The sequence below is a fragment of the Babylonia areolata genome, chromosome 31, assembly GCF_041734735.1.
Source record: "Babylonia areolata isolate BAREFJ2019XMU chromosome 31, ASM4173473v1, whole genome shotgun sequence".
Taxonomy (NCBI): Eukaryota; Metazoa; Mollusca; class Gastropoda; order Neogastropoda; family Buccinidae; genus Babylonia; species Babylonia areolata.
In genome coordinates this window covers 15,818,991-15,891,079 of record NC_134906.1, presented here as the reverse complement: position 1 = coordinate 15,891,079, position 72,089 = coordinate 15,818,991, and the positions used below count along the sequence as shown (strand labels likewise).

The 72,089-nt window shown below is 46.4% G+C and overlaps 3 protein-coding genes across 11 annotated transcripts in view; 1 reads left to right on the top strand and 2 right to left on the bottom strand.

The window, feature by feature from the left end:
• LOC143275890 (kynurenine--oxoglutarate transaminase 3-like) overlaps nucleotides 1-29,408 on the top strand; it is a 64,382-nt gene extending 34,974 nt beyond the window's left edge. For all 9 annotated transcript variants that reach the window (XM_076580203.1, XM_076580205.1, XM_076580209.1 and 6 more), the window contains 8 exons: nucleotides 6,630-6,716; nucleotides 10,309-10,431; nucleotides 11,141-11,261; nucleotides 14,943-15,109; nucleotides 16,722-16,908; nucleotides 21,812-21,891; nucleotides 22,850-22,936; nucleotides 27,404-29,408. In XM_076580203.1, coding sequence (XP_076436318.1) covers nucleotides 6,630-6,716; nucleotides 10,309-10,431; nucleotides 11,141-11,261; nucleotides 14,943-15,109; nucleotides 16,722-16,908; nucleotides 21,812-21,891; nucleotides 22,850-22,936; nucleotides 27,404-27,466 — 915 coding nt within the window. In that variant the 3' untranslated portion in view covers nucleotides 27,467-29,408. The remainder of the gene's footprint in view (nucleotides 1-6,629; nucleotides 6,717-10,308; nucleotides 10,432-11,140; nucleotides 11,262-14,942; nucleotides 15,110-16,721; nucleotides 16,909-21,811; nucleotides 21,892-22,849; nucleotides 22,937-27,403) is intronic.
• Nucleotides 29,409-33,305: 3,897 nt separating this feature from the next.
• LOC143276029 (cysteinyl leukotriene receptor 1-like) lies at nucleotides 33,306-38,784 on the bottom strand. The gene is made up of 2 exons (XM_076580415.1): nucleotides 38,383-38,784; nucleotides 33,306-33,890 (listed from the first exon to the last, which is right to left on the bottom strand). The coding sequence occupies exons 1-2, from the start codon at nucleotides 38,782-38,784 to the stop codon at nucleotides 33,306-33,308; spliced, it is 987 nt and encodes a 328-aa protein (XP_076436530.1).
• Nucleotides 38,785-55,857: 17,073 nt separating this feature from the next.
• On the bottom strand, nucleotides 55,858-56,199 carry LOC143275822 (uncharacterized). Its single transcript, XM_076580100.1, has one exon. The coding sequence runs from the start codon at nucleotides 56,197-56,199 to the stop codon at nucleotides 55,858-55,860; it is 342 nt and encodes a 113-aa protein (XP_076436215.1).
• Between the last annotated feature and the right edge of the window lie 15,890 nt (nucleotides 56,200-72,089).

Below are 72,089 nucleotides of genomic sequence, written 5' to 3'. Positions count from 1 at the left end.
TAATATTCCATTTGGTGTCATATACTGTACCATGTCAAACTGATACAAACTAGGCCTATCGGTTTGCTCTGCTTGGCCAAATTTTGCGCGGCTAACAGTGAAAAGACGAGCTGTCTTGCCTCGGTCCGCTCTCAGCCAATCAAACGCCTCTAAAAGCTATAAGCGCTGAATCATTCCTTTGGCCAAGGCTCTCCACGCCATCTTGTCAGGTTTACACTCTGTCTCGTTTTACTCTTTTTTTGGCTATTAAGCATATTCATTTGACCTTATTTGGCTGCATGCGGTTTGTCTGTATTGTATTCTTACATTCTGTGTACTCGATTCAACTCGGCCCCCTCGATTCGTTCGTTTTTCTCTACCTCTAAGTCGATCCTGTCTTTCCTTTCTCTGTTGGTGGTTGGATTTTCACTGGGTGCCTAAGCGCGGGTTCCATGCCTCGTATGCCATACCACGAAGGCAGGGATCATGATGCTGGGACTGAGACTCGGCAAGAGACACTACAGGCCTGGAGCTTATGATTCCTCCCGATATGGACCGTGGCGATGCGTCTTCAGACGCTGGTCGCAGAGGCGACTTTCGTACCAGTAAAACGGTCATGAAGGGGACCAGGGGGAAAGAGGTACGAGCGTCACCTCCCGAGGTGTCCCAGCGCGAGGCGGGGAGAAGGGGGAATGGCAAGTCCTCTCTTGGCAGTGGGGACTCGCAGCTAGGCACGAACTCCGAAGGGGAGGCCGCGCCTGGCCGTTACCCGGGTCCCCACTCGGAGACGGCCCTCACAGGCCCCATTGCTGTTCCCCCTCCTCCCTTCTCTGTCGACCCCCCTCCCCCACCTCCTTCTGGGGGGGAGGGGGGAGAAAAATTTGGTTCCGGGGGGTATCTCTACTTTGCCCACCCCGGGCCAAGCCACCCCAGTCTCCCCAGGGGAGGGGATTCGGGGCGCATGGCAACCTGCTCTGCAGGTCTTCCTGCTGTCCGGCTGGTCTCCCCCGCTGGGGGAGGCCCGCACGTGTCAGGCAGTTCCAGGCAGTCAGCCCGCTCATCTTCTGGTGGGACTGACACCCAAGTCGGACCTGACCTTCCAACTTGGCCAGGTTTTTCCCTTCATGGAGGTCAAGGTGCCAGTGACCCTTGGGGTTGGGGTCAAAGTATGGCTGGTGCCCATGGGTGGTTACCCCCATTCTACCCGTACTGGGGCGCACCTATGGTGCACGCTGCGTTGCCGGGAGTACCAGGGGCCAACCCCTTGTCCGCTCCCCACCGGACCCAACCCAGCACATCTCACAGGGTGACACACACAGCCCCAACAAGTGGGATCGACTTCTTGTCAGTCAGGTCGAGCTCCTCGACCAATATTGCCACTCTGTCCACAAATCGGTCCTCCGTCAACCCACAGGTTACCTCCATGGTCACAACGGCCTCCTTGTCAGGACCGACGGCTGCTGAGGGGCCCCGCTCGGCCCGGGGGAGCCTGCAGTTCCCACCTACCCAGCCCTCAGTCCTACAGGGAGATGAGTGGGTGTTTGTCCCCTCACAGCACTCGTGGGTCCCTCTTGCATCCAGGGACGCCCTCTCTGAGGTGTGGCACCCACCATCCCAAGCATGGTTGGACCTACAGTCCACACGCTCCCCACCCGTTTCAGGCGTCAAGGACATAACAGCTGCGGCTATGGTCCCGGCTCGGGATCATCCCAGCTCATCCCGCTGGGCTGACCACAGCTCACAGGACGCCCCAGTGGGTACATCCACTTGGGATGGCACCCAGCAGGGGATGGACTGCGAACAAGAGTGGGAGACCCTGTCTTCGGATGAGGACGAACAAGTGGATGAGCACTCTTCGCCTACATCCCAGGGGGACAGATTGAGCCCGCGCCTCCCTGGGGACCAGTCTGAACCAAACTCGGACTTTGCCGAGCTCGAACTGACCCTCCCCAATAGGGTCACGTATGCCGAATCAGTCCCTCAGGCAACTTTGTTACCCTTGACCCTCCTTCGGCCATGTGACTCCAGAACCACAAGGCGACTCAGAGTGCCAGAAATGGCACAGGAATGGCTTAATAAGCCAGCCCGCACTGTCAGGGGTGCTGCTTCCATCCCTCCTCCAGGCAGGGAGTCCCTCTCTGCCCCGGGTGCTTTTTCCCTGGGAAAGTTCCTTAAAGATTCCTCCAAGGGAGGGGTGTGGTCCTGGTACACACAGGACCACCCTGCCTACAGGGAAGCAGAGCCCTCCGCGCAGGACAGGATGTTGGTCTCACAGCGCACCACCTTCCCCACTTCAGCTACCCTATCCTTTAAAACGTTAGCAGAGTGGGACAAATTGGCTCGCCGCTGCCTCCTCGAGGTTTCCACGGCTTATATCTTCTTCGACACGTTCCTCCACAGGGCCAATGAGCTGTGGGAACAGTGTCCAGTTAATCAGGACACGGGGTCTCCTTCCTCTGTCCCACCGGGCCTCTTCACCTACCAGAGGTTAAACGCTTTTGGCAATAGGGTAGCATCTGGTCTCACAGCAGCTGCAGACACAGCTACCAACCTTCACTTCAGTACTGTGCTAGCGCGGCGTGATGCTGTTCTCCGCCTCTCTAACATTCCTGTGGAGGAGGGGGCTGCCCTGCGGTCCATCCCAGCACAGCAGCACTCCCTCTTCGTCCAGTATGCGCCCCATTTTGTCAGCCACAGGGCAGAGACAAACAGGGAGGTGGCCTCATATTTAGCCCACACCTCCCAGGGGCGCCAGGGTTCTGTGTCATTGAAGAGACCAGCCACCAGGGCCCCTCCATATACCATGCCACCTAAGTCAAATCGGCGTGCGCAGAATCAGCGGCAGAGGAATAAACCACCTCATGTCTGTCCAAGCCGACCGGCCATGCCCAAGGCCAGAAGTCAGCACCCCCAATGACTGGGCCCCGATTCAGCACCGCCAGTCGTTCAGCCCCTCCAAGTAGGAAACTTGTCCCAGCATGCACATCAGTGGCGTGCTCTGGGACTCAACGACTGGATTGTATCGGTGCTAGAGTCGGGGTACGTGCTGCCTTGGGCGGAGGACCGCCCCCCTCTAAGATCCACTCCTCCTCCTTATGTGCCCAGCTCGACGGAGCAGGAGAGCGTCTTAGAGAAAGAGATAACGCACCTACTCCTCATAGGGGCGATATCTCAACTCTCGGACCCGGGCCCCGGTTTTTACGGCTGGTTGTTCGTGATTCCAAAGGTCTCGGGAGGGTGGAGACCAGTCTTGGACTTGTCCCCCCTCAACAAATTCCTACCCAAAATCAAATTCAAGATGGACACACAGGCACAGATTCGGGAGACCATTCAACAGGGCGATTGGGCTACCTCTATTGATCTGAAAGATGCTTATTTTCATATCCTCATCCATCCGGCATCCCGTCGGTACCTGAGGTTCATGTGGAGGGACAAGGTGTTCCAGTTCTCGGCCCTCCCATTTGGTCTGTGCCTTGCCCCTTTCCTGTTTACCAAGGTGGTGCGGGAATTGGTGTCCATCGTCCGCTCGGAATCCATTCGTCTCTGTGTGTACCTGGACGACTGGCTTATCCTGGCCCAGTTGCAGGCCCTGTGCCAGAGTCATACGGCCAGACTTCTAGACCTTTGCTCCCAACTGGGCTTCCTCATGAACCAGGAGAAATGCGATCTGTCCCCAATTCAGTCCTTCGACTTCTTAGGGATGAGATTCGACACGCGGTCCATGATAGTCTCTCCGACGCCAGATCGCTGGGACCGTCTGACAGGCCTCCTCAGCCACTTGCGCTGTTCCTCCCAAGCAACAGCGCGGACACTTTCTTCCCTCCTGGGCATGATGGAGTCCATGGCACCTCTCATTCCCCTGGGCAGGGTTCTCAAGCACCCTCTTCAGAGGGCACTCAGGTTACGGTGGTCCCAGAGCACTCAGCCATGGGATACCCAGATATGTCTGGGCGAGTGGTTCCTCGAGGTGACATCAGAGTGGTTAATCACCCCTCACAAGGGGTGCCCATAGCCCCACCTACTCTTAAGGTGGCACTCTTCACAGACGCCTCCTCCCTGGGCTGGGGAGCCCACATGGACTCACTCCATGCAGCAGGGACTTGGTCCCCGGAGGAGCGCCTATGCTACATCAATGTTCTGGAACTGGAGGCAGTTCGCAGGGCTCTCCTGCACTTCATGGGGGAGGCCACTGGCAAGACCATCCGCTTGTTCACGGACAATACGACGGTCGCATGTTATGTGAACAAAGGGGGGGGAGCGCACTCGGCAGACCTCTCCCTGCAGACCGAGGCTCTCCTCCGTTGGTGCCACAGCAAGGGCATTGCACTTTCAGCGAGACACATAGCAGGAAAAGACAACATCTTGGCAGATGCTCTCAGCAGGTCCAAGAGTGTCATCCACACAGAGTGGACCCTGGACAAGGACACGCTTCAGGGGGTGTGGGAACAGTGGTTCCGGCCGATGGTGGACCTCTTTGCGACGAAGTTCAACAAGAGACTTCCCACTTATGTCTCTCCGGTCGCCGACCCAGAAGCGTGGGCAGTGGATGCTCTCTCTCAAGACTGGAGCAGTCTGATTGCCTACGCATTTCCTCCCTTTCCAATTCTGTCCAAGGTGATACGGAAAGACAGATTGGAACGCCCGCAGCTGATCCTTATTGCGCCGAAATGGCCAGCCCAGCCCTGGTTTCCGGACCTTCAGTCCCTGACACATGTTCCACCCCTGGAACTTGAAACCAAATCTCATCTGCTGAGGCAGCCTCGTTCGGGCATTCCTCATTCCAATCCTCAACTGCTCCACCTGCACGCATGGCTGCTGTGCGGTCGGAACTGTCAGCATCACCATTGAAGTCTTCGACCCCTCGGTCGGCCTCTGTGTCGGCTGCGCTGACCCAGGGGGGTGCCTCCTCTGACCTCCTCTCCATAGTCACCAGAGCAAGGAGGGAGGGAACGGAGACTTTGTATGACTTTCGCTGGAAGAAATGGTTGCGGTGGTGTACAGCTCAGGACATTCCCCCTACTAACCCTGCGAGCATGCAGCTGGCCAACTTTCTGGCTCACTGCTCCTCGGTTCTCAACCTGTCTGCTAGTTCTGTGCGAGGGTACAGGTCTGCCATCTGTACCACAATCAAACAGCTACGTTGTCCCGCCTTTGAAGCGGATTTCCTGCTCAGAGAGGTGGCTAGGGGTGCCTCTCTGAAGGAAGCTAGAAACCCCAGAAGAGTGCCCCTCTGGGACTTGTTCCTGGTGCTGGATTTCATTTGAAAACAGCCCTTCGAGCCATTGGGGACTATTCCTTTCGACTTGCTCACCCTCAAGACGACTTTCCTTCTGTTGCTGGCCACAGGCCGTCGTAGAAGCGAGATTCATGGTCTTAGTGGAATGCCACAAGATCTGGCCTTCCACAGAGATGGTTCCATCACTCTTCGTTTCCTTCCAGAGTTTCTGGTTAAGAACCAAGACCCTGAGGTCCCTTCCCCCTCTCTGAGGGTCAGACCTTTGTCTGATATTCTTGCCCAAGATGATGAGGATAGGCATCTCTGCCCTGTTCGGTGTCTCAAATACTATTGGGATAGGTCTCACCATAGGCATTCTTCTCAGAGGCGTCTGCTCATCTCCCTCAATGAGAATTACGAGAAAGACATCGCTGCAGGCACCATTTCCTGCTGGGTTTCCCAAGTCATTCGTAGAGCCTACTCTCATGCACACAGGGATATCAGCTGTCTTCATCCCAGAGCACATGAAGTGCGGGCCATAACTACTTCGGCTGCTTTCCAGCACTCAGTGCCACTGCAGCATGTCTTGGAGGCAGCCTTCTGGCGGTCTGAGAATCCCTTCATCAACTTCTACCTCAGGGATTTCCGTAGGACCAGGGCTGATGGTTCCAAGGGGATTTCCTTTGTCGTGGCTAACACTGCTGTCTCGGTTACAAGGGCTCCCCATACGAACCAGTAGGCGTTGCCCTCCTCCATTTGCTTTAAATTTTGCATCAGTTTGACATGGTACAGTATATGACACCAAAAGGAGGAGTTTGTATTATACTCCATGTTTGGTGTTACATATACTTACCATGTCAAACTCGAATGCCCGCGCATCCGTCCCCGCGTCTCCGCCATGGTTCTCATGGGGCATTTTCTTCGATGGCCACGGAATGATTCAGCGCTTATAGCTTTTAGAGTTGTTTGATTGGCTGAGAGCAGACTGGGGCAAGACGGCTCGTCTTTTCACTGTTAGCCGCGCAAAGTTTGGCCAAGCAGAGCAAACCGATAGGCCTAGTTTGCATCAGTTTGACATGGTAAGTATATGTAACACCAAACATGGAGTATAATACAAACTCCTCCTTTTACTTACTCTGCTGAATATACCTGTCAATAGTTTTACACATAAACACACACATGCTCACATCTAAATTATTGCACTTATGCACACTCAAGTTCATACACAGATCATGAGCATTCTGCTTTTACATATAGAAACATGTGTGTATTTGTCTTTAATGTTTTATTTATTGTATTGTTTGGTTGGCATTGCAGATTTTATTTTACTTCTAAACAAGATATGATAAAGGTTTTTGTATGTGTATACATGTGCACATGTTCTTGCACCTGTGTGTGTGTGTGTGTGTGTGTGTGTGTGTGTGTGTGTGTGCAGGTGGTGATTATAGAGCCATACTTTGACTGTTATGAGCCAATGGTGAGAACAGCAGGTGGCACTCCGGTTTTTGTTCCGCTTCGACCTGTGAGTATTGAGTCAGTTCAGTCTGTACATTCTGTGTGGGTCTGTATGTGTACTGCTTGACTTAAGAGTACATTGCCACAGTGCAGTTCCACCCTATTAAAAAAAAAAAAAATGTCTGCAAGTGTATTTGTTTGATTGTCCAAAATTTTGCCAGGACAATCATTTAGTTGCTGTGAATTCTTTTACATGTGCTAAGTGCATGCTGCAGACAGGACCTTGCTTTATTGTATAGTCCAAAAGACCAGCGCACAGACCACCACTGCATGTCTAGTGAAAGTGGGAGTAAGAAACCCAGTGTGTATGTTTGACTCAAATCTATGGGCAGTCACTTAGGTGTGTTACATCTAGGCCTGTTGATTAATTTGATGATGTCCCCTTAGAAAGCTAATATGACAAAGGATAGTCAACTTGTTTGCCGACCTAGGATAGTGCTAAATACGTCAACTTGTTTGCCGACCTACTTAGAGTGAGGTAACATCATTCACTTGCAGTTTGTCTAGATTAGTCAGAGACGAAAATACATGTGAACAACAGAATTTCTTTTGACAACGTTCACTGTGGCTGGTGATGACGGCTGACTGCCTGACTAACTGCTTAAGTCCATGGTCATAACCCAGGAGACATCATACATTTTCAGCACCCTACACTCTCAGCATTGTAAAACATGAAGGGTGTATATATATATATATATAAGAGAGAGAGAGACGCTTTGACGCTTTGACATTTTTATTGTCATTACCTGTAAGGGTCTATTGACAAGGGGGTGACGGGGATTCATTCTTAAATCCCCTTAAATGCAAAGCAACATTCTGCTTAACAGCTTTTCATCAACAAACAAACAAACAAAAAAATCTCTAAATATAACTCTCTCACGATACATTAAGCAAGCGGAACACACACACACACACACACACACACAAAGGAACTAATCATACAAACTCGACCACCCATTCAAGTGATATAGTTCAATATATCAATTATCTACCTTACCAAATTAACATAAGAAAATAAAATTTACATATGGATATCCTCCTCATTTACTCTGGTGTGTTCTGATCATTGTGATTATGCCTTATTTTTTGTGCTTCTGAGATAAATTTAGCTACTGACTGGGAGAGAGAGATTAAATGAGAAATCCAAGCCCAGATGTCTTAGTTTTTCCCTTAAGAAAAGGAGAACACATCAAAAAACAGTCTTGGTTAATCTTTTAACCTTTAAAACTGTATTTGTGTTTGGAATGGGATGGTGGTTTTAAAAAGCTCTTATTTATGCGCATGTTGGTCCTAATGTACCTCTGAAAGGAAGGTTGGTTTGCACAGCAAGCGACAGCTGTTTCGCACCATGTAGTGCTCATCGGGCTTGCTACCCGCTCCTGACTGCCAACCAGAGAGAAACCACTACTCAAGCAAAGAACTTTCTGTTTGCTCAGCAGGGACCTCTTTTCAATAAAGTAAATGTCTCTCAATAACCAACATGAGCAGAACATGAAATGTTAAAACTATGTGAACTCCAGTTTTGTTGTGAGTTAGAAAATACTTACAGCCATGTGAACTTGTTTTGTTGTGAGTTAGAAAATACAGACAGCCATATGAACTTGTTTTGTTGTGAGTTAGAAAATACAGACAGCCATATGAACTCCAGTTTTGTTGTGAGTTAGAAAATACAGACAGCCATGTGAACCTGTTTTGTTGTGAGTTAGAAATTACAGACAGCCATATGAACTCCAGTTTTGTTGTGAGTTAGAAAATACAGACAGCCATATGAACTCCAGTTTTGTTGTGAGTTAGAAAATACAGACAGCCATATGAACTCCAGTTTTGTTGTGAGTTAGAAAATACAGACAGCCATATGAACTCCAGTTTTGTTGTGAGTTAGAAAATACAGACAGCCAAGTGAACTCGTTTTGTTGTGAGTTAGAAAATACAGACAGCCAAGTGAACTCGTTTTGTTGTGAGTTAGAAAATACAGACAGCCATATGAACTCCAGTTTTGTTGTGAGTCATTTCCAAACCAACATTGCGCAAATTTCTTCAAAACGGAACAGTCTCTGTGGGCCTTTCCAAATACAATAGACTGAGCAACACACTAGACGCCACGTTCTTGGCATCAGAGATCTTTTCCCATCCCTCTTGCGGCCAGTCAGTGGCAGCCTCTGTGCGTGTGTGTATGTGTGTGTATGTGTGGGTCTGTGTGGGTCTGTGCTTTTGAGTGCGTTTGTGAATGCGCGAGAGTGAAAGTGTACACAAGTGTCAGGAGAGATATGTGTACGTGTGTGTGTGTGTGTGTGTGTGTGTGTGTGAGGGGAGGTGGGAGTGCGGGGGGAGGTGGGGTAGAGGATGAGGTATGTGAGTGTATGCATGCCTACACTGTGGGAGCAACAGGATATTGGAACGTATATATATATATATATATATATATATCTTTGTATGTACGTGTGTGGGGTTGGGGGTGGGAGATATGGGCGTATGTGCTTGTACAAGTAAGTGTTCATCTCTGTGAGTGTGTGTTTGTGTGTGTGTGCCGTGGAAGCTGCGATACGTAGACTAGAAATGAGTGTGTGGAGGAGGGGGTAGAGGAGGTGCAAGGTAATGTGTGTGTGTGTGTGTGTGTGTGTTGGAGCTCATGTACGTTTATATGTATTTGACTGTGCTTTCATATGTGCTTGTACAAGTAAGTGTTCATCTCTGCGAGTGTGTGTTTGTGTGTGTGTGTGTGTGTGTGTGCCGTGGAAGCCGCGATACGTAGACTAGAAATGAGTGTGTGGAGGAGGGGGATAGAGGAGGTGCAAGGTAATGTGTGTGTGTGTGTGTGTGTTGGAGCTCATGTACGTTTATATGTATTTGACTATGCTTTCATATCTGTGAAACTGCATGTTTGGTGCATTTCTGTTATGCATGTGTGGGTGTATGTGTGAATGTGTGTCTTCATGTTTTACATTTATCCGCTTATTTATCACCATTGTTGTCTTATTTATTTATTTATTTATGTTTTACTATTATCATTTTATTAGTATTACTAATATTATTACTACTACCTTTTTCTATATTATAATTATTATTTATTTATTTATTTATTTATGCAAGCTTATCTATTATTTATTCCCCCGTTTTTTGTGGGTTTTTTTTGTTTTTTTCTCAAGGCCTGACTAAGCGCGTTGGGTTACGCTGCTGGTCAGGCATCTGCTTGGCAGATGTGGTGTAGCGTATATGGTTTTGTCCGAACGCAGTGACGCCTCCTTGAGCTACTGATACTGATACTGATACTGTGAGTTAGAAAATACAGACAGCCATATGAACTCCAGTTTTGTTGTGAGTTAGAAAATACAGCCAGCCATATGAACTCCAGTTTTGTTGTGAGTTAGAAAATACAGACAGCCATATGAACTCCAGTTTTGTTGTGAGTTAGAAAATACAGACAGCCATATGAACTCCAGTTTTGTTGTGAGTTAGAAAATACAGACAGCCATATGAACTCCAGTTTTGTTGTGAGTTAGAAAATACAGACAGCCATATGAACTCCAGTTTTGTTGTGAGTTAGAAAATACAGACAGCCATATGAACTCCAGTTTCCTGATGTGCCCTTTGTTGTGCAGAGCAAGAAAGGAGAGACATGCTCCAGTGCTGACTGGACACTGGACCCTGCAGAACTGGAGTCCAAGTTCAGTGACAAGACCAAGCTGATCATTGTCAACACCCCCAACAACCCGCTGGGCAAGGTGAGAGGGCCAGGCGGCAGAGGGCACATGTGTTGGAGGATAGGGCTGATGGAAAGGGGAGATGTCTGTGCACCATAAAGAAAGATGTTCATGCACTTAACAGCTGCTAAGGTGGTTAGTGTCATGGTCTGACAACTGGGACGAGATGGATTCGATCCCCACCATTGGCACATTTTTTTAGCCTGTGGCCGACTCCTACTAGAGCTGGGTGTGCTGTGGGCTCAGATGGGAAGCCTAGGACAACACACTGTCCACTTTATTCATTGATACATCTTGATATGAGCCAGGCCTTAGAAGCATGGACACTGGAAGTGTATGTCAGATGGTTTGTGCAGCTTTCAAACATGATCATAAAGTGGGATGGGATCCACAGCAACATGGCGAAAGTCACCATCACTTTGTACCAAGTTCTGACTTAATGTAATACCTGGTTGCTTCCCTTGGACTGAGTAAGGATGACTCTATATCGCAGTTGGTATGTTCAGTTTTGCTGTCTTAATCAGTTGTACTATTACTCTGCACATGTTGGCTTTAGCGTGTATGTTGTTTGCCAGTGTTTTGAAAGGGATTGAGCATGTTGATATGATGTGTGCATTTGGGATGAAGTATGGCTTTGACAGTGCACTCAGTTGTAGGGTTGGTCCACAGAAAGTGCAGTGCAGCAGGACCGCTGGGGTACACAGTGTTACACAGTGTTTCTGTCCCCCAGGTGTTCAGGCAGGGTGAACTGGAGATGATCGCAGGGCTGTGCAAGAAATACGATGTAGTGTGTGTTGCTGATGAAGTGTATGAGTGGATGATCTACCCTGGGAATGAGCACATCAAGATAGGTGAGAGAAGAAAAGCTGTGGTCACTAACAGGCGAAAAAAAAGATTTCTGATTTCAGGGCTTTTCTGTTGCAAAAATGTTCCCTTTCTTTCAAAATTCCATGGTCACACTTACATGGTACAATAATACACAGTTTGTGACATGGTTTTATTTTGGGGGTTTTGCTGGCATGTTTTTGACTCACTTGTGTAAACAAAGCGAGTCTATGTATTAACCAGCTGTTTGGTTGTCTGTGTGTCTGCATGTGTGTGTGTGTGTGTGTGTGTGTGTGTGTGTGTGAGAGAGAGAGAGAGAGAGAGAGAGAGAGAGTGTGTGATGAATAACAATTTCATTCTTTTCGGGAACTACTTTGTTTGCCAATACCAAAGTGGATTAAACATAGTTGGAAAAAATCTTTGCAGTCATGCCAATAATTGGTTTTAAGTCTTCTGGATTAGGCTGTATTTCCGGACCAGGAATGGTTTATTTTGTTGATGCGCAGGATTCAGAAAGTTGTAACTGAGCTTTTCCCAGTTGCCTAAGCATTTGTTTGGGTTTGTAGATAGCATGACATTGTTTTTCAAGTTCGCAATTAAAAGAAAAGAAATACAAATTCTGAACAGAACACATAGAATGACACTAACTACACCACTGATGTTTTTACTGCATATGAGTATTTTAAAGCGGATACTGAACTAGAATGAAAGAAATGAAACTGAATTAACAGCACATCTGAGACAGAGCTTACACAGTTTCAGTAGACCTAAAATATGCTGGTCCTCGCAGATCTGGAGAAAACAGCAACATGTTGAGTGTGCCTGAGCAATGGCAACATCTCCTTCAGTTACTGTGAACTGAAAAAAAAAATCTTAAATGATTGAGATGCATCAAAATAACATGTTTTGAATTGTATTATCACCTGCAATAGAGTAATCAATTTATTGCTTTGAACAAACATAAGCTTAGATATTAATTTTGGATAACTGTGGTCAGGTGTGTTTTAGCCTTGTGGTAAGTCTTCTTGCTTCTGAGCATAATTTGCATGGTTTAGTCCCCCTCCAGCACCTTTCTTTTCTGATCACTAATATTTTACACAGAAGACATTTTTAGCTATTTTTCTCTCTCTCTTTTTCTCGTGATTCCTCTCCTAGATAAAGTGCTTATCACAAGTGAGTCTTGAAGGCCTTGCCTCTCTTGTTCATATCATAATGTGGATTTGTGCATATGCATGTTTGCTTTCATGTAAGTAAATCAGACATGAACAGCATAAAACTTAAGTCACACTAGCAACCTAACATATCTTCCAATGAGAGTCAGTTTGATTCAGAGAGAAAGTGAAAAGGGATTATTGGACATGAATATTGGAAATGTGTACTGGTGTTGTGTGAAGCAGACAGGGAGTGAACTCAGTTTTAAGGTGAAACATTGAGGAAAGAGGTGTAGAAGGGGAAGGCTTTCAGTGACAGCCCACTGGGCAGCGTAACCCTGATCAGGACAGTGCTCCTCATTCCTCAGACCAGCTGCTGATCACTGGCCTTGTTAGCATTGAAACACACACTGTCATTGGGGTTCATTCCCAATGAACTTGTCTGTGTGTGTGTTGTTGTTGTTTATCAGTTTTTCATTTTTTCACTAAGAGTGATTTTTGATGGAGAGAAAAGAGGGATGTAAACCCATGAAAATCCCATGATTTCTCTCACTTAAAGAGAAGTTGAAGGATTGTGAGAAAGCGTGATAGTTTCCTTCCACATTTTCTCAGAATGTGTGAGAAAGCATGGGAAGTCCATCTTATTTTTATCAAAAATATTTCCTTGATTATCGGAGTTGATTTCTTGTCTTTTCCCAGTGCAAATCTAAGAGAAAAATGAGAGAGAAAGAAAGAAAAAGAAAAGAGAAAGAGGGGGAGCTGACAATGATGATCATGACAATGACGGTGGTGTTAGCAAAGACGTCAACAGTAATGACACTGAAACACATCTATTTATTGTATTTCACATAAGATGGATCACTGCAGTGCATTGACCTCAAATTCAACATCCAAATCAAAAGCAAACAATGAAATTAAGGCAATGTGTAGTTATAACTCAAACAGAAATATAATATTCCAAGACTTGAACTGAATCTTTCCCAAGGGATGCTGGAATAACATCCAGATCATACAACTTTCTACATAAATGTGGCAGAAAAAAGATGTTTCACAATGCTATGTGGAGTTTGAAAACTGGATCAAATAGTTTTGATGTTTGTTGTGATGCAACCTATTCTGTCGCATTTATTTCAAATGTTCTTAATTTCATGCTTGTTCATATGTTCATTTGTTTGTGCTAGCATCCTTTCACATGCAAGATTGCACTGAAATTAGAATCTCAGTTTCATAGAAGACACTCAGAACATGAAAATATTATTTTTAAAAGCAGAGTGAAAGAAGAAGAAATTAACCAGCCAACTAAACACACAAAAGACAGGACACACACATGCACGCATACACACATGCACACACATATACAAACACTCTTTTACCCTCTCACTCACTTACATACATATACATGCACACATTTTTTTTAAACCAAATCTGTGCCATCACCTTCACCATCTTCACTAACATCACCATCATTATCATGATTTTCATTCCCCTCTCTCTTTTCCTTTTCTCTCTCTCTCTCTCTCTCTCTCTCTCTCTCTCTCTCTCTCTCTCTCTCTCAGTTTTCTCTAAGATTTGTGTTGGTAAAAGACCAGAAACCAACCCCAATGCACAGGAAATGTTTTTGATAAAGATAAGGGGAACTTCCCATGCTTTCTCACAAATTGTGAGAATTTGTGTGGGAACCCCCCATGATTTCTTGCAATCAAGAGAAAACAATTTATTTCTCTCAAAGTGAGAGAAGTCGTTGGATTGCAAGAAATCATGAGCTAACAGTTGGGGTTGTTTGGGGATGTACATGACATAAAAAAGTCATGTATAAATGTTTGTGATTCATAAATGTTTTGAACAGAGTGGTTTGAAAGTAATAGGATATATTACTTTTTATCACAGCTAAGGATATGATCAGGGGTAATATTTTTTTTCACAGCTGCATGTAATAGCACTGCTTTGTTTAAAAGGTTTTAAAAGTAATAGTTTTCAATGTAAATATAAATTGTTTTTATTTTTCTATTTATATAGAAGTTTTAGTTTAAATTTTTTTTTTAAACTATGTCAGTGATATGCTTAGTTTTTATCCATTGTGCGCGTGTTTGTGTGTATGCATGCATATACTTGTAGGTGCATGCAGGCATCTGTGCATGAGTTGTGTTTAGAAATATTTCTTGTTTCCTTTCCCTTATCCACTTGTCCATCACCTTCACCTGTCAGATAGTGATGAAGTAACAGTGATCAATACATGTATATGTGTGTGTGTGTGTGTGTGTGTGTGTGCATGATCATGCGCGCGTGTGTGTGTGTGTGTCTATGTCTGTGTGTGCATGATCATGCGTGTGTGTGTGTGTGTGCGCGCATGTGCATGTGTGTGAGCGTGTATGTGTGTGTGTGTGCACGTGTATGTACATGTGTATGTGATGATAGCCTGACTGAATGACAAAGGAAAACCAGGAAGGCAGCCTGTTGTTTAAACGACTCCTTGGTTATAAGTGCTGAGAGCTTGGTTTGTGACTGAAGATAGATGCTATATAGATATTCCTAACAATGACTGTCTGATGTGGGCAGCATCACTGCCAGACATGTGGGAGCGCACCATCACTGTAGGTAGTGCCGGTAAGACGTTCAGCGTCACCGGATGGAAGCTGGGCTGGAGTGTGGGGCCAGAGAGTCTTCTGTATGGTCCCCGACTTGTCCACCAGAACTGCACCTTCAACTGTCCCACCCCATTACAGGTAACTGTTCCACCCATGTACAGGTAACTGTCCCACTCCTATAACTGTCCTACCATTGTACAGGTAACTGTCCCACTCCTATTACTGTCCCACCCCATTACAGGTAACTGTTCCACCCATATACAGGTAACTGTCCCACTCCTATTACTGTCCCACCCCATTACAGGTAACTGTCCCACCCCTATAACTGTCCTATACCATTGTACAGGTAACTGTCCCACTCCTATTACTGTCCCACCCCATTACAGGTAACTGTCCCACTTCTATTACTGTCCCACCCCATTACAGGTAACTGTCCCACTCCTATTACTGTCCCACCCCATTACAGGTAACTGTCCCACTCCTATTACTGTCCCACCCCATTACAGGTAACTGTCCCACTCCTATTACTGTCCCACCCCATTACAGGTAACTGTCCCACTTCTATTACTGTCCCACCCCATTACAGGTAACTGTCCCACTCCTATTACTGTCCCACCCCATTACAGGTAACTGTCCCACTCCTATTACTGTCCCACCCCATTACAGGTAACTGTCCCACTTCTATTACTGTCCCACCCCATTACAGGTAACTGTCCCACCCCATTACAGGTAACTGTCCCACTCCTATTACTGTCCCACCCCATTACAGGTAACTGTCCCACCCCATTACAGGTAACTGTCCCACCCCTATAACTGTCCTATACCATTGTACAGGTAACTGTCCCACTCCTATTACTGTCCCACCCCATTACAGGTAACTGTCCCACTCCTATTACTGTCCCACCCCATTACAGGTAACTGTCCCACTCCTATTACTGTCCCACCCCATTACAGGTAACTGTCCCACTCCTATTACTGTCCCACCCCATTACAGGTAACTGTCCCACCCCATTACAGGTAACTGTCCCACTCCTTCTCAATGTGAAATGTTACATGTGCTGAACAGAATTCATGCTGCACACTGGATCTCACTTTGCTAAAAGTTGAGTTATACCACTGAAGGGGTTTGTGGAGTGGGGGGGGGGGGTGCCACTGAAAGTCAGGTAATGGAGGGTGCTACCAGTCAGGTCCAGCAGAATGGGAGAAGAATGTACAGTCAAGTTGTGGTGATAAGGGAAGGAGAGAGGAATGCTGACAATCACAGTATAGTGGGTGGGAAAGGAGAATATTCCAACTAAAATCCTTGTGGATAGGGGTGGAGACTACATCATTGACAGTCACATTTAACCCTTTCACTGTTTCACAAAGTTCCAGAAAAACAGAAAATTCACATTTGTAATCCTGAGCCAAAGTTCTGTTGAAAAGAAATATATATATATATATATATATATATATATATATATATATATATATATATAGAGAGAGAGAGAGAGAGAGAGAGAGAGAGAGAGATAGATAGATAGATGAAACAAAAGATTTAAGTTTAACAATATTCTTCAGTTTCTTTATTCAGGAAACATTATGTGGAATTTACAGGGGTTTGGGCAGGTTCTACAGTATCCAGGTAAACATTTTGTCTGATACTGCCAAAAAAGGGGCACACAGTCAAATAGTGAAGATCTCTAGCAATATCATTTGTGGAACATTTACCAGAGATTGTTTCATTTGTGGGTACATTGTGGAAACACAGGAGGCAGTGGCCCAAGGTCTGGAGTTGGAGGAGAGGCGGCAGGGGTCAGAGGACTGTTACTTCCGGTCCCTGGCCAGGGAACTGCTACCTAAGCGTGACCGCCTGGCCCGGGTGCTGGACAGACTGGGGATGCACCCCGTGGTGCCTGAGGGAGGGTACTTCATGCTGGCCGACATCTCCAACATGGGTCAGTACTGTGTGTGTCAGACATCTCCAACATGGGTCAGTACTGTGTGTGTCAGACATCTCCAACATGGGTCAGTACTGTGTGTGTCAGACATCTCCAACATGGGTCAGTACTGTGTGTGTCAGACATCTCCAACATGGGTCAGTACTGTGTGTCAGACATCTCCCACATGGGTCAGTACTGTGTGTGTCAGACATCTCCAACATGGGTCAGTACTGTGTGTGTCAGACATCTCCAGCATGGGTCAGTACTGTGTGTGTCAGACATCTCCAACATGGGTCAGTACTGTGTGTGTCAGACATCTCCAACATGGGTCAGTACTGTGTGTGTCAGACATCTCCAGCATGGGTCAGTACTGTGTGTGTCAGACATCTCCAGCATGGGTCAGTACTGTGTGTGTCAGACATCTCCAACATGGGTCAGTACTGTGTGTGTCAGACATCTCCAACATGGGTCAGTACTGTGTGTGTCAGACATCTCCAACATGGGTCAGTACTGTGTGTGTCAGACATCTCCAACATGGGTCAGTACTGTGTGTGTCAGACATCTCCAACATGGGTCAGTACTGTGTGTGTCAGACATCTCCAACATGGGTCAGTACTGTGTGTGTCAGACATCTCCAACATGGGTCAGTACTGTGTGTGTCAGACATCTCCAACATGGGTCAGTACTGTGTGTGTCAGACATCTCCAACATGGGTCAGTACTGTGTGTGTCAGACATCTACAGCATGGGTCAGTACTGTGTGTGTCAGACATCTCCCACATGGGTCAGTACTGTGTGTGTCAGACATCTCCAGCATGGGTCAGTACTGTGTGTGTCAGACATCTCCAACATGGGTCAGTACTGTGTGTGTCAGACATCTCCAACATGGGTCAGTACTGTGTGTGTCAGACATCTCCAACATGGGTCAGTACTGTGTGTGTCAGACATCTCCAACATGGGTCAGTACTGTGTGTGTCAGACATCTCCAACATGGGTCAGTACTGTGTGTGTCAGACATCTCCAACATGGGTCAGTACTGTGTGTGTCAGACATCTCCAACATGGGTCAGTACTGTGTGTGTCAGACATCTACAGCATGGGTCAGTACTGTGTGTGTCAGACATCTCCCACATGGGTCAGTACTGTGTGTGTCAGACATCTCCAGCATGGGTCAGTACTGTGTGTGTCAGACATCTCCCACATGGGTCAGTACTGTGTGTGTCAGACATCTCCAACATGGGTCAGTACTGTGTGTGTCAGACATCTCCAACATGGGTCAGTACTGTGTGTGTCAGACATCTCCAACATGGGTCAGTACTGTGTGTGTCAGACATCTCCAACATGGGTCAGTACTGTGTGTGTCAGACATCTCCAACATGGGTCAGTACTGTGTGTGTCAGACATCTCCAACATGGGTCAGTACTGTGTGTGTCAGACATCTCCCACATGGGTCAGTACTGTGTGTGTCAGACATCTCCAGCATGGGTCAGTACTGTGTGTGTCAGACATCTCCCACATGGGTCAGTACTGTGTGTGTCAGACATCTACAGCATGGGTCAGTACTGTGTGTGTCAGACATCTCCAACATGGGTCAGTACTGTGTGTGTCAGACATCTCCAACATGGGTCAGTACTGTGTGTGTCAGACATCTCCCACATGGGTCAGTACTGTGTGTGTCAGACATCTCCAGCATGGGTCAGTACTGTGTGTGTCAGACATCTCCAACATGGGTCAGTATTGTGTGTGTCAGACATCTCCAACATGGGTCAGTACTGTGTGTGTCAGACATCTCCAACATGGGTCAGTACTGTGTGTGTCAGACATCTCCAGCATGGGTCAGTACTGTGTGTGTCAGACATCTCCAACATGGGTCAGTACTGTGTGTGTCAGACATCTCCCACATGGGTCAGTACTGTGTGTGTCAGACATCTACAGCATGGGTCAGTACTGTGTGTGTCAGACATCTCCAACATGGGTCAGTACTGTGTGAGACATCTCCAACATGGGTCAGTACTGTGTGTGTCAGACATCTCCCACATGGGTCAGTACTGTGTGTATCAGACATCTCCCACATGGGTCAGTACTGTGTGTGTCAGACATCTCCCACATGGGTCAGTACTGTGTGTGTGTTTGTGTGCCAGACATCTCCCACATGTTGATTTATGCATATGCATATAATGTTTATGTGTCAGCCGCCTTTGACACGATAGACCATTCAATCCTTTCCCATCTTCATTTTACATTTGGTATCAACGGCACTGTTCTAAACTGGTTCAAATCTTATCTCTCTGATCGATTCCAGTCTGTCATTGTTGATCATTTCCAATCTGAGGCCATTAAAATCGAACATGGAGTCCCACAGGGATCTGTTTTAGGCCCAGCGCTCTTCACGCTGTACACTGCTCCTCTCGCTGCATTTATCAACCGCCATAATATCAGTCATCATTCTTATGCTGATGACACTCAACTCCAGAAGAGTGATATCCCTGAAAAATTGTTGTCGCTCTTGCAAGAAACATCCAACTGCTTCCTGGATATTCAAAACTGGATGACTCAAAATAAGTTACAACTGAACACGGACAAAACTGAAGCAATGATCATAGGAACTAAACAAAAACTATCTTCCATCACAATTGACACAATCAAATTTGGCAGCACATCCATCCCTCTTTCCAGGTCAGTCAGGAACATCGGTGTTGTCCTTGACAATACACTGTCCTTGCAAAAATTTATCAGTCAGACATGTCAGTTCTGCTACTGTCAACTGCGGCGCATCAGTGCCGTCCGGAAATATCTGTCCACTGACGCAACATCTAGACTTGTCGTTTCTCTCATTCTCTCTCGCCTTGACTACTGTAACTCTCTATTGTCTGGTTTGCCTGCTTCATCCATTCAGTCCCTTCAGCGCATACAAAACTCTGCTGCCCGACTCGTCCGCAGAAAGAAAAGATCTGAGCACATCACTCCTCTTTTGCAACATCTCCACTGGCTCCCTGTCTCACACGAAATAAAGTACAAGATCAGCATTCTGTGTTATAAATGTATTCACAAAACTGCCCCTTCCTATCTCTGCGGCTGCCTTCACCTCTACACTCCATCTCACTCACTACGATCGGCTTTGGATCCACTCTGTTTACGTATACCCAGATTCAAACACTCGACTGTTGGCCGCCGTTCTTTCTCTGTCTCTGGACCTTGCAATTGGAATGAACTTCCTCTTTCGCTTCGTCAAGTCTCCACACTCAGTTCTTTCAAGTCTGGCCTTAAAACCCACGTCTTCCCAAATTAGCCTCCCTTGCCTGCCTCTTCCTTGTCTTTAGTTTCTATAGTTTTAGGGTTATGCATGCGTGTGAATGACTGGTGTGAAAGCGCTTTGATTTGTCTCTGCACAAGATTCAGCGCTATATAAATATCATTATTATTATCTCTAACATGGGTCAGTACTGTTTGTCAGACATCTCCCACATGGGTCAGTACTGTGTGTCAGAGATCTCCCACATGGGTCAGTACTCTGTGTGTGTGTGTGTGTGTGTGAGACATCTCCAACATGGGTCAGTACTGTGTGTGTCAGACATCTCCAGCATGGGTCAGTACTGTGTGTGTCAGACATCTCCCACATGGGTCAGTACTGTGTGTGTGTGTGTGTGTGTGTGCCAGACATCTCCCACATGGGTCAGTACTATGTGTGCCAGACATCTCCCACATGGGTCAGTACTGTGTGTGTCAGACATCTCCCACATGGGTCAGTACTGTGTGTGCCAGACATCTCCCACATGGTTCAGTACTGTGTGTCAGACATCTCCCACATGGGTCAGTACTGTGTGTCAGACATCTCCCACATGGGTCAGTACTATGTGTGCCAGACATCTCCCACATGGGTCAGTACTGTGTGTGCCAGACATCTCCCACATGGTTCAGTACTGTGTGTCAGACATCTCCCACATGGTTCAGTACTGTGTGTGCCAGACATCTCCCACATGGTTCAGTACTGTGTGTCAGACATCTCCCACATGGGTCAGTACTGTGTGTGTCAGACATCTCCCACATGGGTCAGTACTGTGTGTGCCAGACATCTCCCACATGGTTCAGTACTGTGTGTCAGACATCTCCCACATGGGTCAGTACTGTGTGTGTCAGACATCTCCCACATGGTTCAGTACTGTGTGTCAGACATCTCCCACATGGTTCAGTACTGTGTGTGCCAGACATCTCACACATGGGTCAGTACTCTGTGTGCGTGTGTGTGTTTGTGTCAGTTTGGGTCAGTACTGTGTGTGTGTGCCAGACATCTCCCACATGGGTCAGTACTCTGTGTGCGTGTGTGTGTTTGTGTCAGTTTGGGTCAGTACTGTGTGTGTGTGTGTGTGTGTGTGTGTGTGTGTGTGTGTGCCAGACATCTCCCACATGGGTCAGTACTGTGTGTGTGTGTGTGTGTGTGTGTTTGTGTTTGTGTGTGTCAGACATCTCCCACATGGGTCAGTACTATGTGTGTGTGTGTGCGTGTGTGTGTGCCAGAGATCTCCCACATGGTTCAGTACTGTGTGTCAGACATCTCCAACTGATCTATGCTCATTTAAATAGTATTTTTATAATCCAGACACATCAAGCTAACACTTCAGAGTCTGTTTATGTGCATTTACCAAACTCCAATGAAGGAAAAATCATAACGTATGCAGGATCTTGGTGGACTCTTATAAATTTTTTGCAGGATGTCAGCCAACGTCTTATTGGTACTGAACTGGTTAATGTCAGATATTCAAGTATTACATTATTCCTAGAAATTGGCTGTTCATATATCCATATAATGTTTATGTTAAATTGAACTTCCAAAAGATTTGATCCTGTTTGGAAATGCATGAACCTTTTTTGAAGGAATGAAGTGATCTTTTCTTCCTTCTGTTGGTGTGGTGGCTTCACCAGATGTGGACAGTGCTCACATTGACAGTGACAGTGACGAACCCAAGGACTTCAAGTTTATCAAGTGGATGATTAAAGAAAAGGTGAGGAGTGCACATGATAGTCTGTCAGTCTGTCTGTCCATACACCCATCTATGTACATCAAGTGTTTTCTGTCTGTCCCTCTGGTGGTCTAACTCTCTCAGACAGTCAGTCTTCATCCTGTATTTTTTCTTTTAAAATGTTTAGAGCAATTTTCAGCAACTGTATTCAAACTTTTTTTTTTCTAATTCTAAAAGAAGCTAATTGTCACAAGCTGTCAACTAGGACAGCCAACTGGTAATGACTTGTTTCTTCTCTTGTGTCTTGCAGTCAGTAGTGTGTGTGTGGGGGGGGGGGGGATTCCTGTTTGTCTGCCAGTTGTAATTTCATTTCTATCTTTTTGTCTGGATCAGAAGGAAAGCAACCCAACGTCATCATAATGTTTATAATCAATGAGTGGCTTACCTTGCACTTGCAAAGCAATGCAGCGATTGCTTAATGAACAACCAGAACAGTGGCTCTGCGATGTGCTCAAAGTTATACTGTGGATGTATTTTCACTTGATCTTGATAATTGCGCACAGGCAAACTTTGAGTACATGTGTTTTTTCATCACATTTTAATCGTTGGTTGCATCCACATTGTAACTGTTATTGGTCCCATCTTTCGGATGACGCATTGCTCACTGTTTGAACCTTGTTCACAAGGAGTTCTGTCCTGAAAAATTAACAGGAAAAAGATTGACCTGTACTAGCGATGACAGTCTACAGTAAAGAGAACTTCATTCAACCTTGTAAATATTTGCTGATTGAAAAACAATAAAGCAGATTAAAAACATAATCAGATTCCTTGATAAGTAGACAAATTGAAAATTCCTGGAATTTTTGTGATAATATTATAATTCAGGTGCAAATGCACAGACATTTATTGATAAATCAATGAAACAGAGTAGTAGAGATGGAAATTTCATTTGGTATTTTCTGGTAATGATGATTAAAAGAAACAACAACTATGATTTCAGAAACTTGCTGCCATTCCGCCATCTGCTTTCTATTCGGCTGATCATAAAACAATGGGAGAGAACTACATTCGTTTCTGTTTTATCAAGGTGAGTCAGTACTTGTGACATTTGATATAAATTTAAAGTTCCCTAGCCTTGTACAGCCATCAGGGCAGTGAATTCATGTCCACTGTTGTCTAGGGCTCAGCATTGTAAGGTGGGGCCAGGGCAGTGAATTCATGTCCTCTGTTGTCTAGGGCTCAGCATTGTAAGGTGGGGCCAGGGCAGTGAATTCATGTCCTCTGTTGTCTAGGGCTCAGCATTGTAAGGTGGGGCCAGGGCAGTGAATTCATGTCCACTGTTGTCTAGGGCTCAGCATTGTAAGGTGGGGCCAGGGCAGTGAATTCATGTCCTCTGTTGTCTAGGGTTCAGCATTGTAAGGTGGGGCCAGGGCAGTGAATTCATGTCCACTGTTGTCTAGGGCTCAGCATTGTAAGGTGGGGCCAGGGCAGTGAATTCATGTCCCCTGTTGTCTAGGGCTCAGCATTGTTAGGTGGGGCCAGGGCAGTGAATTCATGTCCTCTGTTGTCTAGGGCTCAGCATTGTTAGGTGGGGCCAGGGCAGTGAATTCATGTCCTCTGTTGTCTAGGGCTCAGCATTGTAAGGTGGGGCCAGGGCAGTGAATTCATGTCCTCTGTTGTCTAGGGCTCAGCATTGTAAGGTGGGGCCAGGGCAGTGAATTCATGTCCTCTGTTGTCTAGGGCTCAGCATTGTAAGGCGGGGCCCAATCCTTTCCTTTCTACATTTACCCCTTCCCGGCTGAAGTCAGAAAGCGTTTACACCTGGGTGGACAGAGGAAGATCAGACTAAAGTACCTTTCCCAAGGACACAACACCATGCTGAAATGGGGCCCCAAACCCTGATCACTGGTCAGCACTGGATCACAAGTCCAGTCCCTGATTCTGCTGTTTTTCCTGTCTGTTCATACAGAAGCTTTTGTTTGTTTGATGAAGTCTAATGATGCCCAAAACAGGCACAGTGGCAGAAGTGGTTAGGCACTGGATTTCTGATCCAGTGTTTTATTGATCAGGGTTGGAGGTGGGGAGGGGGGGCACTTTTTTTTCTTGGATTGACAAACCTGATAGCAGAAGGGAAGTTGTAACTTGAAGAGTGTGCGCTTATGCATTGGCTACCAAAAGCGCACTCAGCAGAAAAGATGGCTAGCTGTGGGCTAGCAAATGTGGGAGACTGGGGAAGAAGATGGAGAATTAACCTCAACATACACACACAAAAAAGATTGATGCTGCTTTTGTGTGGTATGCATGTGTTTTTTCTGTGTCATTCAATTAGGTTTCAGTTACACACACCTACACACTCATACAGACATGTAACATTTTGTTCATTTTCCCCACTACTTAGGCAGCCATACTCTGTTTTTCGGAGAGAGAGAGAGAGACGACAAACAGACAGAGACAGAGAAACATTGACGTATATTATTGTCTGTTCAGCCTTAAATCCCTCTAGACAAGGGGGGAATGACAAATTCGGGGAGAGAGAGAGGGGGGTTGGGGGGGGGGGGGTGCGAAGGAGGTGCATTTGTATGGGTGTTAAAAACACAAAAGAGTATGTATTTGAAATTTGAAATTATGGGAACATAGTTGGTGCATTTGAAACACCGTTTTTCTCCCATTTTTGGCATGATTTTTCACTATTATTGTCTTCATAGAAAGAAAACACCTTAAAACTAATTTGGGGGGAATATGAGTTGTTTTGCTATTAAGCAAAATGTACAGGCTTGGGAAAATAAAGAGGAATGCTATAAAATCAATTTCCTGTATCAAGACAGGTGGCTGATTCTGTTCATCTGAGCCAAACTGGTGCGCAAATGATAGCCTTACAGACTTAAGCTTACCTCAACCGCGTATCCATGGCTTTTAGAATAGAATAGAATATGTCTTTATTACCAAGTGTACCAGGGTCACAAGGAATACTTGGGGGGGTGGGGGGGGGGGATAGTACATAACAAGATATGAACATAAATAAAAAAAATCATACACAAATACAGATAAAACAGAAATTAGGATACATACAAATGCATATCAATATAAAAAAAACTTGTGCATACTCACACATGCACACACTGCACACACACGCACGCACGCATGCACGCAAACTCTCTCTCTCTCTCTCTCTCTCTCTCTCTCTCTCTCACACACACACACACACACACACACACACACTCGTTTGAATAGAAGCTGCATATTACATGTGGATGGGGTTGATGACTATATCTTCAGGTAGATGGTTGTTGATTGTGCAGTTTTATTTATCATACTGGATTTGTTTGAGAGACAGGGCATTGGCAGCTTAGAACATGGTAATACATGTTTTGATTCCATATTCATTATTTTTTCTACTTTTTTTTCCATACAATTAGTTTCTTCAAGCACTGATTTTGTGTAGGACCCATTATTCAAGTGTAAGAAATTATTTACTCTCTCTCTCTCTCACACGCTATATATATATATATATATATATATATATATATAAGGTCAGAAGTCAGGTTCAGTAGTATTAAAAGAAGCAATATCTCTGGAATTATTGTGTTGATTTAAACAAACCTTGACTGGACAATAGAAGGATGGAGAGGAAACATACGTATCTGAATGATATTGTTCTGCATAAAGCAAAATGCGTGTCTGAAAAAAAAAACACCCAGCTCTGTAACTAAAAAATTATAATGGCTTCGTGACCTTCCCTAACAGAATCTACAAAACGTACTTAACTATGTATACTTAAACTAAAATAATGTCAAAGCAGAGAATTGATTTTTGCCACTTAGCTTGACACACACAGGATATAGGGAATGTTACCACATCTACTTTCTTAAGATCCCCCAAGTCTGTAGGCCCTTAGGTCTGTGCCCCACCCCACTTCCACCCTCCAGCCCTACGCCACCACCAACAAAAAGGAAGGTCTATATCCTCCAGGTCTTTGTACCCCCAGGTCCATCTTTTCCCAGGTCTATATTTATCCAGGCTTGTATTTGTTTCATGATAATACAGTGTTTGGTAGTGGCCAGTTGTGGTCATTGGTCAAAACCAGTGAAAAGGTACAAATGATACATAAAATGTACTGATCATATAAAACATAAAACAAGCTGCATACTTTTGGGTAGTAGTAAGCAATGGTCAGTGAATAGTTAAACTTTGTCAAGAAGTCTTATTATTGTGTAAACGTCATTATGCAACATTCTGAAATCTTTTTGGTAGTGGTCAGCAATGGTCAGTTGTAGTTGTGTATGGGCCAGATCCTGTCAAGAAATTATACTACTACTAAAGCGTCACAAAATTAAACAATCTGAACAGATAGTGGTCAGTAGTCGTCAGCATTTGCAAGTTAGCAGTCAAAAATCTGCCAATCGTCATAATGATGCACAAATGTCAAAGAGCACTTTCAGGTAGGTTGTGGATAGTTTTCAACATGGTAAAGTAGTGGTCTGTATTGGTCAGCAGAAGTCATTTATGATCGGTTAGTGATCATAGTCAAATCCTGCCAAAAAGTCCAAATACTTCATGACCGTCACAAACTAATGTAATTTGAAAACTGTTAGTGATGAGCAATGGTCAGGCATCAATCAAAAACCTTCCAAGACATAATAATACTCAGATGTGACAAAATAATACAATCTGAACACTTTGGGGTGACGTTTGTCAGTGGTCAGCAATGGCCACACACAAAAGGTCAATGGTGAAAACCTTCCAACAAGTCACAATAAAGCACACACACATCAAAATATACATGGAATGTATTGATATAAAAGCAGAAACATTTGTGTGCATAAGGGGGGTGGGGGTGGGGGATGGCTTTTGGGGACAGATTTTCAGATTATGTCAGTGGAGGACCGAAACAGCAATGGGAGGACATCCCAGAACATCCCTTGGGGGATGATTGAGGACACAGACATGTCTCCTGGGGGATCTACAGAAGGGAGGACAACTTGGAACGTTTCACTGGGGTTCAAACCCAGGACACTCAGATTGAAAGTCCAACAGTTTAGTCAGCTGTTGCACCAGTTTCATGATATTTACCACACAGTGATTTTGTTTTTCATTCTTATCATGTTTTCTTCTTGTTTCATGTCAATAATGAAGACCATTCTTCCTATGTTTTGTTCTTCCAGCTGTAATGCAGACCATTCTTCCTATGTTTTGTTCTTCCAGCTGTAATGAAGACCATTCTTCCTGTTGTTCTTTCAGCTGTAATGAAGACCAATCTTCCTATGTTTTGTTCTTCCAGCTGTAATGAAGACCAGTCTTCCTGTTTTGTTCTTTCAGCTGTAATGAAGACCAGTCTTCCTATGTTTGTTCTTCCAGCTGTAATGAAGACCATTCTTCCTATGTTTTGTTCTTTCAGCTGTAATGAAGACCAGTCTTCCTATGTTTTGTTCTTCCAGCTGTAATGAAAACCAGTCTTCCTGTTTTGTTCTTTCAGCTGTAATGAAGACCAGTCTTCCTATGTTCTGTTCTTCCAGCTGTAATGAAGACCAGTCTTCCTGTTTTGTTGTTGTTTCAGGAGGACAGCACCCTGGCCAAAGCAGAGGAGATTTTAAAGAAGTGGAAGGAAGAGATGAAGTGATGCAGCTTGTTCAGAGCTCTCTTTCTTTGCCTTGTCTCTGTGTGTGTGGTGTTCACTGATGTGAAACATCTGAACTTGAGTCCCTGTCTGGACAAGTCTGCAGTTTGAGAATAGAGTGGTTATTGCAAGTGGATCTGTTTCACTACTTACTAGAAGTGACAAGTTTTTCATGTGTGGTTTTGTGTGATCTTGTGAAGATGGAAGTAAATTTATGGATAGATTTTTTTTTTTTTTATCCCTTTCCACCTTGTCCAGTCCTCTGTCACTGTGTATATGTTTCAATATTCAACATGTCAGCTTATCTTGTTCACCTGTCTCAGTATCTACTTTTCACTGAAGAAAAAGAAGCTTTAAACAGATATATATTCTGTTTGTGTCCTTTGTAATCTGTATGTGTGTGTGTGTGTGTGTGTGTGTGTGTGTGTGTGTGTGTGTGTGTTGGTCATTCATTTAAAGTCTATTCACTAAAGTGATTGTAAATGGGGAAAAAAATGTGTGTACATGTTTTGAGCATGTTTGTATGTATATGAGAACATGCACTAATTTTATACAGTTCATCATGTGATGGGAAAGAGAAATTTAGTATGGACAAGGAAATTTGGGGGATGGAAACAAAGTAACAGAATTAAATCATCAAACCATAAAGTCAGCTAAACAATGAGAACAGATAGAGTCCAATGCTGGAATACTCACAGGTAATTAGTTTTAACACATTTGGATAAACACAAAAATTCATGAGTTAAGGATGAAGAGCGAAATATTTTTGTATCTGAGTCGTTGGAAAGTATAGGAATGAACTCTTTCATTTTAACACAAGAAAGAATATTTGCATGTTTATTTTCTGTCTGCATAGGCATACAGAATCTGTGCTATATTTTGTTTTGAAGGCATCAGATTTCCATACATAAATAAGAGTCTGTATTTTCTTAGTAATGCTGGACTGATGTTTAGTGTTTTAACGTCAAACTTTGTGTAATCGCTTGCATATTTTATAAGGTTGTAAGGTTTTATAAGGTTGTGTTTGAACTTATCCCAAGCAAAAATTGTCAACAGGAGAATAACATTCATATAGAAACAGAGGAAGTTGACATCATTTACATCTGATTAACTCTTTGCTTCTCTTTTCATGGCCATGACAGCCTTCTGATTGTAATGTACAGAACAATTAGATAGTATCCAGCAGAAAGTAATCTCAGTACCTCAGATTAAAAGGGTAAATAAAATGGATTATTTCTATAATAATTACTGATCATGTTTGTAATTTTAACAATTTAAGAGCTTGAAATACTGACTTTGAATTAACGCAAAAAATGGTATATGGAAAAAGCTTATTAGGTAATTTGAAGCTATCAGAACTGCAAAATATCATGCTGTAAAAATTTATTTGTTGGATCCATGGTGGAAAGATTTCTCGGTTTTTAAATCTGGTATATAGGCTAGGCCTGTTTTATTTCAGTAAGTGAACCATCTGTTTATCTTTCCAAATGATTTTCTAATTATTTGGGTGATAATTTTTGTTGGGCATTTAATATGCTTGCTGGTAGTTTGATGTTATCTTCCTTCTTTAAATCAGTATGAAATATGTCAAAAGTGTACTGTCTGGAGTTCCCACACAGGAGCTGCCTCAACATTTACTGCAGAATACAGTATAATCCCTGCGGAAACATTGCAAAACCCTCCTTTGGTGCAAATGACGGCCATACACATAACTGAGGCAGCTAAGCTTGCTTTCTGTCACCTACAGAGTTTTGGATCTGAACCCTTTACTGTTCAATGAACTCTCAGACTTACACATCACCATCAACATGTCCTCGCTGCTCATGGACACTTCTCAAAATGAATTGAGTAGCTCAATATTTCCAAGTAATTAACTTGTTTGTTTGATTTCAATACTTGTTTCCTGTTTTTATTAGTGGCGCCTGATTAAAGCTGACATATATGAGGTATTTTTTATATTTTTATGCAGAGGCAAGAGCTGGGTGATACATTCACACTGTGACAACAGATAGGTTATATCCACATAATTCCAGACACTCAAATAGAAACAGCAGCCAGGAGATATCCTCACAATGCCACACAGACAACAACCAGGGAATATCCAGACAACAACCTGGGAATATCCTCACAATGCCACACAGACAACAACCAGGGAATATCCTCACAATCCCACACAGACAACAACCAGGGGATATCCACACAATGCCACACAGACAACAACCAGGAGATATCCACACAGACAACCAGTAAATATCCACACAATGCCACACAGACAACCAGGAGATATCCTCACAATACCACACAGACAACAACCAGGGGATATCCACACAGACAACCAGTAGATATCCACACAATCCCAAACAGACAACAACCAGGGGATATCCACATAATGCCACACAGACAACCAGTAGATATCCTCACAGTGCCACACAGACAACAACCAGTAGATATCCTCACAATGCCACACAGACAACAACCAGTAGATATCCTCACAATCCCACACAGACAACAACCAGGGGATATCCACACAATGCCACACAGACAACCAGTAGATATCCACACAATGCCACACAGACAACCAGGAGATATCCACACAATGCCACACAGACAACCAGGAGATATCCTCACAATGCCACACAGACAACAACCAGGAGATATCCTCACAATCCCACACAGACAACAACCAGTAGATATCCTCACAATCCCACACAGACAACAACCAGGGGATATCCACACAATGCCACACAGACAACCAGGAGATATCCACACAATGCCACACAGACAACCAGGAGATATCCTCACAATCCCACACAGACAACAACCAGGAGATATCCTCACAATGCCACACAGACAACAACCAGGGAATATCCTCACAATGCCGCACAGACAACAACCAGGGGATATCCTCAAAATCCCACACAGACAACCAGGAGATATCCTCACAATGCCGCACAGACAACAACCAGGGGATATCCTCAAAATCCCACACAGACAACCAGGAGATATCCTCACAATGCCACACAGACAACAACCAGGGGATATTCTCACAATCCCACACAGACAACCAGGAGATATCCTCACAATGCCGCACAGACAACAACCAGGGGATATCCTCAAAATCCCACACAGACAACCAGGAGATATCCTCACAATCCCACACTGACAACCAGGAGATATCCTCACAATGCCACACAGACAACAACCAAGGGATATCCTCATAATGCCACACAGACATCAACCAGGAGATATCCTCTCGATCCCACACAGACAACAACCAGGAGATATCCCCACAATGCCACACAGACAACCAGAGGATATCCTCACAATCCTGCACAGACAACAGCCAATAGATATCTTCACAATCCCACATAGACAACAGCCAGTAAAGTAGATATCCTCACAATCCCACACAGACAACCAGGGAATATCCTCACAATGCCACACAGACAACAGCCAGTAAAGTAGATATCCTCACAATGCCACACAGACAAACAGGGGATATCCTCACAATGCCACACAGACAACCAGGGGATATCCTCACAATGCCACACAGACAACTAGGGGATATCCTCACAATGCCACACAAACAGTAGATATCCTAATCACAATAGACAACCAGTAGATATCCTCACAATCCCACACAGACAACAACCAGGAGATATCCTCACAATCCCACACAGACAACAACCAGTAGATATCCTCACAATCCCACACAGACAACAACCAGGGGATATCCTCACAATCCCACACAGACAACCAGGAGATACCATCGCAATCCCACACAGACAACTAGGGGATATTTTCACAATGCCACACAGACAACAACCAGGAGATATCCTCACAATGCCACACAGACAACCAGGAGATATCCTCACAATCCCACACAGACAACAAGAAGGAGATATCCTCACAATGCCACACAGACAACAACCAGGAGATATCCTCACAATCCCACACAGACAACCAGGAGATATCCTTTCAATCCCACACAGACAACAAGAAGGAGATATCCTCACAATCCCACACAGACAACAACCAGGAGATATCCTCACAATCCCACACAGACAACAACCAGGAGATATCCTCACAATCACACACAAACAACAACCAGTAGATAGCCTCACAATACCACACAGACAACCAGGAGATATCCTCTCAATCCCACACAAGACAACAACCAGGAGATATCCTTTCAATCCCACACAGACAACAAGAAGGAGATATCCTCACAATCCCACACAGACAACAACCAGGAGATATCCTCACAATCCCACACAGACAACAACCAGGAGATATCCTCACAATCACACACAAACAACAACCAGTAGATAGCCTCACAATACCACACAGACAACCAGGAGATATCCTCTCAATCCCACACAAGACAACAACCAGAGGATATCCTCACAATCCTGCACAGACAACAGCCAATAGATATCTTCACAATCCCACATAGACAACAGCCAGTAGAGTAGATATCCTCACAATCCCACACAGACAACCAGTAAATGTCCTCAAAATCCCACTCAGACAACCAGGAGATATCCTCACAATCCCACACAGACAACAACCAGGAGATATCCTTGCAATCCCACACAGACAACAACCAAGAGATATCCTCACAATCCCACACAAACAACCAGTAGATATCCTCACAATCCCACACAAACAACAACCAGTAGATATCCTCACAATCCCACACAGACAACAACCAGGAGATATGCTCACAATCCCACACAGACAACAACCAGTAGATATCCTCACAATCCCACACAGACAACAACCAGTAGATATCCTCACAATCCCACACAGACAACAACCAGGAGATATGCTCACAATCCCACACAGACAACAACCAGGGGATATCCTCTCAATCCCACACAAGACAACAACCAGAGGATATCCTCACAATCCTGCACAGACAACAGCCAATAGATATCTTCACAATCCCACATAGACAACAGCCAGTAGAGTAGATATCCTCACAATCCCACACAGACAACCAGTAAATGTCCTCAAAATCCCACTCAGACAACCAGGAGATATCCTCACAATCCCACACAGACAACAACCAGGAGATATCCTTGCAATCCCACACAGACAACAACCAAGAGATATCCTCACAATCCCACACAAACAACCAGTAGATATCCTCACAATCCCACACAAACAACAACCAGTAGATATCCTCACAATCCCACACAGACAACAACCAGGAGATATGCTCACAATCCCACACAGACAACAACCAGTAGATATCCTCACAATCCCACACAGACAACAACCAGTAGATATCCTCACAATCCCACACAGACAACAACCAGGAGATATGCTCACAATCCCACACAGACAACAACCAGGGGATATCCTCACAACCCCACACAGACAACCAGGGGATACCATCGCAATCCCACACAGACAACTAGGGGATATTTTCACAATGCCACACACACAACAACCATTAGATATCCTCACAATGCCACACACAACAACCATTAGATATCCTCACAATGCCACACAGACAACAACCAGGGGATATCCTCACAATGCCACACAGACAACAACCAGGGGATATCCTCACAATGCCACACAGACAACAACCAGGGGATATCCTCACAATGCCACACAGACAACAACCAGGGGATATCCTCACAATGCCACACAGACAACAACCAGGGGATATCCTCACAATGCCACACAGACAACAACCAGGGGATATCCTCACAATGCCACACAGACAACAACCAGGGGATATCCTCACAATGCCACACAGACAACAACCAGGGGATATCCTCACAATGCCACACAGACAACAGCATCGGATTTCCTCCTTCTCCAACAGTCACCGCTTCCTCAGCCACTGCAGAGTGACGAGATGTGAGCACTGTGCCCTGAAGCGCCGGCCCATCAGGCAGTACAGGTAGAAGTTGATGGCGGAGTTGGTGTACCACAGCAGGTGACACACCGCCGTGATCAGCTCCCACCGGGCCTGGGCAGACACGTCGTTGTCGTCACCAGTGTCGTAGATGTTGATCAAGATGACTGTCAACACGGGTAGCGTCAGACACAGAAACGTCACCGACACGCAAATCAGCTTCAACGTCAGCGCTGACGCCGCTTTGGTGCGCCTTGTGGCGCTGTTGGAGCCTGGAGTGTTGGCCGCGTGGTCATTCAGACGACGCGAGGATTGAACCAAGGTGAAGGCCAGGCCTGTGTTGGTCACGAGGAGGAGGACAGAGGGCAGGGCAGAGGTCAAGGTCATGTCGATCCAGGGAAAGACAAACGTGATGTAATATTGCAATGACCTCTCGCTGCCGTTGATCCCGCACGTCAAGAGGGACGTGACTGGGTCAGTGTGGAGAGACGGCGCCACCAAAAAGTGAGCGTTGATCACTGCCAGTACGATGACGATCAGCATCACCGTCAGCTGTAACAGTCAGGGAGGGATTGCAGTTCTGTGGCACACACTGGTCTGAACACACAGCAAACAGACAGGACAATTTCACTTTCAGTCCCCTTTACCACTTCTCTATGAAATGTGTGCGTGTGTGTGTGTGTGTGCGTGTGCGTGTGCGTGATATTTGGGATAAGGAACATAAACACAAAGGAATAAAAAGCAAGTAATATGTTTGTCATATAAAACTGCACCTTATCATAATACATGAAAACAAGATCTGTAGTCGTTAGCGTTAATAGTTATTTCCCTTAGTAGATCAATCAATAACATTAACATACATATTGAATTAGTTCAGAAATTGTCAAGTGAAAGGTGGGTATATGAATGAAATGTCTGCTAGCTGATGCATTGCTAGGTAGTTGATTATTGCAAGGTGAAAGTCAGATGTTTGCCCTCACCCCTACCCTGCACAGAAATGGTCACGTCATGTGAATGTGTTCTCTGTTCTTGTGATACAGGTAAATATTGAAGATCTGTCCCAGCAACCTTGTATGACCTTCACCTCCACACAGCTTTTTTCTTCAGCATTTTCTCACTGCTTGTGATAAGCTAACATACAAGAAACTGGAGGGGTTAAAAGCCTGTGTGGTTAATTCTTCATGGGAGAAATCTTATTCAGGAGGAAGAGCCAAATTTTTCGTGAGGTGTGTGGGGAATGGGTAAAGTTTTCCTGCCGAGAATATCCGCGTGGGATGACTTTTAATCCAGAGCAAATTCTTAATAAGAACTTACTTTGTTTCAGGCTGTATTTTTAAGAGTAAGATTGTCATGTAATTTGCTGTGATTGACATGAACTGATTGGGGACTACATCTTCATCGTCAAATCAAAGTTCAGCCAAGTAGGATTTCCATAAATGTATGTGTGCTGAGAGAATTCACATTTTGCTGATATGCTCCGATAAAAGTAATGGTGGTTAGTTCCATTCGGGTTTAACGTTGACACCCACCACAGGCGCTCAGCAGACTGGATTCCAAGAAAGTGGGGGAAGGGAAAGGGGACCTGTCTGACACTACACTGACACCACCAAAATAACAGCACCTTCATTAAGATGGGCAGAGAACAGTTTCTGTGTTGAGGTGTTTGTTATTTGATGTGGACTGCGAGCTCGGCACTGGAAAAAAAGACACCTGTCTGTGAGTGTGTATGCAGACAGGGAGAGTAGGCGTTAATGACACAGGATACAGAGGAAAGGGTTAATGACACAGCATACAGAGGAAAGGGTTAATGACACAGGATACAGAGGAAAGGGTTAATGACACAGCATACAGAGGAAAGGGTTAATGACACAGGATACAGAGGAAAGGGTTAATGACACAGCATACAGAGGAAAGGGTTAATGACACAGCATACAGAGGAAAGGGTTAATGACACAGGATACAGAGGAAAGGGTTTGACAGAATGCAGAGTGAGAAAAGGATCAAATATAAAGTGAGGAAAGGATTAAGGACACTTCTTCTTCATCAGCGTTCCCAGGCCATGTTCAGACGGTCAGTCCAGAGTAGGTTGCGAAGTCCGCAGTCCGCTGGAGCTCTGTAGCCATTCCCCACAACTTGCCCTGGAGCGCTGCGGGACTGGGCCAAATCTGTCGCCTCAGCTCTTTGTGTATAGGGCAGTCTTGCAGGACATGGGCTGTTTGAGGAGTAGTGTCACACGGACATTAGTCTGTGTGGGAAATTTTCAGTTTGCAGAGATGGGAGAGGAGCTGGCAGTGGCCTGTTCACAGTCTGAGGAAGATGACTTGCTGAGCTCGACCCAGTTGATGGATGTTGTCCTCCTCTGGTCCTAGATGTAGCCGTTCTCACCAACTGTTTCTGAAGTGGCTGCGCAGAATGGTCTTTGCATCCCCAAAACTGAGGGGGTGGGCAGATTGGGTGAGCTTGCTTCCAGTTTTTGAGAGCTTGTCTACCTTTTCATTTCCTGCAATGCCGTAGTGAGAGGGGATCCACTGCAGGACCGTTGTGGTTCTGGCACTTAGGGCCTGCATCTCAGACTGGATGTCTTGCAAAGTTTTGTCCCTTACTCTGGTCTGGAGGCTTTGTAGGACAGCTCGGCAGTCGGTGAGGAAGACTGTGGTCAGGCAGATTGTCTCTCTGGTTGAGGAGTTAACTGCAGCTATCAGCGCAGATGCTTCGGTTCTGAAATTTGTTGAGGTGAGGCCAGTAGCAATGGGATGCCTCACCGAGCTGCCATCTGGGAATCGGATGTATACATCACCTCCCCCGTTCCTAACAGCATTCTCGGCAGAACTGTCTGTGTATACACAGGTCCAGGTGGTGCTCGGGTAGTCCCTATCCAGTGCTTCCAGGGTCAGCAGCTTCAGTTCAACATCCAGGAACTGGCCTTTGCTCTGAATGCCGGGGATGTCAAAGACAGCAGGGGGGACATCTAGTGACCAGTCTTCAAAGTCTTGCAGGGGTTCAACAGGTTGGTTCCTGTCAGGCAAGCACTGGCCATGGGTCTGGTGGAGGGCCTTGACGAGGTGGTTTGTGTTTCTGCGCTTCAGCCTATTCTTGGTTGGGGCCTGGACAGAGGGTGTGATGGAAGCAGTTTCATCTTCTCACTCTGGCGAAGCAGTCTCTCATCTCTACTCTCTTCCAGAGACATGAGTCCAGCAGTCCCTGCCATAGCATTGATGGGTGTGGTCTTCATGCCACCTGTAATGAGGCGCAGACTGGCGTTCTGGATTTTGGCCAAGGGTTCTGTGCTAGACTTTGCTGCTGTTGCCCTGGCGTTGGAGGCATACTCCACATGAGGTCCGACTGATCCTGTGTAAACTTGAGTCAGGATCTTCATGTTAGCTCCCCACTTGGTGCCGGCCAGTTTCTTCATCACGGCCATGGCTTTGCTCTCGGCGGTGCTGATGTGAGAAGACCAGGGTAATCTACAGTCCAATTTCACACCGAGGTAGGTGGGCGTGTCCTGTTGAGGGATCGACTCTCCTTAATCTGGAGTGAAGGTCTCTTTCTTTGGAGACAGGGAGAAGCAGGTGGCTTCTGTCTTGGTCCTGTTGATTGTGACCAACGACTCTTTTGACCATGTGGCAATGCTGTTCAGGGCTACTTGCATCCTGCAGGTTGCTGTGGAGATCTGTTCTGCTTGTGGCCAACCAGCTAGCTAGATCGTCTGCATGGAGGGATCTGGAGATATGCATCGACAGCTGGTCAACGACATCGTCAATGAAGATGGCGAAAAGGGTAGGTGATACCAAGCTGCCCTGTGAGCCTCCTTCTTCAATCTAGACTAGTCTGCTCAGGTGGCCATCGAGCTTCACGCGAGCAGATCTTTAGAAGAGATAGCTCTGGATCCATTGATGCATTCTCCCACAAACCTGTTTCTGGAGCAGTTTGAGAAGAAAAGGACACAATGTAGAGTGGGGAAATGGTTAAGGACACAATACACGGTGAGGAAAGGGTTAAGGACACAGTATGGAGTGAGGAAAGGGTTAAGGACACAATACACAGTGAGGAAAGGGTTAAGGACACAGTATGGAGTGAGGAAAGGGTTAAGGACACAATAAACGATGAGGAAAGGGTTAAGGACACAATATAGAGTGGGGAAATGGTTAAGGACACTATATGGAGTGAGGACAGGGTTAAGGACACTATGGAGTGAGGAAAGGGTTAAGGACACTATGGAGTGAGGAAAGGGTTAAGGACACTATGGAGTGAGGAAAGGGTTAAGGACACAAGATGGAGTGAGGAAAGGGTTAAGGACACAAGATGGAGTGAGGAAAGGGTTAAGGACACTATGGAGTGAGGACAGGGTTAAGGACACTATGGAGTGAGGAAAGGGTTAAGGACACAAGATGGAGTGAGGAAAGGGTTAAGGACACTATGGAGTGAGGACAGGGTTAAGGACACAAGATGGAGTGAGGACAGGGTTAAGGACACTAGATGGAGTGAGGACAGGGTTAAGGACACAGTATGGAGTGAGGACAGGGTTAAGGACACAAGATGGAGTGAGGACAGGGTTAAGGACACTATGGAGTGAGGACAGGGTTAAGGACACAAGATGGAGTGAGGACAGGGTTAAGGACACTATGGAGTGAGGACAGGGTTAAGGACACAAGATGGAGTGAGGAAAGGGTTAAGGACACTATGGAGTGAGGACAGGGTTAAGGACACTATGAAGTGAGGAAAGGGTTAAGGACACTGTATGGAGTGAGGACAGGGTTAAGGACACAGAACACAGAGTGAGGACAGGGTTAAGGACACAGAACACAGAGCGAGGACAGGGTTAAGGACACAGAACACAGAGTGAGGACAGGGTTAAGGACACAGAACACAGAGTGAAGACAGGGTTAAGGACACAGAACACAGAGTGAGGACAGGGTTAAGGACACAGAACACAGAGTGAGGACAGGGTTAAGGACACAGAACACAGAGTGAGGACAGGGTTAAGGACACAGAACACAGAATGACGAAGCAGGCCCTGGAAGTGAAGGAAGCAGTGACGGCATACCTGAGCTTTGCGCCGGGTGCCCAGCACAGCGTGACGGTGAGGACACATGCCCGACACGGCCCGCTGCATGGTCATGGCCACGAGGAACCAGGATGACGTCATGGCGGACAGGTAGACGAGGAAGATGTCCAGTTTGCAGAGGACGTCGTGGAGCAGTCTGATGTCCAAGTGCAGTCCGTACTGCAGGGACCTCCTCAGCAGACCGGAGTACAGCAGCAGGGTGTCGGACAGCGCCAGGGCCGTCATGTACACGGTGACGGAGGCCAGCACGGCGTCCCCGGGCAGTGTCTGCAGCACCACCACGCTCAGCACGTTCCCCACAGTGCCCAGGGCCAGAACCACCGGCCCGCACACCTGCCACACCCTCACTGCCGTCACGTACAGGGCCTCCTGCTCCAACATGGTCACCGTCCACACTGTGTCCCAGGGATGTCTGGCCCCGTGGGCACTGCTGACTGTGCTGACTGTGGTCACTGTGGTCACTGTGGTCACTGTGCTGACTGTGGTCACTGTGCTGACTGTGGTCACTGTGGTCACTGTGGGCACTGTGCTGACTGTGGTCACTGTGCTGACTGTGGTCACTGTGGGCACTGTGCTGACTGTGGTCACTGTGCTGACTGTGGTCACTGTGGGCACTGTGCTGACTGTGGTCACTGTGGGCACTGTGCTGACTGTGGTCACTGGTCACTGTGCTGACTGAGGTCACTGTGCTGACTGTGGTCACTGTGCTGACTGAGGTCACTGTGGGCACTGTGCTGACTGTGGTCACTGTGCTGACTGTGGTCACTGTAGGCACTGTGCTGACTGTGGTCACTAGTTACTGGTCACTGTGCTGACTGTGGTCACTAGTTACTGGTCACTGTGCTGACTGTGGTCACTCTGGGCACTGTGCTGACTGTGGTCACTCTGGGCACTGTGCTGACTGTGGTCACTCTGGTCACTAGTTACTGGGCCTCCTGCTCCAACATGGTCACCGTCCACACTGTGTCCCAGGGATGTCTGGCCCCGTGGGCACTGCTCACTGTGCTGACTGTGGTCACTGTGGGCACTGTGGGCACTGTGCTGACTGTGGTCACTGTGCTGACTGTGGTCACTGTGGGCACTGTGGGCACTGTGCTGACTGTGGTCACTGTGCTGACTGTGGTCACTGTAGGCACTGTGCTGACTGTGGTCACTAGTTACTGGTCACTGTGCTGACTGTGGTCACTAGTTACTGGTCACTGTGCTGACTGTGGTCACTCTGGGCACTGTGCTGACTGTGGTCACTCTGGGCACTGTGCTGACTGTGGTCACTCTGGTCACTAGTTACTGGTCACTGTGCTGACTGTGGTCACTGTGGTCACTAGTTACTGGTCACTGTGCTGACTGTGGTCACTGTGGGCACTGTGCTGACTCTGGTCACTGATCACTGTTCTGAATGTGGTCACTGGTCACTGTGCTGACTGTGGTCACTGTGCTGACTGTGGTCACTGGTTACTGTGGTCAGGCCATCACCTCCGGACAATGTTCACTCCGTGTCAGTGTCGTTAACAGTCTCCTTTACCATACACAACGGAGATTCCTTGTTAAACAGACACCCCAAAGATTACCCAGTGTCTGAAATTGACTATCATTGTAGGTTACTGTTCTGTCTGCTTCATCCTTCTCCATAGCAGTTAAGTAGTGCTGCAAGCAAAAGTTATCGTTTATACTTACAATGAGTGTAGGGTTTGTGGCGGCTTCTGATCTGAGAGGACATTTTGTTGGCACTATTAACTACTTCATTTTTAAGAGAAAAAATGCATGAACCCTTTGTTAAACTTCGGTCCAGCTTAGAAAAATGAAACAGCTGATGAAGACAGGTAGTTCTTGTTGAAGAAGTCACGGTTTTCTAAAATAGTTATTCACGTCCAGTATCAAAGCACATTCCTTCCCCAAAAGGTCTCGTGGTTGTCCCACTGTCAGTGTGGACACATCGTAGAGAATGATAACAATTGTTACAGTTTTTAAATCCGTTGCTTTTCGTCCAGGTAGAGACAAGACTGTGTATATGTAAGGCTGCAGACGGCAGCACACAAACAGCGAGCCCTCTTGTTTTGCCCAGTGTTTGTTGGTGTGAGGGGATCGATTGGTCACTGAATGGTGCGAATCAAACTGCTGTGACAGGCGGTCATTACCAAGGCAGAAATCAATGGCCCCCGCCGTCAGCCACTGATTGGCCAAGGGGTGGGAGAGGGGGCGGGGTGGAGAGGGCGGTGGTGGCCGGCGACTTGCTTTATGTATCACTTTACTCAGGTCTTGCCATTTACTGCCCAGTGTAGAAAGGGTTCTTCATAAATTATTCGACACTCCGTGTGTGTGTGTGTGTGTGTGTGTGTGTGTGTGTCCCCGGGCCTGAATTATATTGGTCATTTGTGGGACACACGTGTTACTGCTGTGTGAGCTCATCCTGAAGACTCGGACTGCAGTAAGAAAGAAGACACTCACTGCAACACATCCAACACCAGCTTTCTGTTCTGCAGCTCTGGACACCTTGCTGGCTGGCTGATCAAGAGGCGGTATTATTCAACACTGAAAGAATGAAAAGCATTGGGACGATCGCTTCAAATCTTTGCATTCCAGCCTGTTTCCATTCACAGTTTATGTTCACTTCTGAGGCGTGGGCTACACATACCACGATCATTTTGTGCATCCAGCAGTGCCACGGTGTGCATAACATATCCAATGTCTATGTTTGTATATATATATATATATATATATATATATATATATATATATATATATATATATCTGTGTGTGTGTGTGTGTGAAGACAGATAAGGATGGTGGTGAATTGTAGGACGTTTTTAATGTCTTCTTGGTGGTGTCCCCAATCTCTCTCTCTCTCTCTCTCTCTCTCTCTCTCACACACACACACACACACACACACACACACACACACACACACTACTCCTTCCCTAACATCTCCCTCTCTTTCATCCCTCCATTCCTAGCAAAACTGTGTGAACGAGAATTAAGGGCGTAATTATCTGTCACCATCACGTCTTTAACTCACTCAGTACGGCCAGCCCTCTCTTCTCCTCTACACAGACCCCTCGGATGTCCAGTGGGTGTCTCAATGACCCAACCTTTAGCTTCTGTCGTCAGAATTGTATTATTCTTTGTCAACATTCACCTCTTCAGTATAAGAGCCTTCCGCTTGCAATATTTTGATGGTGGTAATTGGGGTGAAACGCTGTTAACGTCGTCTCTTTCGCCGTTCGTATGGAGAGAGTTAAAAAAAACTCGACACATTGTCCGGTCTTTGGACCCAGTTGCACAACACGTCGTTAGCAGTTATCAGTCTGGCAAATCCCTAACTGCCTGCTAACAATGGTCGTTTAGCAGCAAGCTATTTTAACGTGTTGCACAAGCTCAATTTTCAGGCTAGCTGGCAGTTAATTTAGCGGTGAAACTTGAGGTGCTCGAAGCAGCTATTAATCTCTCAGCGGACAAGCCAACTAAGACAACTGATGGCGCCGGTGTCGATTCACCACTTCAAATTTTCCGAAAGCAACGTCTATAGAGGGCGTTTGAACAGATAACATTTCGATCTGTTTTATCATAATGACGATGTTGAACGTATCGACGTTTCCATTTTCGACGAGCAGATAATGTGAATTTTGTGAGAAACGATTTAGCGTTCCGCTACTACAGAAAGGGTTCATGTCGCTGGACGGGACATGCAAGTACTGATCGCATTACGTTTTAATGAGATGGAAATTTTCCAAAACATCATTGATGGAGGACACAATGGACGAGTCAACTGAATCGAGCGACCCGACAAAAGCGTGCGTTCATGCATGTGGGTCACATTGTGGATTCAGGCACCATTTCACAATGATTACTGGCTGTTCAAAAGGATATTGTCAACCATTTCTGAATGAATGAAAGTGACTTCTAACACACACACACACACACACACACACACACACACACACACACACACACAAACACACCATAGTCTCTGATAATGGTATTATATAATTCCAATACTGAAATGAAACAGTTAATCAAAGACATCAATACTCTTTCGTGCTATTCATATTCAGTTTATTGGGGGGTTAGGGGGTGCACGGGAGGGGTAGTACCTCTTAGAGGGGGGGCTTGTCACGCTCTTCCGGGAGTGGTTCGTCCTCTGTTGGTCCCCACCGGCACCCAGCTCTCACTTATGGGTCCTAGAAGCTGCTAGCATGCGGCAGCGCCCAACCCCCGGGCAACGGCTTTGACAGGCTGGCTAAACTAGGTGAGGGTAGCCGACGGGTCTCAAACCCTCGGCGAGTTAGGGCTTGTCTACCCAAGCATGTGAAGACTGGATCCGGCGGACTCTGCGGAAGAAACCTTCTTGGTTCAACGGAGAGGAAGGCGGTTGCAGCAGAGCACTGTGGAGTGCTGAGGGCAGGATGAGGCACATAGGACATCCTGGTCATCCACTTCATCCGTTTCCATCTCCAGTTGTCTTGACCTCGTCTTGCCACTGAATACAGACGGTCTCGGACAAGAGAGTGGGGTCGACGGTGCGCAACTCCTCCTCACTATAAACAAAGTCATCGCGCAAGTCATCAGTCATCCTTCATAAAGGCGTCAAATCCTGTGAGGCAGAATCGCTACAGCAGAGCAACGCAGACAGGCCAGGAAAAGCAGTGCCAGCAAGTCCCCGTCAGCCGCCACAATCCCCTGTCCACACTGCGTCAGAACCTTCCGGGCGCGGATTGGCCTGACCAGTCATCTGCGCACCCACAGAGCCCAACCCACCCACCTCTAGGATGACTAGATGGTCCTCGTCGATCCCGACGGACGAACCACACATTCCTTTTTTCTTTTTTTTTTTTTTATTGGTAAATTTGGTGATGATGTGATGGATTAGTCAGTCAGTCAGTCAGTCAGTCAGTGACTAATTAGTCAGTGACTAATCCAACACATCATCACCAAATTTAACAATAAAAAAAAAAGAAGAAAAAAAAGTTGAAGACAAAAATATACTCACTGTATTGAAACAATATATTAAGACTTCTTTCCCTTTTATTTTGATGACCAAATCTACTGACAAACAGCACAAATATATATATGTGATGTCTGTCATGTGTGTATTTGTGACTGAACGATCAATGAATAATGAAATATAATTACGTAGGATTTTATGAAACTACAAGAGTATGGGGGAAGGGGGGTATATGTTTTGGACTTTTGTTATATTATGCTTTGGGTGTCATATGTTTTTGATGTGTAATGTGCAATTATTTATATACCTTCCACACTCCAAAGTTTTCTATGAGAACTTACAGAGATTAAGAACTAAACTGAATAGATATTATATATATATATATATATATATATTACAATAAAGTGTATAAAAAATTTGTTTTCTTTTATAAAGCCAAATCCACTAATAACCAACCCAGGGTCGAAAAAGAAAAAGAAATACACGTATTTCTGTTTTCTCAATATTGAAATAAAGCAGTCAATCAAAGGTATTGACTCTTTTTTCTTCTGTTTATATTTTGTGAGTGCACCAACTTTCTAATTTACTAATAAACAGCACAAGGGGAAAGGAGAAGAATACAATCTATATTCTCAATATTTAGAAAAACAAATTCAAAGGTATTAACTCAACACCTTTTCTCTTCATTTTTGAATTTACAAATAACCATCACCAACTTTACTGGAAGATTGAAGTTTCAGTTTCAGTTTCACTTTCTCAAGGAGGCGTCACTGCGTTCGGACAAATCCATACACGCTACACCACATCTGTTGAGCAGATGCCTGACCAGCAGCATAACCCAACGCGCTTAGTCAGGCCTTGAGTGCATGCTTACATATTTGTGTACCTATGAAAGTGGATTTCATTTTACGTAATTTCACCAGAGGACAACACTCTCGTTGCCATGGGTTCTTTTTCAGTGCGCCAAGTGCGTGCTGCACACGGGACCTCGGTTTATCCTTATGGAGGAAGGTGGCAGAATGGTTAAGACGCTCAGCTGCCAATACAGAGAGTCCGTGAGGGTGTGGGTTCGAATCCCGCTCTCGCCCTTTCTCCCAAGTTTGACTGGAAAATCAAACTGAGCGTCTAGTCTTTCGGATGAGACGATAAACCGAGGTCCCGTGTGCAGCACGCACTTGGCGCACTGAAAAAGAACCCATGGCAACGAGAGTGTTGTCCTCTGGCGAAATTACGTAAAATGAAATCCACTTTCATAGGTACACAAATATGTAAGCATGCACTCAAGGCCTGAATAAGCGCGTTGGGTTATGCTGCTGGTCAGGCATCTGCTCAACAGATGTGGTGTAGCGTGTATGGATTTGTCCGAACGCAGTGACGCCTCCTTGAGAAAGTGAAACTGAAACGGAAGATTGAAGAAAGAAGGAGAAAAGGAGTGTGTGTGTGTGTGTGTGTGTGTGTGTGTGTGTGTGTGTGTGTGTGTGTGTGTGTGTGTGTGTGTGTGTGTGTGTTGAACAGCTAAAGGTTTATCTGACAACAGTCTCAGTCAGTCAGTCTGTGTCTGTGTATGTCTGTGTGTGTATGTCTGAACGTATATGTGTGTCTGTATGTGTGTGTGAGGCCAGTGTGAAGTGGAATGGTGTGTTGTGACGGAGGCAAAGTGACTGTTCTCTGACTTGTGTCAACATCCCAGCGATTGTGACTGTCACGTCCATCTCTTCCCCCACACCACTTCTCCCGGCCCCCCTACTCTCCCTCTCCCACTCCATTCTCCGCGAGGACCAGTCTTTGACGGAAACGTCATCAAGGTAAATAACTCTTCCAGCCTTCAGAACAATCCGTTTACATAAGTTGCGCCCCTTTGAATGGCTGGGCTGCTGTGGCTCCTGGAGGAAGGCTGACTGACAGCAGGTAGCTGAGAGCCGTCCGATATGGGAGGTTGGAAACCTTTTCTAGACTGAAAATTGTCTGTACACAGGTAAACAAGTTCACTGTTCGACGAGTGAAAAAAACAAAAACAAAAACCTCAAGTCCCACGTACATTTCTGCCAACCTCCGCACTCTACACTGGCTCCCCATTGAAGCGAGAATTAAATACAAAGTTGCGTGTCTCTGCTGTTCTGCTTTCCACTCCACAGGACCTATCTATCTTTCTGACCTTATCAGTGCTTACTCTACCTCAAGAGCTCTCCACTCTTTCTCTGAACGTTTTCCTTCTGAAACTTCCTCGTGTCAGTACAAGAACCTGTGGTGAACGTTCTTTCCTTTTTGCTGTTCCTCACATCTGCAACAACTCCCTCATCATATCCGTGCATCTGATTCTATCTCTGCCTTTCGCTCTTCACTAAAAACGTATGTTTTTTAAAACCTATCTATAAGCACTTTGTTTCCTTCTTCTCCAACACCATACCATGCCTTTCAGCTGACTTCGTATGCATGATGAATGAGAGAGGGAGAGTTGGGCAGGGAGGGGTGGCGGCAGTGGTTTTGAGGAAGAGTGGTTATGAATGATTCATGTCATTTGTAACTTTTTCTTTCGTGTAAAGCGCCCTGTGCTTTCAAGAGAGAAAGGGCGCTGTATAAATGGACATTATCATAATCATCATTATTGTTATTACTATCATTATTGTTTTATTGTTGTTGCTGCTGCGGTTATTATTATTATTATTATCATGAAGCTGTGTCACACACACACACACACACACACACACACACACACACACACACACACACGATATTCTCCTCATCCCACCGCTGACCCACCGTCAGGGGCACACAGTCACTCACATGGTAACGTCAGGGGCACACAGTCACTCACATGGTAACGTCAGGGGCACACAGTCACTCACATGGTAACGTCAGGGGCACACAGTCACTTACATTCTTCTAACGTCAGGGGCACACAGTCACTTACATGGTAACGTCAGGGGCACACAGTCACTCACATGGTAACGTCAGGGGCACACAGTCACTTACATGGTAACGTCAGGGGCACACAGTCACTTACATTCTTCTAACGTCAGGGGCACACAGTCACTTACATTCTTCTAACGTCAGGGGCACACAGTCACTTACATTCTTCTAACGTCAGGGGCACACAGTCACTTACATTCTTATAACGTCAGGGGCAACACAGTCACTTACATTCTTCTAACGTCAGGGGCAACACAGTCACTTACATTCTTCTAACGTCAGGGGCACACAGTCACTTACATTCTTCTAACGTCAGGGGCACACAGTCACTTACATTCTTCTAACGTCAGGGGCAACACAGTCACTTACATTCTTCTAACGTCAGGGGCACACAGTCACTTACATTCTTCTAACGTCAGGGGCACACAGTCACTCACATGGTAACGTCAGGGGCACACAGTCACTTACATTCTTCTAACGTCAGGGGCACACAGTCACTTACATGGTAACGTCAGGGGCACACAGTCACTTACATGGTAACGTCAGGGGCACACAGTCACTTACATGGTAACGTCAGGGGCACACAGTCACTCACATGGTAACGTCAGGGGCACACAGTCACTTACATTCTTCTAACGTCAGGGGCACACAGTCACTTACATTCTTCTAACGTCAGGGGCAACACAGTCACTTACATTCTTCTAACGTCAGGGGCAACACAGTCACTTACATTCTTCTAACGTCAGGGGCAACACAGTCACTTACATTCTTCTAACGTCAGGGGCACACAGTCACTTACATTCTTCTAACGTCAGGGGCAACACAGTCACTTACATTCTTCTAACGTCAGGGGCACAGAGTCACTTACATTCTTCTAACGTCAGGGGCACACAGTCACTTACATTCTTCTAACGTCAGGGGCAACACAGTCACTCACATTCTTTTAACGTCAGGGGTACACAGTCACTCACATTATAACGTCAGGGGTACACACTCACTCACATTCTTCTAACGTCAGGGGCACATAGTCACTCACATTATAACGTCAGGGGTACACACTTACATTATAACGTCAGGGGTACAGAGTTACTCACATTATAACGTCAGGGGTACACAGTCACTCACATTCTTCTAACGTCAGGGGTACACAGCCACTCACATTATAACGTCAGGCGTATACAGTCACTCACATTATAACGTCAGGGGTACACAGTCACTCACATTCTTATAACGTCAGGGGTGCACAGTCACTCACATTCTTCTAACATCAGTGGTACACACTCACATTATAACGTCAGGGGTGCACAGTCACTCACATTATAGCATCAGGGTACACAATCGCTCACATTATAACGTCAGGGACACAGAGTCACTCATATTATAACGTCAGGGGTGCACAGTCACTCACATTCTTCTAACATCAGGGGTACACACTCACATTATAACGTCAGGGGTGCACAGTCACTCACATTATAACATCAGGGTACACAATCGCTCACATTATGACGTCAGGGACACACAGTCACTCATATTATAACGTCAGGGGTGCACAGTCACTCACATTATAACGTCAGGGGTGCACAGTCACTCACATTATAACGTCAGGGGTGCACAGTCACTCACATTATAACGCCAGGGGCACACAGTCACGCACATTCTTCTAACGTCAGGGGTACACACTCACATTATAACGTCAGGGGAACACAGTCACTCACATTATTACGTCAGGGGTACACAGTCACTCACATTATAACGTCAGGGGCACACAGTCACTCACATTCTTCTAACGTCAGGGGTACACACTCACATTATAACGTCAGGGGCACACAGTCACTCACATTATAACGTCAGGGGTGCACAGTCACTCACATTATAACGTCAGGGGTACACAGTCACTCACATTATAACGTCAGGGGTACACAGTCACTCACATGATAAAGTCAGGGGTGCACAGTCACTCACATTCTTCTAACGTCAGGGTGCACAGTCACTCACATTATAACGTCAGGGGTGCAGTGTCACTCACATGATAAAGTCAGGGGTGCAGTGTCACTCACATGATAAAGTCAGGGTGTACAGTCACTCACATGATAAAGTCAGGGTGCACAGTCACTCACATGATAAAGTCAGGGTACACAGTCACTCACATGATAAAGTCAGGGTACACAGTCACTCACATTATAACGTCCGGAGCACACAGTCACTCACATGATAAAGTCAGGGGTGCAGTGTCACTCACATGATAATGTTTTATGTTATCAAAAGCGTTTTTGTAAAGCACCTAGAGCAGATTTCTGGATAGTGTGCTATATAAGTATCCATTATTATTATTATTAAAGTCAGGGGTGCAGTGTCACTCACATGATAAAGTCAGGAGCACACAGTCACTCAAGTACTTCAAGTACACAGCAAAAGCAGATTGTGTGATACGCTTAATGGCATTTAATGTGTGCGTTGACTGAGGGGGAAAGGGGGGTGTGCTGGTGGTGGAAGATATTATTCAAGACGTTTACGATCTTTGAAAGTGTATTTGAAAGAATCGTGAGGCAGAAAGTCATCCTCCAACCTCCTGGGCTTTTCTCTGGCTGCCCAATCGCTTGGTGCTGCCCCGGGGATGTGCGTGATGGAAAGGTCTCTGTCTCTCTTTCCGAGCTGAGTTTCCCATCTCTATTTTGTAATTTAAAGATTTGATACGGATAGTAATAATAACAATAACACTAATACCAATGTCATTTTTAATTTTAATATTATTATTATTATTCTAAAGAAAACAGACATTCCTATATCAAATGAAGTGTCTTGGTTTCAGCCCATGGGAACCAAATCTCGATCAGCTCCATGCGTTTATATTATCAGAACAAGCGAATCGAAAAGCTGCAGTTCAGAATCCAAATACGAGGGTCATTCAATAAATAAGGTGAATTTTTCGGTATAAGGACTTCTAATACAGATAGAAGCTTACTTTTTTTTTCTTTTTTTTTTCAACGTAGTCTCCCAGCACTGTCACACACTTTTCCCATCTGTGCACAAGCTTCCGTATTCCCTCAGCGTAAAAATCTTTGGACTGATGTCTCAGCCAGTCGCTCACAACACTTTTGACTTCATCGTCACTTTCAAACTTCGTGCCTCTCGTGAACGCTTTCAAGGGACCAAACAGGTGAAAGTCTGAAGGGGCAAGGTCTGGGCTGTAAGGGGGATGAGGGAGCAGTTCCCAGCCCAGCTCGTTGATGGTCTGCACCGTTCGGGCTGCTGTGTGAGGCCTTGCGTTGTCATGATGCAAGATGACTCTTCTGACTGATGACCCCTGCTTTTGTTCTTCATGTCTTTCTTGACCTGCCTCAGCAGTTCACAGTAGTTGGCACTGTTCACAGTGCTTCCTTTCTCAAGGAATGAAATGGTGATTGGGCCTTGCATATCCCAAAAAACGGTGAGCATCACCTTCCTCGTGGACCGCTGGGACTTGAACTTCTTCTTCACTGGAGAGCCTACGCGCTTCCACTCCATGGACTGCCGTTTGGACTCAGGCTCATAGTGCCAAACCCATGTCTCGTCACATGTGACCACCTTCTTCAGAAACTCATCACCATCCTTCTCATAGCGGCAGAGACACTGCTGGGACAACTCGACCCTCCTCTGTTTGTGCTCTGGAGTAAGCATCTTTGGCACCCACCGGCAGCTGACCTTCGAGTAGCCAAGGTCATCATGGACAATTTTGTGTGCTGTCCCAACAGATAAGCTCAAAGTCCTTGCAATGTCATCCACTGTCACCCTTCTGTCAGACTGAATGAGGTCATTGACTGAGTCTATCACCTCAGGAGACCTCACTTCTGTAGGCCTTCCAGGCCTGTCTTCATCCTCAACACTGCTCCGTCCTTCTTTAAACAATTTAGCCCACTTGTAGACATTTTTTCGGCTGAAACATGTGGCACCATACACAGTTGACATTCTCCTATGAATTTCAACTGGTTTGCACCCTTCAGCAACCAAAAACTTGATAACTGACCGCTGTTCAATCCTGGAGCATGCTTCTTGGTCGGCCATCTTTGTTAATCGCCAAAATTCTCAAAGTTTTTTTTAATCTGCAAAACAAATTAAATCCATGTGAAAAAGAAGTAAAAAAAAAAAAAAAAAAAAAAAAAGAAAAAAAAAGAAAAAAAAAAAAAAAGTAAGCTTCTATCTGTATTCACCTTATTTATTGAATGACCCTCGTATATCCAATCTTGTGTGTGTGTGTGTGTGTGTGACAGACAGGCAGACAGAGAGTGAAGACTTCAAAGACAGCGTTTTCAACTTTATTGTGTTATTTGATATCAAAACCCCGTCACTTTTCTTTTGGAGACGTTTCCAGAAATACCGAACAAACCTGTAGTGAGGGTTAGGCCTGACAGCAGCAGAGAGATAATGAATTAACGTCACAGTAATGACGACATGCACAGCTAATGGTGGCTATCTGGCCTCAATGCGTCACACGTGTGGCGGGGAGAGGTCACACAGAACAGTGCAGATACCGTGCGTACATACCCATCACTCTTCCTCCTCCTCACACCCTCCAAGCCCCCGCCCCTCTCTCTCTCTCTCTGTGCCCCCTCCCACTCTCTCTGAGTCTGCTACCTCATTCTTTCTTGCTCTCCCCCCCCACCCCCATCTCCCGGCCCATCATCTCCCTTCCCCCCTTTCTCCCTCCCTCCTTCGCTCTCTCCCTCCCCCCTTTCTCCCTCCCTCCTTCACTCTCTCCCTCCCCCCTTTCTCCCTCCCTCCTTCACTCTCTCCCTTTCTCCCTCCCTCCTTCACTCTCTCCCTTTCTCCCTCCCTCCTTCACTCTCTCCCTCCTTCACTCTCTCCCTCCCTCCTTCACTCTCTCCCTTTCTCCCTCCCTCCTTCACTCTCTCCCTCCCCCCTTTCTCCCTCCCTCCTTCACTCACTCCCTCCCCCCTTTCTCCCTCCCTCCTTCGCTCTCTCCCTCCCCCCCCTTTCTCCCTCCCTCCTTCACTCTCTCCCTCCCCCCCCTTTCTCCCTCCCTCCTTCGCTCTCTCCCCCCCCCCCTTTCTCCATCCCTCCTTCGCTCTCTCCCTCCCCCCCTTTCTCCCTCCCTCCTTCGCTCTCTCCCTTTCTCCATCCCTCCTTCGCTCTCTCCCTTCCCCCCTCTCTCCTTCGCTCTCTCCTTCCCCCCTACCTCTTCGCTCCTTCCCCCTCTCTCCTTCGCTCTCTCCTTCGCTCTCTCCCTCCCCCCCTCTCTCCCTCCCTCCTTCGCTCTCACCCTTTCTCCCTCCCTCCTTCGCTCTCTCCCTTCCCCCCTCTCTCCCTCCCTCTTCGCTCTCTCCCTTCCCCTCTCTCTCCTTCGCTCTCTCCCTTCCCCCCTCTCTCCCTCCCTCCTTCGCTCTCTCCCTTCCCCCCTCTCTCCCTCCCTCCTTCGCTCTCTCCCTTCCCCCCTCTCTCCCTCCCTCCTTCGCTCAACATGCTGGGACTTCGCAAGCAAAAATTGCTTGAAACCACTCATAAGCATATACAGACGTTCTCTTAAGGTTATTCTCCTCAAATCTTCTATCCATACTAACGACTACAAAGAACTAAACATTCTTCCTTTCCATCTCAAATGTATCTTTAATAAAGGTGTTTCTATGTACAAAATTAAAAAGAAATTAGCACCATCCTACCTTCAGAGGAAATTTCCTGAAAAAAGCGTTCGTGGCAAAAATACCATTTCTATTCCTCGTCCGAGAACTAACCTTTTCCTGTCATCTCTCATGTATTCTGGTGGTAAACTATGGAATGAAATTCCAGACTATCTGTAAAAATAAATCCACCTTGGTATCATTCAAAAAAGAGTACCAAAAATATCTCACGAAACAATTATAAACAATTCTTATATACCGTGTTTTGTTTGAGCTTCTTGAGAGAGCTTCCACACAATAACATTTTTTTCGTTGCTCTCTGACAATATGAACAGGGAAAGGAGCTCAGAAGATTAGTGTATTTCAGCCCGTGTATGCATGCGTGCGTAAGCTGGTGCGTGCGTGCGTGCGTGCGTGCGAGTGTGTGTGTGTGTGTGTGTGTGTGTGTGTGTGTGTGTGTGTGTGACTGATTATATTCCATGCTATTTTTTATGTTTCGTGATTAACTCTTGTTGTTGTTGTTGTTACTGTCTACACCGAGTGTCCGTACCGATTTTTTGTTTCCTTTTTCATCTTTTGTGTGTGTGTGTGTGTGTGTGTGTGTGTGTGTGTGTGTGTGTGTGTGTGTGTGTGTGTGTGTGTGTGTGTGTTTGTGTGTGAGGGAGGGCATGGTGTAAAGAAGCTTCCAGCTTATTCAGTTTACCCTCAATAAAACATTTGTTCATTGTTCATTGCTCTCTCCCTTCCCCCCTGTTTCCCTCCCTCCTTCGCTCTCTCCCTCCCCCCCTGTTTCCCTCCCTCCTTCGCCCTCTCCCTTCCCCCCTTTCTCCCTCCCTCCTTCGCCCTCTCCCTCCCCCCTTTCTCCCTCCCTCCTTCGCCCTCTCCCTTCCCCCTTTCTCCCTCCCTCCTTCGCCCTCTCCCTTCCCCCCTCTCTCCCTTCCCCCTTTCTCCCTCCCTCCTTCGCCCTCTCCCTTCCCCCCTCTCTCCCTTCCCCCTTTCTCCCTCCCTCCTTCGCCTCTCCCTTCCCCCCTTTCTCCCTCCCTCCTTCGCCCTCTCCCTCCCCCTTTCTCCCTCCCTCCTTCGCCCTCTCCTCCCCCTTTCCCCTCCCTCCTCCCCTCCTTCCCCCCTTTCTCCCTCCCTCCTTCGCCCTCTCCCTCCCCCCTTTCTCCCTCCCTTCCTTCGCCCTCTCCCTTCCCCCCTTTCTCCTCCCTCCTTCGCTCACTCTCCCTTCCCCCTTTCTCCCTCCCTCCTTCGCTCCCCTTTCTCCCTCCCCCTTCGCCCTCCTCCTTCCGCCCTTTTTTCCCTCCTCCCCCCTTCCCTTTCTCCCTCCCTCCTTCGCCCTCTCCCTTCCCCCTTCCCTCCCTCCTTCGCCTCCCCCTTTCTCCCTCCCTCCTTCGCCTCTCCCTTCCCCCTTTCTCCTCCCTCCCCTCTCTCCCTCCCCCTTTCCCCTCCCTCCTTCCGCCCTCTCCACTTCCCCCTCTCTCCCTCCCCCTTCCTCTCCCTTCCCCCTTTCTCCCTCCCTCCTTCGCCCTCTCCCTTCCCCCTCTCTCCCTTCCCCCCTCTCTCCCTTCCCCCTCTCTCCCTTCCCCCTTTCTCCCTCCCTCCTTCGCCCTCTCCCTTCCCCCTCTCTCCCTTCCCCCTCTCTCCCTTCCCCCTTTCTCCCTCCCTCCTTCGCTCTCTCCCTTCCCCCTCTCTCCCTTCCCCCCCTCTCCCCCTCTTTCCTTCGCTCTCTCCCTTCCCCCTTTCTCTCCCTCCCTCCTTCGCTCTCTCCCTTCCCCCCTCTCTCCCTCCCTTCCTTCGCCCTCTCCCTTCCCCCCTCTCTCCCTCCCCCTCTCTCCCTCCCCCTCTCTCCCTCCCTCCTTCGCCCTCTCCCTTCCCCCCTCTCTCCCTCCCCCTCTCTCCCTCCCTCCTTCGCCCTCTCCCTTCCCCCTCTCTCCCTTCCCCCTTTCTCCCTCCCTCCTTCGCCCTCTCCCTTCCCCCTTTCTCCCTCCCTCCTTCGCTCTCTCCCTTCCCCCCTCTCTCCCTCCCCCTCTCTCCCTCCCTCCTTCGCCCTCTCCCTTCCCCCTCTCTCCCTTCCCCCTTTCTCCCTCCCTCCTTCGCTCTCCTCCCTTCCCCCCCTCTCCCCCTCTTTCCTTCGCTCTCTCCCTCCCCCCTTTCTCCCTCCCTCCTTCGCTCACTCCCTTTCTCCCTCCCTCCTTCACTCTCTCCCTTCCCCCCTCTCTCCCTCCCCCTCTTTCCCTCCCTCCTTCGCTCACTCCCTTTCTCCCTCCCTCCTTCACTCTCTCCCTTCCCCCCTCTCTCCCTCCCCCTCTCCCCCTCTTTCCTTCGCTCTCTCCCTTCCCCTCTCTCCCTCCCTCCTTTGCTCACTCCCTTTCTCCCTCCCCCCTTTCTCCCTCCCTCCTTCGCTCACTCCCTCCACCCTCTCTCCCTCCCTCCTTCGCTCTCTCTCCCTTCCCCCTTTCTCCCTCCCTCCTTCGCTCACTCCCCCCCCTTTCTCCCTCCCTCCTTCACTCTCTCCCTTCCACATCTCCCCCTCTTTCCTTTGCTCTCTCCCTCCCCCTCTCCCCCTCACTCCTTCGCTCTCTCCCTTCCCCTCTCTCCCTCCCTCCTTCGCTCACTCCCTTTCTCCCTCCCTCCTTCGCTCAATCCCCCCCCTTTCTCCCTCCCTCCTTCACTCTCTCCCTTCCACATCTCCCCCTCTTTCCTTCGCTCTCTCCCTCCCCCTCTCCCCCCTCCCTCCTTCGTTCTCTCCCTTCCACCCTCTCTCCCTCCCTCCTTCGCTCACTCCCTCCCCCCCTCTCCCCCTCTTTCCTTCGCTCTCTCCCTCCCCCCCTCTCTCCCTCCCTCCTTCCCCCCTCTCCCCCTCCCTCCTTCGCTCTCTCCCTCCCTCCTTCGCTCGCTCCCTCCCTCCTCTCTCCCTCCCCCCCCTCTCCCCCTCCCTCCTTCGCTCTCTCCCTCCCCCCTTTCTCATGCATATACATACACCCTCTCTCTGTCTCTGTCTCTCTCTCCACATGGAGCTGTTGGTATAAAATTTACAGGCACGCAGAGTTCAGGAAACTGAGTTGTTTTCACTTTGCTTACTTACTTTACTTTTTCCTTCCGATTGTAGCGGTGGGCGTCGCGGGGAGATACAGTTGTCTGGCACTGGAATGTGAGCGTTGGTAGGTAAATGGCGTTGATGAGTTTCGCCTTGGTGCTCATGGGGATGCTGGGATGTTTCAAGAGAGGGGCGAGTTGGTAGCTGACTGCGTTGGCTTTCTGGCATCTGGTCTCTATTTCTCTGTCTAATTTGCCGCTTTCAGTGAAGATGCTGCCCAGGTACTTGAATTCGCTTGCTTGCTTCACCTGGGTTCCATTGATGCTGATGTCCAATTTTTCTGGTCTCCTACTGACGGTCATGACCTCCGGGTCTTACTGCCGCTGATCTTCATGTTGTAGTTCTCGCAGCTTGTGTTGAGCTGGTCTGTGTGCTCTTGTAGCTGTGTCTTGTCGTTGTTCATCATTGCCTGGTCGTCGGCAAACATGAGTTCATTGAGTGCCTCAGGGTCTGGGTTGGCCTCCTTTGTAATCTGGTCCATGTAGATCACGAAGAGCAGAGGGGAGAGACTGCAGCCCTGCCTAACCCCCGATGTTACTGGAAACCAGTCAGATGTTCCACTGGTGGTGCGGACTGCGCTCCTGCTGTTGGCGTATATGGCTGGGATGTTGTCTAGTTGTGCCCCTTGACGTCGTACTGCTTGAGGACCTTCCACAGCTTGTCTCTGTTGACTCGAAGGCTTTTTCCTGATCCACGAATACGAGTTGGAGATCTTCTTCGTATTCCATGGCCTTCTCACACAGTTGTCGGAATGCAAAGATCGCATCGGTGCACCCTCTTCCTTTTCTGAAGCCGAACTGGGCGTCACTGAGATGTTCTGTTTTCGCTCAAGTGCGCTGCTCCAGGATCTTTGCATACATTTTCCCTACGTGGCTGAGTAGTGATATGCCTCTTTAGGAGCTGCAGCCTTTCTTGCTGCCCTTCTTCCATATTGGCACCACTATTGCATTTTGCCAGTCTTCTGGTACTTTTCTCTCCTCCCAAGCTTTCTGAAAGATGGTAGTGAGCCACTGTATTCCGGTTTCACCGCAGGCAAGGATGGCTTCAGTTGTAATGCCATCGTCTCCTGCTGCCTTGCCTTTAGGACTGGTCCTCACTGCTTTTCTCACTTCACTCTCCAGGATGGTAGGTTCCGAGTGGTCTGGGTGGCTGGGGGTGAACCGGGACTGTGTGTCCTGTGCCTGTACTCCTGATGGGTTCAGTAGGTCTTTGAAATAGTCTTCCCATCTCTTCATTATCTTTTCTTCTTCATGCAAAGCTTCTCCGTTTGCATCATTGATGACACTTTGCTGCATCGCATATTGAGAACAAGACCCAGCTCCAGTCAAAGAAAAACACACAAAAATCGCCCACTGGTCATAAAAAAATGATTTTTAAAACCTGACAGAAACTTGTTTTCCAGATCTGGGATTGTTGTATTTATTTGTTTTATCTTCGTTTTCTATGCTCGTTTAAAAATGAGTGTTGGTACCAGTCTTGTCCGAAACTTCAGTGTGGTGAGATGCTGGAACCAGACCGCTGACATACAACAATACAACAATTTGACATATCAATCAATCAACCAATCAATCAATCCCAGATCTGTGATTTTATAAATATTACTACTTCCCTGTTTTTCCCTACTTATTTTTATAATGACAAACTGTGTCCAAATGATGTAACTACTGTTGTATTCCAGGTCTTGTTGAAGAAAGATTCCAGTCATCAGCATACACAATACTGCATGGCGAAGCATGGACATTTGGAGAACTATCATTTTCCATGTAATCGACATCATTTATGAAATACCAAATAAAGTTGGGTTGAGTGTAGGACCCTGACGTACAGTCCGTTCGATGCTGATGCCCTGTGACTATTTGACTCATGGTGCCCACATACATGCCTTTCAAACATCATCATGTGCTGAGTCCTGCTGATTCTGTTTGACTCATGGTGCTCACATACATGCCTTTCAAACATCATCATGTGCTGAGTCCTGCTGATTCTGTTTGACTCATGGTGCCCACATACATGCCTTTCAAACATCATCATGTGCTGAGTCCTGCTGATTCTGTTTGACTCATGGTGCTCACATACATGCCTTTCAAACATCATCATGTGCTGAGTCCTGCTGATTCTGTTTGACTCATGGTGCTCACATACATGCCTTTCAAACATCATCATGTGCTGAGTCCTGCTGATTCTGTTTGACTCATGGTGCTCACATACATGCCTTTCAAACATCATCATGTGCTGAGTCCTGCTGATTCTGTTTGACTCATGGTGCTCACATACATGCCTTTCAAACATCATCATGCGCTGAGTCCTGCTGATTCTGTTTGACTCATGGTGCTCACATACATGCCTTTCAAACATCATCATGCGCTGAGTCCTGCTGATTCTGTTTGACTCATGGTGCTCACATACATGCCTTTCAAACATCATCATGTGCTGAGTCCTGCTGATTCTGTTTGACTCATGGTGCTCACATACATGCCTTTCAAACATCATCATGTGCTGAGTCCTGCTGATTCTGTTTGACTCATGGTGCTCACATACATGCCTTTCAAACATCATCATGTGCTGAGTCCTGCTGATTCTGTTTGACTCATGGTGCTCACATACATGCCTTTCAAACATCATCATGTGCTGAGTCCTGCTGATTCTGTTTGACTCATGGTGCTCACATACATGTCTGTCATCTTTCACTTGGAACTAGTCATTTTCTGGAACATTGCTTCATACCAAACATTATCAAAACTTGTGTTTTTACCCAAGAAACATAATCTAGCATTTTTCATTTCGTGTTACTTTGTTTAAGATCCTCGATAAGATTCAAATTCGATCAGCTGTTCTGATGTGTGTGTGTGTGTGTGTGTGTGTGTGTGTGTGTGTGTGTGTGGGCGTGTGTGTGTGTGTGTGTGTGTGTGTGTGTGTGTGTGTGTGTGTGTGTGTTTTCGGTGGAACCCATATTGTTCTTTGATTTCAGAAAAAGCGATTCAACGATTTAAAAAAAAATTATTTCTTCTTCTTTCTTTTTTTAAAGTGTGTGTGTATGTGTGTGTGTGTGTGTGTGTGTGTGTGTGTGTGTGTGTGTGTGTGTGTGTGTGTGTGTGCGTGCGTGCGTGCGTGTGTGTGTGTGCGCGCGCGCACACGATTTAAAAAAAAATCTTCTTCTTCTTAATGTGTGTATGTGTGTGTGTGTGCGTGTGCGCGCGCGCTCTCTTCGTTTTCTGTGCTGGTTTTAAAAGAGTGTTGGTACCAGCCTTGTCCAAACCTTCAGTGTGGTGAGATGCTGGAACCAGACCACTAACATAGACTGACCATTTGACCATGCTGTTTTCTTGGCGTTCTGACCCAGACAGGTACAATACCATCCACAGTCTTGATAAATCCACTTTGGTTAGCATGTCTGGGTCTCCAATTTACACGAAACATAGGCACCTCGGTCTATCCCCTCCACTTGACAGAGGCTTCAAAAGTCCCCGAGCGACGACGCAGGCTGCTGTGGAATGATAAACACCGCCATCCAGACTGAAGCCCTGGGCACTTCAGCCTTATTAACCTCGTCCTCCCTTTCTTCTGTGCCGCTCGGAAGAAACGTGAGTGGCGTGAATACAGTTTGCCAATTGAAGGTAGACTAAAAACCTTTCCTTAGGGGACGTGTTGACGGGAACAACGAACTCTGTGTTGTCTGGGATGAGGTGGGTGGACGAGGGAGTGGGGGTGGGAGGTGGGGGGTCAAAGGGAACTCAGAACTCAGAAGGTTTAATGAACATCAGCCTTTGGCCACAATACATATGGCTGGAGGAAAGGGCATGTGGTGGGAGTGGGAGTGATATAGATAATTACAAACATACACACATTTTCTTCATGAAATCAGAAAAAATCATATCCTTCACGTGTAACTGGACTCGAAAGTTATATATGGAAATTTTATGAAACACAATGACATTATTTTATCTAAAAAGTAGTCTTCTGCCTTCTGTTGATTGCATGAAAAACTTACTTGGATAACACGGTGTTAAGCTGCATGACAGCTTTCTTCCCTTTAGGTGCTAAGCGGGTTGTGCCTTTCTTAACACTAATCATATACTGATGTGAAATAAAATCCTAGGTAACAATAATTGTTAACCACCTCTAGTCTTTTTCCGTCATAGAACCAGTCTTCACGTTTTTCTATATATATATATATAAAAAATAAAAAAACAAAAAAACCCCAACTTTTCTAGGGGTCAAAGGGAAGCCTCCCGAGCTGTGTGAGCGGCCTGTGTTGAACAGCACAGTGCAGGAAGGCGGGGTTCTCCTCCACATGCCTGGCTGCTCTCAGGCCGCCACCTCCACACAGCGCCGCCACCTCCACACAGCGCCGCCACCTCCACACGCCACCTCCACCTCCACACGCCACCTCCACAAAGCGCCGCCACCTCCACACAGCGCCGCCACCTCCACACGCCACCTCCACACAGCGCCGCCACCACAGCGCCGCCACCTCCACACAGCGCCGCCACCACACAGCGCCGCCACCTCCACACAGCGCCGCCACACCGCCACCTCCACACAGCGCCGCCACCTCCACACAGCGCCGCCACCTCCACACGCCACCTCCACACAGCGCCGCCACCTCCACACAGCGCCGCCACACCGCCACCTCCACACAGCGCCGCCACACCGCCACCTCCACACAGCGCCGCCACCTCCACACAGCGCCGCCACACCGCCACCTCCACACAGCGCCGCCACCTCCACACAGCGCCGCCACCTCCACACAGCGCCGCCACACCGCCACCTCCACACAGCGCCGCCACCTCCACACAGCGCCGCCACAAGTCACAGGTCCCGATCCTTAGTTATCACAGTCAGGGGTCAGCCAGCAAATCGCTTCTCCTTCACACTTATAACACTTCCACAACCTCCCGTCCACTCGTCAATTAGTCTTTGAAACAGGTCCTTGGTAAAGGGGAGGGGTGGGGTGGGGGGGGGTGGGGGGGGGGAATTATGACGCATGGAGGACTTGACGTCAATGACTGACTGGGTGCTTCACTTCCAGTGGTCAGTCAGTCTGTCACAAAGGTGTCGGGCCCCAGTGCAAAGAGGAATGACCACACCCTAACAACTGAAAAAGGTTCTCGCTCCCAGACGGTAATTCACACACACACATCCTGCCTCTGTGCCTGCAGGCCGTGACGGTCCGGGTCCTGACCACTAACAGGTCTTCTGTCGTCGTTGCTTCAGTTCCCACGGTCAGTTAGCGCACTTAAAAGAACCCGCGGCAATAAGAGAGTTTTCATTGTATGAAAAACAACTCTAATATACGCGCGCGCGCGCGCGCGCGTGTGTGTGTGCAAGCGTACTGAAAAAGCTGACTGAATGACTCAGGAAACGAACGATAAGCGCCAAAAGGCAGCAGTCACTCGGTCCTACCCTTGCAGGCAGCCTATTTGTAAAGCACTTGGAGCTTGATCTCTGACCCATCACAGGCGCCATTTACTGAGGTATCACTATCAATAATGTCCAGGGCTAGGCCTTCACAACTCTTCAGAAAAACCTTTTTCGGACAGAGGAGGAAGGTAAGGGGTGGGGGAGAGAAGTGGGACTGTACATGCTGGGTACTTTACTTGTTCATACCACCAACCGGAAGCAAACGTGGATCACGAATGGAGAGTTCCGTAATTATATATGCGCGTCACATCATCTGTGCTCTTGAAGTTGCAAGCAACAAAGGCGATCGAGACAGGCAGATTTTTTTTTTTTTTTTTCGTATACGATGGCACTTCATTGTATAGAGTTTGGTTGTAGCAATGGAGGCTGTCTACTGAAGAAATGGATGGCAGCACATTTTGCTGCTTTGTCGATCGTCGTTGGCATTGCTCGCGATTTCGAGTGAGTTAGATGCGCATGCTCAAGATCCAGGATAGACTATTGTGTCCTTTTTTTCTGTGTGTATCTGCACGCGAAAGAGATCACAGCATCACGTGTTTCATGAATGCCGATCTGGATTATCTGAAACAACATCCAGGATTAACCTACTCTGGACGGGCAGAGCGCTGGACAATCTGACGGTCCTGGGTTCGATGGAGGGTTAAGAGAAGAAATCGATTTTTCTCACCTCCCAGGTCAATATGTGTGCAGGCCTGCAAGAGCCTCAATCCCTATTTGTGTAGACACATGCAGAAAAAGGAATAGAATACGCACGTTAAAGATCCCGTAATCCAAGTCAGCAAGCGGCGGGTTATGGAAACATGAACCCATCACGCAGGTCCTCGAAAACGGAAGATGACCAAGTATGATACGGCCAGCCTGGTACATGTCAGTGATGGTGGACGTTGCAGCCCGCGGCAAAGGCAAAAAGAAAGAACTCACTGTGTACTTTGGAGATTCAAATATGAAAGTCAGACACACAACTTGCTGTGTAGGGTTATCATATTATTTTATATTGTGGTTGGTGATGCCACAGTTCAGTTTTCTAAATCAGCAAGGAACCTTGGAGTCATTCTTGACTCAAACCTCAGCATGCATGCTCAGGTAGTAAATCTGGTATGCATAGTCAATTGTGAACTTCAACTCTATCCGTCAGTACCTTTCTGTTGAAACTACTAAAACTCTTATTTCTGTTTTTGTGCTGTCGCGAATTGACTACTGTAGTTCGCTTCTCATAGGCTGTCTACAAAATATTCTTCAGCGATTTCAAAAACTTCAAAACAATGCTGTCCGTCTGACTCTCAGAGTCCCACGTACTGATCACATTTCTGCCAACCTCCGCACTCTACATTGGCTCCCCATTGAAGCGAGAATTAAATACAAAGTTGCGTGTCTCTGCTATTCTGCTTTCCACTCCGCAGGACCTACTTATCTTTCTGACCTTGTCAGTGTTTACACTCCCACAAGAAATCTCCGCTCTTCCTCTGACTGTTACCTTTTGAATCTTCCTCGTGTCAATACAAGAACCAATGGTGAACGTTCTTTCTTCTTTGCTGCTCCTCACATCTGGAACAAACTTCCTCATCATATCCGTGCATCTGATTCTATTTCTGCTTTTCGCTCATCACTAAAGACTCATCTTTTTAAAACCTATCTATAAGTACTCTCAGCTTCCTTTTCTCCAACACCACCCATGTCAGCTCACTTTGGATGTATGTAGAGTGGGAAAAGGAGAGTGTGAGTGAGGGGAGGGGGTTTTGAGAAAGAGTGGCCATGAATGTTTTATGTTACTTGTAATATTTTTCTTTCATGTAAAGCGCCCTGAGCTCTTAGTGAGAAAGGGCGCTGTATAAATGTACATTATTATTATTAGTAGTAGTAGTAGTAGTAGTATCCACACACATCCACACATTTCTTTGCCCTCTGTGTACCCGCAGGGTGTGTCGCTGAAGAATCGATCTGCACAATCACCAGAAGGACCTTGTAAGTCCATCATTTCTGGCAATACCCCCCCCACTATTTATCTCACTTTGAGAGAAATCGTGGGATTGCGAGAAAGTGTGGTCGTTTCCCTCCCACGTTTTCTCTTAATTGCGAGAAATTGTGGGGAGCACCCCCACGATTTCTCAATTTGTGAGAAAGCTTGGGAACCCCCCCCCCCCCCCCCACCTCCACCCCCCTTATTTTTTATTAAAAATATTACTTTGTCATCGGAGTTGGTTTTTTGTCTTTTCCGAATGCAAATCTGAGAGAGAGAGAGAGAGAGAGAGAGAGAGAGAGAGAGAGAGAGAGAGAGAGAGAGAAGAAATGGGGGTGGGGAGCGACGTCAACAATGACAGTGGCGTTATCAAAGACGTCAACAATGACAGTGGTGTTATCAAAGACGTCAACAATGACAGTGGCGTTATCAAAGACGTCAACAATGACAGTGGTGTTATCAAAGACGTCAACAATGACAGTGGCGTTATCAAAGACGTCAACAATGACAGTGGTGTTATCAAAGACGTCAACAATGACAGTGGTGTTATCAAAGACGTCAACAATGACAGTGGTGTTATCAAAGACGTCAACAATGACAGTGGTGTTATCAAAGACGTCAACAATGACAGTGGCGTTATCAAAGACGTCAACAATGACAGTGGCGTTATCAAAGACGTCAACAATGACAGTGGCGTTATCAAATCAAAGACGTCAACAATGACAGTGGTGTTATCAAAGACGTCAACAATGACAGTGGTGTTATCAAATCAAAGACGTCAACAGTGACAGTGGCGTTATCAAAGACGTCAACAGTGACAGTGGTGTTATCAAAGACGTCAACAATGACAGTGGCGTTATCAAAGACGTGAACAATGACTGGTGTTATCAAAGACGTCAACAATGACAGTGGCGTTATCAAAGACGTCAACAATGACAGTGGTGTTATCAAAGACGTCAACAATGACAGTGGCGTTATCAAATCAAAGACGTCAACAATGACAGTGGCGTTATCAAAGACGTCAACAATGACAGTGGCGTTATCAAATCAAAGACGTCAACAATGACAGTGGTGTTATCAAAGACGTCAACAATGACAGTGGCGTTATCAAATCAAAGACGTCAACAATGACAGTGGTGTTATCAAAGACGTCAACAATGACAGTGGCGTTATCAAAGACGTCAACAATGACAGTGGTGTTATCAAAGACGTCAACAATGACAGTGGCGTTATCAAATCAAAGACGTCAACAATGACAATGGCGTTATCAAAGACGTCAACAATGACAGTGGCGTTATCAAATCAAAGACGTCAACAATGACAGTGGTGTTATCAAAGACGTCAACAATGACAGTGGTGTTATCAAAGACGTCAACAATGACAGTGGCGTTATCAAATCAAAGACGTCAACAATGACTGGTGTTATCAAAGACGTCAACAATGACTGGTGTTATCAAAGACGTCAACAATGACAGTGGCGTTATCAAAGACGTCAACAATGACAGTGGTGTTATCAAAGACGTCAACAATGACAGTGGTGTTATCAAAGACGTCAACAATGACAGTGGTGTTATCAAAGACGTCAACAATGACAGTGGCGTTATCAAAGACGTCAACAATGACAGTGGCGTTATCAAAGACGTCAACAATGACAGTGGCGTTATCAAAGACGTCAACAATGACAGTGGCGTTATCAAAGACGTCAACAATGACAGTGGCGTTATCAAAGACGTCAACAATGACAGTGGCGTTATCAAAGACGTCAACAATGACAGTGGCGTTATCAAAGACGTCAACAATGACAGTGGCGGTTATCAAAGACGTCAACAATGACAGTGGCGTTATCAAAGACGTCAACAATGACAGTGGCGCAACAATGACAGTAGGTGTATCAAAAGGGACGTCAACAATGACAGTGGCGTTATCAAATCAAAGACGTCAACAATGACAAATGGCTTATCAAAGACGTCAACAATTGACAGTGGCGTTATCCAAATCAAAGGACGTCAACAATGGGACAAGAGGTGTTATCAAAGGACGTCAACAATGAAGAGGCGGTTCAAATCAAAGACGTCAAAATGACAGTGGCGTTATCAATAGACGTCAACTAAATGACAGTGGCGTATCAAAGACGTCAACAATGACAGTGCGTTATCAAAGACGTCAACAATGACAGTGGCGTTATCAAATCAAAGACGTCAACAATGACAGTGGTGTTATCAAAGACGTCAAAATGACAGTGGCGTTATCAAAGGGACGCAACAATGACAGTGGCGTTATCAAAGACGTCAACAATGACCAGTGCGTTATCAAAGACGTCAACAATGACAGTGGCGTTATCAAATCAAAGACGTCAACAATGACAGTGGTGTTATCAAAGACGTCAACAATGACAGTGATGTTATCAAAGACGTCAACAATGACAGTGGTGTTATCAAAGACGTCAACAATGACAGTGGTGTTATCAAAGACGTCAACAATGACAGTGGCGTTATCAAAGACGTCAACAAGGACAGTGGTGTTATCAAAGACGTCAACAATGACAGTGGTGTTATCAAAGACGTCAACAATGACAGTGGTGTTATCAAATCAAAGACGTCAACAATGACAGTGGCGTTATCAAATCAAAGACGTCAACAATGACAGTGGTGTTATCAAATCAAAGACGTCAACAATGACAGTGGCGTTATCAAAGACGTCAACAATGACAGTGGCGTTATCAAATCAAAGACGTCAACAATGACAGTGGCGTTATCAAATCAAAGACGTCAACAATGACAGTGGCGTTATCAAAGACGTCAACAATGACAGTGGCGTTATCAAAGACGTCAACAATGACAGTGGCGTTATCAAAGACGTCAACAATGACAGTGGCGTTATCAAATCAAAGACGTCAACAATGACAGTGGTGTTATCAAAGACGTCAACAATGACAGTGGTGTTATCAAAGACGTCAACAATGACAGTGGTGTTATCAAAGACGTCAACAATGACAGTGGCGTTATCAAAGACGTCAACAATGACAGTGGTGTTATCAAAGACGTCAACAATGACAGTGGTGTTATCAAAGACGTCAACAATGACAGTGGTGTTATCAAATCAAAGACGTCAACAATGACAGTGGCGTTATCAAATCAAAGACGTCAACAATGACAGTGGCGTTATCAAAGACGTCAACAATGACAGTGGCGTTATCAAATCAAAGACGTCAACAATGACAGTGGCGTTATCAAAGACGTCAACAATGACAGTGGTGTTATCAAAGACGTCAACAGTGACAGTGGCGTTATCAAAGACGTCAACAGTGACAGTGGTGTTATCAAAGACGTCAACAGTGACAGTGGTGTTATCAAAGACGTCAACAATGACAGTGGTGTTATCAAAGACGTCAACAATGACAGTGGCGTTATCAAAGACGTCAACAATGACAGTGGTGTTATCAAAGACGTCAACAATGTACGGTGAAAGTGATGACAAAGTACTAGTTTTTTTGTTTTTTTAAGTGTGAATGTATGTGCATGTCAGTGAGTAAGCGAGTGAGTGAGTGAGTGAGTGTGTGTGTGTGTGTGTGTGTGTGTGTGTGTGTGTGTGTGTGTGTGTGTGTGTGTGTGTGTGCGTGCCGCGTGCGTGCGTGCGTCACAGTGTGTGTGTGTGTGTGTGTGTGTGTGTGTGTTGGGCAGGTTGAAAGGGTTGGCATGAGGGTTAGCGACAGATTTGCACTGTTAAACATGGCGTGTAACTGAATCATACATTAACATGGGAATACAGGCTACAAATTCATAGAATGGGCATTGACTAAAGTCAAGATTTGGTATTTCTGATAGTGCAACACACAGTTTCAGATTATATCATTATAAATGAATTTGTATACACGTACTGTCGATTATGCAATATGAATAAGGAAGATGAATTTCATTACGTCAGTTGCCCTGCCTTAAAACTCATCCAACCCTGTGAGAGGCGCGCGCCGCTGATTGCTGTTCTCCGCCGGAGCCCGCCTGACAAACGGGCGAAGAAACCCTTTTATTTAACCGACTCGTCAGTTCATTATTATGCATTAAACTGGAAGTAACTCCAACTTAACTTCCTTCCACACTTGCATGCGAAGTTTCGCTCCGAAAATCGAACGATTTGTGTGATTTTATTCGGCTGTACGCATCGATATGGTAAAATGTCAAAGGTTTACTGCGCAGTAAATGCGCAGTGAAATTATGATGGACTCTTGCAGCGAATCCAACCCATATAATCAGTGACGATTTGTCTTATAATTCATCTGATACTTCTCAGTTTGGGAAGGAAGATGAAAGTGAACGAGATGAAATTAGCAACCGGTCCAGACAAAGTGGCGGACATTTCAATCAAGAAGATAGCCCACAACCTTCAACATCGACAGAAGCTGACATTTTACTATTTCTGTTTTTGATTTAAAGTTACCGTGAAGTAAGCTATTGCATCACTCGTCTTCAGACTTCAACAATGTGTGTCAAAATTATATTTCAGTCATTATGTGAAGTTCGGTAGCTATTGGTTGAGCGACTGCTATAAATTTGTGCCTGAAGTGAAGCACCCCTTCCCGTTGATGCAGCCAGGCCAAAACATGCCAGGCTAGCTGGGAGGATTGCACAGGCAGAAGACCTTGAAGGGCTGAAAGGGTTATGACGAAGTGACCACAGACAGTCTGAACTGCGGTTCGACTGAAATGTAGAGATCCTAATTTTAGATTTGGTGTCAAGTCATGAGTCTACTCCGCGGCACAAATTGTTCATCTACAGATTGTATGAAGCATTCAGGACCGGAGATTGAATTTGGTTATTACGAAAATAACGCTAAAAAATATTGTATTGGTTATTATTATTATTATTATGATTATTATTATTTTCGCTGTTGTTCTTGTTGATTTTAGCTGTTGTTTTGTGTGTTTTTCTTCAGTCCTAGTGAACCCATTCAGAAAAGGGGTTTGATCTGACAACAACAATAAAATCACTATTGTTATCTTTATCGTTGTCGTCTCTCTCACTCTTTCTCTCTGTGTCTCTGTCTGTTTGTCTGTCTCTCTGTCTCATGTGTGTGTGTGCCTCTCTCTCTCTCTCTCTCTCTCTCTCTATATATATATATATATATATATATCTATGTGTGTGTGTGTGTGTGTGTGTGTGTGTGTGTGTGTGTGTGTTTGCGAGTGTCTGTTCGTTCCAGAGTGAATGTGTCCATGAAAAACACGCGTGAATACACATGTGCACCGCTTTCGCTCAGCACTGTGTCAGGAGACACATCACACACACACACACACACACACACACACACACACACACACACACTCACACACACACACACACACACACACACACACACACACACACACACACACACACACACACACACACACACACACACACACACACACACACACACACACACACACACACACACAGAACTTTCCACTGCCAGACCGTTATCGGAGGCCGACTCATTGAACAGCTTCATGTCCAGCTCCCTATCACCTCCTAAATCTCCTCCAATGAAAACCCAGCGGCAGATAATCCACATTCTCCGCGTCCTTCCCATATGGCCACACAGCAGTTATCCGCCCCTGAACACACTCCCCTCCACTGGGGACACATTTTGTCGTCATGGAGCCGCGCTAAACACCCGTCTTTAGAACTCTCTGGACGACGATAACATTTTCTGTGGATTTGCCTCCATGAGTTGTGTGTCTGGAACCTGTGTGTTGTGTCTGAGGGAAGGGAAGAATTAAGCGTGACAGGAACGTGAGTCTGAACCTGTGTGGAAAATAACTTCAGCAACAGTTCAGCGGTAGTGGTGGTGATCCACATAGTTTGATAACTTAGTGTGTCTGTCAGTGTATTTATTAACATGTAAAAACCTGTAATGTCTACAAATGGCAGTTATAATGCCTTCACACATCCCCATCAGAACAAAGCGGTCAAAGCGCAGACATGACCAAGACCAGTTAATAATTGAAACTTCAAAGTATGAAAATCACCGACCAGACTGTATATATCTTCTTTTATTGCGATTTTTTTTTTTAAAGAGTACGATTCCCCCCACCCCAACCCCTGACCGATGCAAGGCACTGTGTGCCCAAGTTATGTGAACACTGTTAACCCCCTGACTGATGTAAGGCACTGTGTGCCCAAGTTATGTGAACACTGTTAACCCCCTGACCGATGCAAGGCACTGTGTGCCCAAGTTGTGTGAACACTGTTAACCCCCTGACTGATGCAAGGCACTGTGTGCCCAAGTTGTGTGAACACTGTTAACCCCCTGACTGATGCAAGGCACTGTGTGCCCAAGTTATGTGAACACTGTTAACCCCCTGACCGATGCAAGGCACTGTGTGCCCAAGTTATGTGAACACTGTTAACCCCCTGACTGATGCAAGGCACTGTGTGCCCAAGTCATGTGAACACTGTTAACCCCCTGACTGATGCAAGGCACTGTGTGCCCAAGTCATGTGAACACTGTTAACCCCCTGACTGATGCAAGGCACTGTGTGCCCAAGTTGTGTGAACACTGTTAACCCCCTGACTGATGCAAGGCACTGTGTGCCCAAGTTGTGCGAACACTGTTAACCCCCTGACTGATGCAAGGCACTGTGTGCCCAAGTTGTGCGAACACTGTTAACCCCCTGACTGATGCAAGGCACTGTGTGCCCAAGTTGTGTGAACACTGTTAACCCCCTGACTGATGCAAGGCACTGTGTGCCCAAGTTGTGCGAACACTGTTAACCCCCTGTCCGATGCAAGGCACTGTGTGCCCAAGTTGTGTGAACACTGTTAACCCCCTGACTGATGCAAGGCACTGTGTGCCCAAGTTGTGTGAACACTGTTAACCCCCTGACTGATGCAAGGCACTGTGTGCCCAAGTTGTGTGAATGCCGTTAACCCCTGACCGATGCAAGGCACTGTGTGCCCAAGTTGTGTGAATGCCGTTAACCCCTGTCCGATGCAAGGCACTGTGTGCCCAAGTTGTGTGAATGCCGTTAACCCCTGACTGATGCAAGGCACTGTGTGCCCAAAAATGGGTGGCGCTCTCAGTGTAGCGACGCACTCTCCCTGGGAAGAGCAGCCCGAATTCCACACAGAGAAATCAGTTGTGACAAAAAGAGTAATACAATACAATACAATACAATACACTACAATACAATACAATACAAGTTGTGTGAACACCGTTAACCCCTGACTCCTGCTGACATGATGATCGTCAGTGAAGTTTGGAACTTGACTGTAAGCTGACTATTTTATGCTGGCCACACTAATCCTACTTCAGGAAGGTACAGCAGTCAAGGATCAGATCTGACTGCACGCTGTATGTTATCCGCCATTGTAACCAGCACTGTAAGGCGTGTGTTTTTGATAATGTAATCTTCAGTTATTACCCATTGTAAATATCACCACATGGATTGTGTTTTTGAATTGACAATGTAATCTTCAGTCCACCCCCCCCCCCCCAAATTGTAACCGACACTACAAGGCGTGTGTTTTTAAACAATCTTCAGTTATTCCCTATTGTAACCAGCACTTCAAGGCTTGTGTTTTGGAAAATATACAATCTTCAGTCACCCGCCATTGTAACCAGCAATACAAGGCGTGTGTTTTTAAATAGACAATGTAATCTTCAGTTACCCCCCTCCCCCTCATTGTAACCAGCCGTAAAAGGCGCGTGTTTTTTAACAGACAATTTTCAGTTATCCCCTGTTGTAACTGCAATGCAATCTCCGGTTATCTCCCATTGCAACCAGCACATACTTCAAGGTGTGACACAGTGTTTTTGAACAGACAATGTAATCTCCAGCGTCGCAGACCAACATTCCTACATTGTACCACCAGACAAAGCACAGAGGGGCGGGCAACCTCAGCAGACCATGGATAATGTCCCCTCCTCTGGCGCTGTGACCTTCCCAGCTGTCAGGTGGCGCTGCCAGCACTAAACCACGCCCCCGGCCGTCAGGATGGAAATGCAGTGGAGAGGAATGGCTGCTGGATTTTTGCAAGGGTTGGATTGTCAGGCAATAGGCACTGACGCCATGTTCAGAATGCCTGCAACAGGTTCTGACATTTTCACACCTGATCTGACCATTGACTGCAATCTACATGGCAGTTGTTAAACTGATAATTAATGTGTGGTCACAACAAATGGCAGAGTGGACTGCCTGGAATGTGAGACTGGAATTATTTGGAAGTGTGGACGAGAGACTAACGCTGATCTAAACATCGGTTAATTGGATTGGTTCGTCAAGAAAGGATGACATTGAACAGCAAGAATGTAACGCATTGGGCTAGGCCAGCATAACCAGACATAGCTGACACAGGTAACCAAACTATTGATACAGGGATAGTGATAGGAATGCCACTGATAATCCGATCTGGAATAAGTGACCGAATACACTGGACTGGAACTGATGTAACATCGATACTTCGGTCTGTGGAATGTTGACCTGTACGCTTGGAACAAATTCACAGTAGTTGTGTGCCAAGTTGTATCACTGGCAGGCCAAGCTGTATCACTGGCAGGCCAAGCTGTATCACTGGCAGGCCAAGCTGTATCACTGGCAGGCCAAGCTGTATCACTGACTGGCAGGCCAAGCTGTATCACTGGCAGGCCAAGCTGTATCACTGACTGGCAGGCCAAGCTGTATTACTGGCAGGCCAAGTTGTATTACTGGCAGGCCAAACTGTATCACTGACTGGCAGGCCAAACTGTATTACTGGCAGGCCAAACTGTATCACTGACTGGCAGGCCAAACTGTATTACTGGCAGGCCAAGCTGTATCACTGACTGGCAGGCCAAGCTGTATTACTGGCAGGCCAAGTTGTATCACTGGCAGGCCAAACTGTATCACTGAATAGCAGGCCAAACTGTATTACTGGCAGGCCAAGCTGTATTACTAGCAGTCCAAGCTGTAGTCCAAGCTGTATTACTAGCAGTCCAAGCTGTATTACTAGCAGTCCAAGCTGTAGTCCAAGCTGTATTACTAGCAGTCCAAGCTGTATTACTAGTAGTCCAAGCTGTAGTCCAAGCTGTATTACTAGCAGTCCAAGCTGTATTACTGGCAGGCCAAGTCAACTGAAATGGAGGAGGTATGGGGCTAGGACAGCGGAGCGTGGAGGGAGGGTGGGGGGGTGGTAGTAAGTGAAGGTGACGTGGCCTGGTGACTGATGTCAGCATGACTGCAGAGGCTGTCCGCGGAATATTGCCCATTGGCATGACGTCCTGGAGTCACTTTCTCAAGATATAACAGAAAAGCAACAAACAAACAACAGAAAAAAAACCGGCAGTTTGTCTTGTTGTTGTTTTTCTGTTGTTGTTGTTTCAGCGGCACAAGAAAACGGATAGCATTGGGAATTAATGACAAATGACAACTTGAGAAGAACAAATTCGGGGCCTACATGTGAACCCAGTCAACTCACCATATGAACTAAATTGACCTTAAAGGCATTAACTATTAAGTCGTGTAACTCCAGTCATTCAGCCACTGATTTTCACATTCAGCTATGGCTGTCATGCATCTATATGATTATATCTATATGAATCTGTCATGCATCTGAAAATTTATATCCATATGAATCTGTCATGCATCTGTATTGTTATATCTACAATGAATCTGTCATGCATCTGTATAGTTTTATCTGTATCTGTCATGCATATGTATAGTTGAATCTGTCATGCATCTGTATAGTTCTACTGAACCCTTGCCACCGCCCCCCGAGTTGTATGAATCTCTCC

Excerpts from the sequence above, each read along its gene's own strand:
- LOC143275822 (XM_076580100.1), bottom strand. The coding sequence starts at position 56,199 with ATGAAGAGATGGGAAGACTATTTCAAAGACCTACTGAACCCATCAGGA.
- LOC143276029 (XM_076580415.1), bottom strand. The coding sequence starts at position 38,784 with ATGTTGGAGCAGGAGGCCCTGTACGTGACGGCAGTGAGGGTGTGGCAG. Across the intron at positions 33,891-38,382 it reads GCACCCGGCGCAAAGCTCAG|CTGACGGTGATGCTGATCGT; the intron begins GTATGCCGTCAC and ends TGACTGTTACAG.